We start from the raw sequence: 72,089 nt of genomic DNA on the forward strand, positions 1-72,089 counted from the left end.
ATGACTGGGGGTACTCACTTCACACCTAATGAAGGCATTGGATCAGCTCTCCTCAGGCCCCAGGTGTAACACACCCAGGGCTGCCTACAGTTTGCATGGATGGATGGATTGGATGCCATCCTCTGCCTGCTACACCGAGTCCACTCCCATCTGGATAAGGGAAGCAGAAGAGGATTCTCTTCTTGGACTTTTCCAGTGCCTTTAATACCATCCAGCTCCCCATGCTTCAGGACAAACTGAACAGGATGAGAGTGGATCCTTACCTGGTGGACTGGATCTTCAACTACCTCACTGACAGGCCACAGTACATCAGGCTGAAGGATACCACGTCTGACACTGTGGTCAGCAGCACTGGAGCCCAACAAGGTACAGCCCCTGTACACCACTTCTCAGAAGGGGGCTCAGAGTAGAGCCGCTGTTTCTTTGCATCGAGAGGAGCCAGTTGAGATGGTTCGTGCACCTGGTTAGGATGCCTCCTGGACATCTCCCTGGGGAGCTGTTTCAGGTATGTCTGTACGGGAGGAGATCCCGGGGCAGACCCAGGACATAATGGAGGGATTATATCACATCTGGCCTGGAAACGCCTCGGTATTCCCTCGGATGAATTGGTGAAATTGGCCGGGAAGAGGACAGTGATTCGGATAAGTGGAGGAAGATGAGATGGAAATTTCTAGTTTCCAGCAATACCAAGCAAGAGTGACAAGAAAATTATGCAGGATCTTTTGAACACAACTTGCTGTGTTCAAACATGGAACTGGTTTGGGAATGCTGAAAGCTAAAGACCCCTTGCATTCAAAACAATATAGAATTAATTTGTTCTATAAATAGAACCATCTTTCATCATGTTTTTTCCTAACTTCGCCACAGAGTGGACATACCGGTCTGTCAGTTATAGAGGTTTGGATCGTGTCTGTTAAACATGTTTTTGTTCATCAAACACTGGTTACCTTCAACCCAGAACAATTTACATTGGGAGTAGTAAAGGTGGTAGACATAGTTATGCTATTTCTGACCTGTTGCTTAGAAATACTCCTCTTGACCCAGTTCAGGGTTTTGCGGTTGTAACCCTCCCCACCAAGATGAACTCTGACAGCTCCAGATTCCAACGGGTCTGCTGCCATTTTGGGGAAAATATGTAAAGCCTCCTGGAGAGCAAAAAGTAGAATGCAAAGGCATGAGATACAACTCACAGATGTAGAAATAGGATTGGTGCAAAGAAGTTCTTTGCTTTTAATATATCTGAAGTATCTGTTTGTTTTAAACTTACACCAAGATGATTCTTGAACAGTCACTTTTAACAGACCGTGATGGCTATAAAACAAACTAAAGGGAACCTGCAGATTTAGATTTACCTGGTGCTGAGCATTCATGTTGACTCTCTTCAGCAACTTCTTCTGTTCACTGAGCAGACTATCGATTTTCCTCACGGGTGGGAGGTACAACTCATCTGAGGCGTAAAATAATACTAATTTACATTTAATTAATTTCAATCATTGCTTCTAATCTTGCTCCTTCTCTCAGTCACATATAAGTATCTTTCAGAAGCATAAAATGCCAACTGATCTCCAATATGGTGGTTCTGTGGTTACGCCAGTGACAGCTGGTATAAATGGGCTAGTGGGGCTAAGCCCTCCCCAAGTTATGGAATAAAGATGAGAAAGTTATTGTCTAAATAACACACGAAAGATTGTTATACGTTTAAGGTTTAGTTTTGGTGAAACAGCAGTAGCAACAGCACCAAATAGTTAAAAGAATAACACGGGATATCTCTAAATGGTCTAATTTTATGCAGCACAAGCGTATCAAATCTGCTCTTACTTATTTTCCGGGTGTAAATGATGACAGGTATCATGTTCCGCCCTGTTCATTTACTGATGATTTGGGCTGACTTCATGTAGCTGTACCGCTGTAAGAAGAAGAAGAAGAAAAGAAGACAAAAAATGGCGGGCGCTAACATGAATGAGGTGGATCATCTTCTTAATAATCCATTTTCTTCAATGTCCTATGAAGAAAAAAATTGTCAAAATGGTGCGTGTGTGTGTACGTGCGTGTGTGCGCAAGTACATAAATATATGCATATAAATATAATATAAATATATTCATAGAGAGAGAATGAGAATGTTACTTTTACTTTAACTTGCAATTCTATGGCTATAATTTATTTGTTATCCCACCCAATCAATTTCAGCACCAGCCGCCACTGGGTCACACTGACAATCAGTGTCTCTGTTTCATGTGAAAATCTCCGCAGAATAAATGTGTCTCAGTCGATCAATGTATACACTCATCAACTAAATGAAATATTTTCACTATCCTGAATTATTACAAAATGTCTCACTCCTTCCTATCATGCATTGTTGCAATTTTGTTGATGTAAAGCAAGTACTCTATTGGTGTAGCACGATCACGTGTCAAACTCGAAGGAGTTACTTCTGCATTAAATGCCTCGACAAAGAGAATCGTCTGGATTTTTAAACAAACTTTTTGCTGTTAGCTTAACAAGACTCGTTACCTTGCGGACTAGTAAAACTCCATGGGGCTCGAAAAAGCATGTGAAGAGTGTTTTTGTTTATATCACTTCACGTTAGATATGGTGCTGCGAGAGGGAAAGAAAGGATGGAAAAAGGGACCATACCGAGACAAGCTGAACCCTATTCCAAAGGCTCAGTTCCTCGAAAAAATCAGTAAAGTTGGTGAAATCGATCCATATGAGCACATGCAATGATATTTATTTAGGTTTGCACATTGTATTTTAATTTGTTACCTCATTTGCAGTGATATTTATTTGTTTGCACGCAGTCTTTTGCTGTCTGCACCTTATCTGCACTGTTACGGGAACTTTAACAGTGTCATTGCACTGCACAAGAATGTTTGTTATGAATTGAAAAGACTTTAAAACAAGAAGTGTTCAGACATTGTTGCTTGGGTAAATGGTATGATCTCACAGAGGACTTCTTATGGGTCAATTAAAGTAGTTGGAATATAGTTTCATATATTGCTACTGAGCTACAATATTTATTATCACCGTCAGGCATAGTTTTATTAGCTTTCTTTATAAAGCGTAGGCCTGGTGTTTGTCGCCATATGAGCAAGTAGCAGGTGAAGAGATTTTCCTGTGCCTGACATATCAATGACATGTTAAGGATAAATAGAAATAAGCAGAGGAAGATTAACAGCAATTAATTTTATTTTCAGAAAACCACAGAAATTGAAAATACATGAATAACATACAGTGTACAATCTGTTTCTCAGTCACTATCTGGTATCGCAGGGCCTTGTTGTTTAATGACGATACTGGGAGACATATTACTTAAAGCACAGCACACAGTCACAATCTTGTCAATGAAGGAAAATTCCTCACCCTCAAGTGGAACCAGTAAGCTCACTGGTGCACTGAAGTATGTTATACTTGTTGCGTACCAAACCTATAACTCTTTCCACATGGACCCTTAGGTGAGCTATCTGCTGCGTCTCCTCCACAGATCTTGAGTCCATTTAAGCATGTCCTCTTGTGAAGCCTGGGCTTTTCACCTCGGCACACATTAGTCCAACTTCATCCCCAATGTTAAATCCACGGTCTGCCAAAACCAAATCTCCCGGTAACAATTTACTGAGGATGCCACACTGCTCGGTCAAGTGCTTGTCGCTTACACGCCCTCCCTACCTTTTAGAAATGAACGATCTCAACCCATCGATTTTTTTTACTGAGGCGATCATGTGAACAATTGTGGCAGTTATTGACACAGCACGTTTGCAAGTCAAGTCAAGTCAACTTTATTTGTGTAGCCCATTTTTACAAGCAGTTTGTCTCAAAGGGCTTAACATAACATCAGCAACATCCTCTGCCCTTCGACCCTCACACCGACTAAGGAAAAACTCCCAGAAAAACCTTTAACAGGAAAAAATGGAAGAAACCTCAGGATGAGCAACAGAGGAGGGATCCCTCACCCAGGACGGGCAGACGTGCAATGGATGTTGTACAGGCAGGAAAGCAATTTGCAACATGAGAAATGACATAGTAATGAAAATTATAATGAACTGCTGTAACATTCATGTATTCTTTTTTTTATGTGATGTTGAGAATCACTATCCTATCAGTTCGATTTCGGCCCGTGGGGAGAGCCACCCCGCCGATAGTCGGTACACAGAGGAATGACAGGCAGATGTCAACAATACATATTGGGTTGGTCATAGAGCCGGCTACAGTTCAACTTGAAGATCTGGATGGAGAGATACCTGCAGAAAGATACAGAGAGAGAGAGAGAGAAAGGGAGGGAGAGACACAAGACTACGAGGAGCACTGGACACACAGTGACATAAAATAATGAACTGCATGTTAATCTGATGAGGGGAGAGGATAGAAGAGCAGAAGGAGGAGGGGAAACTGCTTGGTGGATCATGTTTGTGTCCCCCGGCAGCATAGGCCTATAGCAGCTTAGCTATGATAGAGATTTAAAGATTAACAGTTGGTCAGACCTATTCTACCTGTGGCTATATAGCATGAGGTGAGTGAAACTATGCCTACCAGCCCTACACACTTTATTTGGTGCTAACTATATGCTTTACTAAACAGAAAGGTTTTAAGTTTAGTCTTAAAAGTGGAGGTGGTGTCTGCTTGTCGAACCCAGATTGGCAACTGGTTCCACAGCAGGGGTGCCTGATAGCTAAAGGCTCGTCCTCCCGTTCTACTTTTATGAATTCTGGGAACTGTAAGTAAACCTGCACTCTGTGATCTGAGTGATCTATTGGGAATATATGGGACTATTAGATCCTGCAGGTATGATGGGGCTAGTCCATTTAGGGCCTTATATGTAAGTAGGAGAATTTTAAAGTCTATTCTGAATTTTACCGGAAGCCAGTGAAGAGAAGCTAAGATGGGGGAGATATGATCCCTTTTACTGATTCCTGTTAAAACTCTAGCTGCTGCATTTTGGATCAGCTGCAGGCTATTAATAGAGTAATTTGGACATCCTGACAATAGTGAGTTGCAGTAGTCCAGCCTAGAAGTAACGAAAGCATGGACAAGTTTTTCAGCATCACTCTGAGAGAGGACACTCCTAATCTTAGCAATATTACGGAGGTGAAAGAAGGCGGTCTTAGAGGTCTGTTTAATGTGATGAATAAATGACACGTCCTGATCAAAGATAACGCCGAGGTTCCTCACAGTCGTACTGGAGGCCAAAGTAATGCCGTCCAGAGAGAGAATATTATCAGCTATTCTATTTCTAAGGTGTTTGGGGCCTAGAACAATGATCTCAGTTTTGTCTGAGTTTAATAATAAAAAATTGGAGGTCATCCAGTCCTTTATGTCCTTAAGACATGCCTGGAGTCTGGCTAACGGCTCTGTTTCTTCAGGCTTTAAGGATAAGTACAGCTGAGTGTCATCAGCATAACAATGAAAGTTTATGCCATGTTTCTGAATAATATTTCCTAGAGGGAGCATGTATAAGGTGAACAGGATCGGCCCAAGCACTGAACCTTGTGGAACACCGAGGCTAACCCTTATATATGAAGAGGAAACATTATTAACTTGAGCAAAGTGAAATCTATCTGTTAAATATGATTTGAACCAGCGTAGCGCAGTCCCTGTGATCCTAGTCTCATGTTCTAATCTGTGTAATAAAATGCTGTGATCTACAGTGTCGAAAGCAGCACTGAGATCTAGCAAAACAAGTATGGAGACAAGCCCGCGGTCTGATGCCATGAGGAGGTCATTTGTGACTTTAACCAGTGCTGTTTCTGTGCTGTGATGGGCTCTGAAACCAGACTGAAACATCTCAAAGAGACTGTTCCTGTGTAAGTGATCAATCAACTGATTTGCAACCACTCTTTCGAGTATTTTAGATAAGAACGGGAGGTTGGATATCGGCCTATAGTTTGCTAAGATGTCTGGGTCAAGTGAAGGTTTTTTAAGTAAAGGTCTAATGACAGCGGGTTTAAACGCCTGTGGTACATAACCTGTTGTTAAGGATAAGTTGATCTGATCTAAGAAGGAAACGCCAATCAAGGGAAAGACGTCCTTGAGGAGCTTAGTTGGGATGGGGTCTAAGAGACATGTAGTTGGGTTAGATTTGTTAATGCTGGAGGTCAGCTCGGGGAGGTCTATGGGCAGGAACCTGTCCAGAGATGGAGTAGGATTAAAAGAGATTTCTAGAGATGGCACTATATCGGCTATTCTGGGAAGATCTTCATTGATTTTTTCTCTAATGTTATTGATTTTATTAGTGAAGAAACTCATGAAGTCTTCACTGCTAAGAGCTGCAGGAATACAAGGCTCAACAGAGCTGTGACTCTTGGTCAGCCTGGCTACAGTGTTAAAGAGAAAACGTGGGTTGTTCTTGTTTTTCTCTATTAATGTTGAATAATAGGCAGTTCTGGCTTCACGAAGGGCCTTTTTGTATGTCAATAGACTGTCTTTCCAGGCCCTCTGGGATTCAGCTGATTTGGAGGAGTACCACTTCCTCTCCATCCATCTTGATGTTTGTTTAAGTGTTCTTAAATTTGAATTATACCAAGGAGCTAGCCTCCTATGATTTCTAACCTTCTTTCTCAGTGGGGCAACCATATCTAAAACTGTGTGCAACGTGGCTGCAGTGTTGTTGACAAAGGAATCAATTACTGCAGGAGTAACGTTTAAATCAGTACGGTCTGTTGTACTGGTACATGGAGCTGAGGGGAGCTGTGATGGGATTGCATCCCTAAATCTGTCTACACTATCTTCAGAGAGGCATCTGGTGTAATAGACCTTTTTGTTGTGTGCTGTAAAGTCTTCTAGAGTTAGTTCAAAAACTACAAGTGAATGGTCTGAAAGGAGAGGGTTTTGAGGGACAACTGACAGGTTCTTAGTATGAGCAAGTAGCAGGTTTTGCACCATGTTTTAACTTGTTAAAACAAAACAACAGGACATAAGAGCAGCGTCACGCATGCAGCCGGTGTAAACACACTTTTCCCACAATGCATTGCGGTTTTAGTCATACTTTCAAGCTCCATGGTAAAACTTCCCAAGTGGATGCTACGATGTGATTGGAGCAGGAGTGGCCAATCACAGGTTTTCACCACCCAGGTTTTCTGATTGGTTGACCTTTGTGGCACATTTAACGTAACGTAGTAACGTGCAAAACTTGAGCAAGCACGCAAGTGAAGTTGAGCGCGCGTGGCTGAGACAGACTGCGGGAAAATCGCATTGTGAGCGTGCAGCAGTCTGCCTGAGCACGGAGGAAGATATTTTTTGAGCACAGAATCGATTTTTGTCTGCTCAACCATAAGTTTTGTGCGCACAATTTTAATTTTTCCTCAAAATACAAGTTGTGTGTTTGCAAAAAGTATTTCACAGCATGCCTTGGAGTTGTAAAAACACTGGTACCAGTGACACACTGGCAACAGTGAAAAGGCCATTCTGGTGTTTCTGGAGAAGTGGGTTCTATTCTAAACTCATTCACACTTAAACTGAAGCATCTCAGTTGTGTCCCTCTATCTTAGTGCTCACCATCAGTGTCCTCCAGTGCTTTGATCATATCAGGGTCGAGTGCTGCGCTGACCATCATCTCCACATAGCTCCTGAACATCTCCTGCATGGCTCGGTGGCTAAATCTGACCCGCCAATGCCCTAAAACACACAGAGGCCTTCATATGTTGTTATATGAATAAATGTTACAAAACACACACACACACAAATAGCTTACCTTCATCATCGCTGGGTGGGGGAGAGTCAGATTCTGAAGAGGAGGATGACACTTCTTTCAGCCACTTCTTCCTCTTCTTGGGGGGAGGCTCTGCATTGTTCTTTGAAGTCTTGGCTCTGAACTGATGCTCAGTTGTCTTCTCCCTTCCTCTATGGTCCTGTTTCAACCTCGCACTCCTAACTGTGCAATCTGTCCCCCTTCGCCACTCTCTGTCCCTTTTCTCTTTTTCATGTTCCCTTTGTTTCTCCGTCTCCTTCTCTCTACCCTCCTTTTCTTTCTGCTTCCTCTTTTTATCCCTCTTCTTCCATTCTTTATCTCCCTGTTCTTGCTCCTTCTCTCTTCTCTCCCTTTTTCTATGCTCCCTTTCTCTCTCTTTATCTCTTCCCTCCCTCTCTTGTTTGTCTCTCTCATTTTGCTGTCTATGCTGTTGCTCCCTTTCACTTTGACCCCTTTGCTTAATTTCCTTTTCTTTCTGCTCCCTCTCCTTCTGCTCTCTCCCCTGTCTCTCCCTCTCTTTTTGTTTTCTCTTCTTTCTTTCCATTTCTTTTTGGTCTCTTTTCCATTTCTCCCTTTCTTTCCTCTCCTTATATTCTTTATCCTTCTCTCTTTGAACTCTCTCATATTCCATTTTCTCTCTGTCCTTCTGCTCTTTCTTTCTTTTCTCCCTATCTTTGTTCTCCTTCTCCCTTCTTTCACTCTCCCTCTCATTCTCCCATTTCATTTCATTCTCCTCTTCTCTACACTCCCTCTTCTTTCGCTCTCTACCCTCCTTTTCCCTCTCCATCTTCTCTGTTTCTTTCCCATCCCTCTCTTTCTGTTCCTTCTCCTGTTTCTCCCTCTCTTTTTGTTTCCTCTCCTTTTTCTCTCTCTCCTTGTCTCTGTCATCTCTCTGCCCTCGAGGTGGGGTTTGATTGTGAATGGTGGGCAGATGATTCAGTAGTGCGTGGAGCCTGTCAATAAGTAAGTGAAAAAAGAAGGATACAGAGTGAATAACGCTCCTATGTCCAAAGACCAAGGACACAGTTAGTTCTTCAAAATTAATCCAAAATCAATTGTGGACATACATAGCATTTTTTCGCAAATGTATCACTGAATTCCATTCAGATCTGTGTTTTCTATTTTAGCTGTAGCTCTGATCACTTTACAGTTAATATCGGTTCATCTTTATGCCCCTACCTCTGAGTGACAATCAAAACATTTGACAAGAAAATCAAATTCATAGCCTTACCTCAGACTCATACCAGCTCTATGCCATGGCTTTCGTGAACACACTCTAACATAATCTTTTTTGTTGACGTTCTCCAAGAACTTCACATACAAACGTTGGTAGTACATTTTAGCATCTCCAAAGTAACCCAGATACTGAGGGAGGAAACACAAAGAATAAAAATGTCAGTTTAGTAAATTTACTGGTATTGAATAAATGTGAATAAAATCTAATTATAATACACTGCATAAAACTAAGAATCAGTCAAACAATCAAACTGGATACTGATGTCCCAAATGTCCCAAATTGTAATGAGAATAAACTGTCTGAATATGAAGAATTGAATTTGCTTTAACTGACATATAGATGAGAAACACATTGTGTGTAATTTCATGTAAACAGAGCACTATGAAGGAAAACTTTATATTATTCAACTCAAAGTCTACACTACACATCCTGGTGTCTTCCCAAGTAGACACCAGGAACCACTATTGTTCATAAATCTTTGAAGATTGTGTATTTAGATAAATGTAGTTTTCTGCCAATAGTTCCCCTTAATATCTGAATGCAGAAATCTGAAACTGGAGAGAAATGCACAGCTGTTAGGGGCATATGATAGAGAATTTAAACCTGCCCTGCTAGATCTGAGGTTTCAGCAATAGATGTGATAGGGAATTACATTATCTTGCTTAATATTATTATCAATCAATATGAACCAATACAGACAGTTTCTAGTTCCTCACTGAAACCCGCAATCCATCCATCCATCCATTTTCTATACCGCTTATCCGTCAGGGTCGCGGGGGAGCTGGAGCCTATCCCAGCTGACTACGGGCGAAAGGCAGGGTACACCCTGGACTGGTCGCCAGTCAATCGCAGGGCCAACACACAAAGACAGACAACCACACACTCTCGCACTCACACCTAGGGGCAATGTAGAGTAGCCAATTAACCTAATGTGCATGTTTTTGGTATTGTGGGAGGAAGCCGGAGTACCCGGAGAAAACCCACACAGGCACAGGGAGAACATGCAAACTCCACACAGAAGGGCCCAGACCGGGATTCGAACCTGGAACCCTCTTGCTATGAGGCGACAGTGCTAACCACTGCACCACCGTGCCGCCCTTAGACTGCTCGGCCATCCTGACACCCGCAATCCAGATAAAGACAATTTCTCCAGGTATTTACAACTTTGTTAGGTGCTATGACTACCTTGGCCCATAGGGGCCACTATTGTGCCTTTTGATCTACCTTGTCTTTGTTTTGGTCAGCCATGAGCTTTTTGTCTTTTGTTTTGGGTAGCCATGTGCCTTGTGCTCCGCCTCTTGCTCTGCCATGGGTTTCACGCCTACTCCTTATTGTCCACCTGATTTAGTTGTTGTAATTGAGTTGGAATTTTGGAGTTTTGGACTTTGCCTTAGGGAATATTTGGTTTGTTTTTTGTGGATTACCCTTAACTCTCTTTAAGTTTCTAATAAACTTTAGAACATTTTGGAAAAAACCTCTGCCTCAGTCTCTCCAATAGCCTTGTCGATGAAGTATCTGGATACCATCTCAGCGACCCAGGTTTGAGTCCTGCGAAACAAACTTTAGCATCATTTTGATAGAAATGTTAAGATTAACTAACATGGAACTTTTGGTCATACATATAAAACCAACATCAACAAATTCCAAGAAACATTCTACTTCACACCAGAACATCGGCATTGCTATAGAATATATAACACCACAAACACTTCCACATATTTTGGTCCAGCAATCCAAATATATTGGCTAGAGATAATAACAGAAATAAAAACAATATTGGGTTGAGACTGGCTATAATTTTGGTGATATATTCAATATAAAGACAAAAGTATCCAGACACACATCTATAGGGGGGTTTTGTTCAGGGGTTGGGCTAGGACCCTTACTTCCAGTGAAGGGAAATCTTAATGCTTCAGGATACCAAAATATTTTGGACAATGCTATGCTTCTAATTTTGTAGAAACAGGCCCTTTTCATTTCCAGCATGGCTTGGCTGTGACCCAGTGCACAAAGCAATCATTACTTGACCTCACTATTGCTCTGCTGCATGAATGGTCGAAAATCCCTATAAACACTCCAAAATCTTGTGGAAACCCTTCCCAGAAGAGTGGAAACTGTTATAGTTGCAAAGCTGTCTCTGTGTATTGAATGTGATGCCACTAAAGTCCCTGTTGATGTAATGTTCAGGTGCCCCAATACTATTGTCTATATAATGTATTTAGGTATTGTAACAACTTAAAACCCAGAACAAATATCTTCTTAAAGTATTATGACTAGCCAGAAAAAAAGCAGTAACCATGAAACGGCTAGACAAGGAACCACAGACAGAGTGTAATTGATAGTAATTGTGACGGAAATATATGACATGGAAAAGCTATCTTTCTCTCTAATACTTTGTATTGATACATTTTGTAACTATTGGTCAAAATGGAATCACATACGAACAAGAATAATATCATTAAAGAAGGGAAAAACTTGATTCTGTAAAGATGTATGTGGTTTTCAGTTTATAGTTTTTTCCTACTTTCTTTTCTGTGATTTATTTGCTTAGTGGGTTTGTACTGAGTTTTTATGTGTGCTCAGTTTGATTTCCTTTGCTGATTTGCTGAGACTGATATGGACTTGAGGTGAATTTTTATGATATTCTTTGAATGCTTTGGAGGCCTTCTCCCCTTCTGGGACTATTGTAAATGGGTAACCCTTGGGGGGAGTTCAGGTGTCCGCAAAAGACGTGTGGAGAGAAAATGTTTATGAGCCCCCACCCCGCCATCTCTTAAATCTCCTGCTTGAGGTCACAGCGTTAAATACACACTTTATCACCACCATACTACAGTATAGTCACAACAAAAAAGACGACGCTTATCAGCAGACAGAAGTCCCGGCAGATCCGTGCAATGCGAGCAAGCGGAAAATCAATCAATCGAGCTGTGAACTCAATGAGGCAATGAAAAATAGCCCCTATTAGCTAATGTAACGAGTGTGTCTTTTCTCTAACAATTTCCAATCACACGAGATGCAAAGCTGTTAACCGATATATATTCTGCGTTGTGTTCTGTGTTGTGTTGGTTTAAGGAAGGACCCGGACCACGACCAGCTGCAGGTTGTGCTTTTAATGAAGGCAGGATGATGGATTTGTCTGTACAAATCAACAGAAAAACACATAAGGCTCCGTAAGATGCAATCTCCTCCACATAGCATACAGGTCTCAAGCTCCTGTTAGCAGATAACCATGCTAAAAATGCTAAAATGCTTAATTCAACCAGTGTGATCACATGTAAACACTATGCCAGATAAATTGTAATGAACATAATGCACATACCTGTACAAATCAATAGAAAAACACATAAGGCTCCGTAACATGCAGTCTGGTCTCAAGCTCCTCCTCTCAGCTAGCCTGGCGCGAACTGAGATAAGCACCAGAATGACGGCTCAAAGCCTGCGACCTCTTGACAGTACAAGTACTAACACTTAAGTCTGAATACAACATTTAGGCATTAATATAAGCAATAAAACACGTTTTAAACATATAGAAAACAATATTTATCAGGATTTGGTGATATTTCAAATATAAAAATACAGATATAATTTCAACATGGTTACATTCACCCCTCCTGAAATTCACCAACATCCTGATAATGAGAAGTCTCAAGAATGCAAGAAATGCACAATAGATCTACTACTGACACGATCTGGCACAAGTGAAAGAAAGGACCTAGTCCACAGTCAACTTAGAAGTTACCTCACACACAAGGTTCAGGGAAGAAAGAGGTTGATCAGGTCTCTGAATCCCCTTAGCTCAATGCGATGCCTAATACACCACACAACAATTGGCCCAAAAAAAAGAAACTTATCCTGCAGGTATCTGCACATATCTCAGTCCTAAAAAAACATGCCCCAATAACATTACCAACATACATCAAGGCTCATCTCTGCAAAGTAAGGAGAGATCGGGAACGGCTCCCAAATAACATGTTCGAACCCCTCAGAAATGGTTTCTGAACCAAAGATTCTATCAGTCTGTTCACTGACTTTACTGCTCTCCCTCCACGTGTTCTCACATGACTGTCAGCTACAGTGTGTGCATGTGGGTCAGTGCGAACCAAGGCGTCAGCATGTGGTGAGTCAGTATTAGAGTGTGGTGCAGGTGAGATGAATGGGCAACCAGTGATGGGACCAACAGGACCGTGCACTGAACTAGCCTGGACCAGCTCTTCTGAATCAGTCGACTCAGATTCAGGTAGGACTACAGGTGACAAAACTGCAAGCCTCTCTCCATCTCTGGAATTTGACAGGTTCTGTGCACTGTCATCTCGAGTCAGTAGCTCAGACAGTGAGGCTGTATTATCACCACAGTCACAGTCTTCTTGATCAGACTCCATGCTGGTCAAAGACTGATCATTTACATGAGCATCCTGGCTCTAATCCATCCCAGGGAGTGGCAAAAAGTTGACCTCCAGCAAAAGACTCCTGTGCACAACTCTCGTGCACCCCTCTGCATTCTGTATTTTGTATACGTGGCGAAAGGCAACACCTTCGAAATGCTGAGGTCTTGCTCCTGACTCTGCTGCAGCTCCTGGACAGAGAACATGGGTGAAACATCCTGATCAGTTGACAGCTGTTGGACATGTTGAGCCAAACTGAGTGCTCTGGACTCCGCTGCACCAAACCAGTCACAGTGTGCCTGACAAAGGGCTCTGATCTCGGCTGAGTCACACGCCACCTTGGGTGCAGGATGGTCTCCTGCACTGGCAGCTGACCCTGAAAACATCCTGCACAGAATCCTCCTCTATCCCATTAGCTTCCTGAATCAAAGTTTAATATGGTTCCCTCAACAGCCTCTGACAAATGGGTTTAGTGAAGAGGTCGCGACTCAAGGCATCAGCCACATTTCTTTTCGCAGGCAAGTGTTTGAGATCAAAGGAGTAAGATGCAAGACACCCAGCGGATTCTACATGCATCAAGCTTTGGCTTTGTCAGAAGGTAGGTAAGTGGATTATTATCCGTCCAAATGGTGAAGCTATGGCCTTCTCACCTTAATGCCTTAACTTTTCACATGCACTCCATTTCAAAGCCATGAACATGAGCTGGATATTTCCATTGTGACGCACTGAGGGTCTTGCTTGCAAAAGCAACAGGTCTGGTCTTGGACTCTTCTTGTGGCACTTGAGAGAGCACGGCTCCAAGTCCATCCAATGAAGCGTCAATTGACAGGACAAAAGGTTCGTCAAAGTTCGGATGGACCAGCACAACATATTCCAGTGACGAGTCTACGGTTGGGTAACGTACTGCATATTACGTCACCTCCTGTTTCTGCTCTGCTTTGTCCTACTCATACACTTGCCTGTGTTTGGTGCTCGGTGTTGTGGATTTGCTTCAATCGACATACTTTGTGTTAGCTTTCACTGTGGCTGGTTTTTTGACAAGTAAGTACACAGGCACTTTAGGAAAAGTTTATTAACTGCACGATCCCCTGGATTCTTTCCTTCCCCGATCCCCATTCTGTCTCTGTTGCTCAGATCAGCTTAGCTTAGTGCTAGCATGGCTTCTTCCACTCGCTTTCCCTCTGCCTCTCCTTCTCCCGTCTTCTGCAAGTTGTGTGAAATGTTTAGCTATTCCTCTGTCTCCTTCAGTGAGAGTGAGATGTGTAGAAAGTGTAGCTTATTCATAGCTTTGGAGGCGAGGCTAGTGAGTTAGAGGCACGGCTCCATACTGTAGATCATAGTCCAGTAGCCCCGACAGCGAGCCAGCAGCAGTTAGCCTGTGCGGACCGGCCTGCCTTAGCTGATGTCAGTCATCCCCTGGCAGCCCCCAAGCATCCGGGAAGTCAGGGAGGTTGGATAGCAGTTCGAAAAGAAACGTAGTCCAAAACAAAGGCCTATGGTTGACCACCAACTGCTTCATGTGTCTAACCGCTTTTCCCCACTCAGCGAAACACCCGCTAAGAAACCGACCTTAGTTATTGGCGATTCTGTTTTGCGATATGTGAAGCTACCAAAGTTAACATGGAGTCGGTGTGTAATTTGGCAAAAACTATGTTGGACTCCGTAGTGTTCTCTGGTCTCCTCCCGAATCTGACAAGTGATGACATGTTTAGCCACATGTCATCGCTCCGTCGCTGGCTTCCAAGGTGGTGTACAGAAAACAATGTGGCCTTTATAGATAATTGGGAGACTTTCTGGGGAAAACCTGGCCTTATTAGCAAAGACGGCATTCATCCCGCCTCGGGTGGTGCGGCTCTTATTTCTACCAATATAGCCAAGTTTATTACAACAACCAACCCCCTGACAACCCAGGGTCGAGGCCAGGAAGCAAAGTTGGTGTCTTACACACTTCTCTGCTGCTTCTGTAGGACTGCCGCCCTCTGTTAAAAGTAGAATAAATAAAAATATAGTACACAGTAATACTAAGTTTAACAATGACATAAAAATAGTGTCAGTGCCTCGTCCTCCCATTGTACAACTAGCACAAAATTTAAAAACTTTTAATCAAAATGACCTCATAAAAATACAAACTGGCAATTATTTAGAACCAAAAAATAGGACAATCAGATGTGGATTATTAAATATACGATCACTCCACATATTCTGTCTCACTGAGATTTGGTTACGGGATGAAGAGTATGTTAGTTTAAATGAATCAACTCCGTCTGGTTATATTAACTATCATGTTCCTCGAGGCACAGGCCGAGGAGGAGAAGTGGCAGCAATCTACCAATCCAGTCTTCAGATTAACCCCAAACCTAAATCTATCTATAGCTCATTTGAGAGTCTCACTCTCAGCCTGTCTCACCAAAACTGGAAGTCAGAAAAGCCAGTTTTATTAGTTGTTGTGTATCACCCACCTGCTGCTGCTTACTCAGAGTTCCTGTCTGAGATTTCTGACTTCTTATCTAGTTTAGTGCTCAATACAGATAAAGTCATCCAGCATTAATAAATCTAACCCAACTACATGTCTCTTAGACCCCATCCAAACTAAGCTCCTCAAGGATGTTTTTCCCTTGATTGGCGTTTCCTTCTTAGATCAGATCAACTTGTCTTTAACAACAGGTTATGTACTACAGGCGTTTAAGACTGCTGTTATCAGACCTTTCAACTATAGGCTGATATTCAACCTCCCATTTTTGTCAAAAATACTTGAAAGAGTGGTTGCAAATCAGTTAACTGATCATCTACACAGGTGTCTGTTTGAAGTGTTTCAGTCTGGTTTCAGAGCGCATTACAGCACAGAAACAGCACTGGTTAAAGTTACAAATGACCTCCTCATGGCATCAGACTGCAGGCTTGTCTCCATACTTGTTCTACTGGATCTCAGTGCTGCTTTTGACACTGTAGATCACAGCATTTATTACACAGATTAGAACACAATCTGTGCACAACACTCGGTAATATTGTTAAGATTAGGAGCATCCTCTCTCAGAGTGATGCTGAATAACTTGTCCATGCTTTTGTTACTTCGAGGCTGGACTACTGCAACTCACTATTGTCAGGATGTCCAAATTACTCTGTTAATAGCCTGCAGCTGATCCAGAATGCAGCAGCTGGAGTTTTAACAGGAATCAGTAAAAGGGATCATATCTCCCCCATCTTAGTTTCTCTTCACTGGCTCCCTGTAAAATTCAGAATAGACTTTAAAATTCTCTTACTTACATATAAGGCCCTAAATGGACTAGCCCCATCATACCTGCAGGATCTAATAGTCCCATATATTCCCAATAGAACACTCAGATCAGTGCAGGTTTACTTACAGTTCCCAGAATTCATAAAAGTAGAACGGGAGGACGAGCCTTTAGCTATCAGGCACCCCTGCTGTGGAACCAGTTGCCAATCTGGGTTCGACAGGCAGACACCACTTCCACTTTTAAGACTAGACTTAAAACCTTTCTGTTTATTAAAGCATATAGTTAGCCTCAAACGAAGTGTATAGGGCTGGTAAGCATAGTTACACTCACCTCTTGATATATAGCCACAGGTAGAATAGGTCTGACTAACTGTTAATCTTTAAATCTCTATCATAGCTAAGCTGCTATAGGCCTATGCTGCCGGGGGACACAAGCATGATCCACCGAGCAGTTCCCCCACCTCCCCAATATCACCACCATCTCTACTCCCCCACCTCCTCTCATCTTCTTCCTCTCCCCTCCTCTCCTCTCATCAGATCAACATATCAACATATAATTCCTTATTTTATGTCACTAACTGTGTGTCCAGTTTTCCTCGTAGTTTTGTGTCTCTCCTTCCTTTTCTTTCTCTCTCTGTATCTTTCTGCAGGTCTCTCTCCATCCAGATCTACATGTTGAACTGCATCTGAACTGTTCTCTCTTGCAAGCCAGGTCCTGCTCAAGGTTTCTTCCTGTTAAAGGGGGTTTTTCCTTGCCACTGTCTACTTGTTCTGGGTCTCTGTAAAGCATCTAGAAACAATTTTGATGGTATAAGGTGCTATATAAATAAATAAATTGAAATTGTTAGTGCGCTAAAGTGTTGTTTCAAAATATTAAATATCACATGGGGGTTTGCAGTGTGGTCAATAGATGTGTTGTTGTGCTTTATTCTCACCACATCCCCTGCTTTGCTCATAAGCCTTGTCAGGACTTGACAGAGTCATGAGATTTTCCCATGTACTGTGAATCTGTCTGAACTATTACCCCTGAATATGGGAGGCTCCTTTGCATCCGACTGCATGACAACGGTGACGTTCGACAATGTCGTCTCTGAGGGCTGCACAGGAGTACCGGTGTTGTGTGTGCTCCTGTCAGATTGCAGCTTAGCTGTAATGGATTCACCCAGCCTTTCAGCCAAATGCTCAAGGACTGAGCCCAAGTCCGGACTCTGCTCGACCTGACCATCCATATAACGTGTAGAGGTAAGCTGTGGGGTGTGTAATGCTGTAACACTGGGCTCTGGTGTTCTGGACTCTAGGGACTGAATGAACAAACCTCAGTCACACTATATACAGAAAAGAACATGAAAGAGAGAAAAAAAACAATAAAATGAAATCTTATTGGATAAATAGCCAAAACAGAAAACAGCAGATCTGGCTAATAACATCAAACAGCAATCAATTGCACAGCAGTAAATCACTCTCTAAAATGCTGTCAGATTGACAATGTTCCAGGAAATACCTGACTATGGTAAGGGGTGAGAGAACGCAACTTCCCACGGCGAACGAGCTGATGTCTGTCAAGTTTGGTCGGTGTCGCCGACGCAAAAAGAGCTGAACCCCGATGCAGAGTCAAAAGAGCAGGCAGGCAGGCAGGCAGATCCAAGCAAAAGTCTTTAATTAAATGAAACTGAACTCAAAAAACACACACACTTACTGTGGCTTAGGCAGAACAAAAGATCATGGCAAAAGCTCCAGACAAATACAAAGCATAGCATGGCAAGGCAAGGCAAAAAGATCCTGACATGACGTGGGGGATAAACACAGACGCTCTGACAATGGTGACTGGGAAGACAAGGACTAAATAGACAAGACAACGAGACACAGGTGACACACATCAGGAGGGAAAAAGCAATCAGGAAAACTAAAGCAAAGCTACATGAAAACAGGACACACAGGGGAAGAGACACTTTCAAAATAAAACAGGACATGACAAAAACCTTGAACATAATACATGGAAGCACAAGACAAACATGGAACATGGCACATAGACAGAAATCAAAAGACAAAGCATAAGCAAAAAACACCAGGCATGACAGAACCCCCCCCTTAAGGGACAGATCCCAGATGTCCCTAAACCAAGAAAAACAAAGTCAGTGCTTCAGCCCCGGTGTAGGGCATTGGCCCGACCGGAAATCTTGGGCAGGCGGCCCCAGTTCAACACCCATGTGGGGCTTGATGAGTCAGGGGGTCTGCCCAAATGCTGGGCCAGGACATAACATGAGGCCTCAGGCGGTCTGCCCGAATGCTGGATCGGAACCAAGGGCTGAACCATGAACCGCCTCTGTGGTATCCTGACGAGGCGTGAAGACCTGACGAGACGTGGAGACTTGGCGACCTGACGTGGAGACTTGGCGAGACGTGGAGACTTGGCGGCAAGATGTGGTGACCTGACGAGACGTGGTGACCTGACGAGACGTGGTGACTTGGCGGCAAGACATGGTGACCTGACGAGACGTGGAGACTTGGCGGCATGACGTGGTGACCTGACTAGACGTGGAGACTTGGCGAGACGTGGAGACCTGGTGACCAGACGTGGTGACCTGACGAGACATGGAGACCTGGCGGCAAGACGTGGTGACCTGACGAGACACAGAGACTTGGCGGCAAGACGTGGTGACCTGACGAGACGTGAAGATCTGGTGACTAGACGTGGCGACTTGGAGACCTGACGAGGAGACCTGGTGAGACGAGGCGTGAAGGCAGACAGACCCAGACCTGGAACAGTGGGCTGTGGTCCATCAGCTGAAGCATGGAGCCCTGGCGTAGCTTGGGGTGCTGGTGGACCCAGACCTGGAACAGGGGGCTGCGGCCCATCAGCTGAAGCATGGAGCCCTGGCGTAGCTTGGGGTGCTGGTGGTCCCAGACCTGGAACAGTGGGCTGCGGTCCATCAGCTGAAGCATGGGGCCCTGGCGTAGCTTGGGGTGCTGGTGGTCCCAGACCTGGAACAGTGGGCTGCGGTCCATCAGCTGAAGCATGGGGCCCTGGCGTAGCTTGGGGTGCTGGTGGACCCAGACCTGGAACAGTGGGCTGCGGTCCATCAGCTGAAGCATGGGGCCCTGGCGTAGCTTGGGGTGCTGGTGGACTCAGACCTGAAACAGTGGGCTGCGGTCCATCAGCTGAAGCAGGGTGCCCTGGCGTTGCTTGGGGTGCTGGTGGACCCAGCCCGGGAACAGTTGAGGCGAGGAGAGCGGAGACGGCAGACAGTCGCTCCGTCAGGGTCTGGAATATGGCGTCGATCTCCGCGACGGTTGGCGGCTCGATCCGCGGACTCCGCCCCGGCAGCAGGGAGCCTGTTGCTGGATGCAGGCCTCCCTGGGGCCTGAAGCGGCGCATCTGCTCCTCCCAGAGTTCCACCAGATTGGGAGGCCGGGCCGCCATTCCGGTGCCCGCATTAGGAGACTCTACGGGGTTCATGTTTGGTCAGAGCGTTCTGTCAAGTTTGGTCGGTGTCGCCGACGCAAAAAGAGCTGAACCCCGATGCAGAGTCAAAAGAGCAGGCAGGCAGGCAGGCAGATCCAAGCAAAAGTCTTTAATTAAACGAAACTGAACTCAAAAAACACACACACTTACTGTGGCTTAGGCAGAACAAAAGATCATGGCAAAAACTCCAGACAAATACAAAGCATAGCATGGCAAGGCAAGGCAAAAAGATCCTGACATGACGTGGGGGATAAACACAGACGCTCTGACAATGGTGACTGGGAAGACAAGGACTAAACAGACAAGACAACGAGACACAGGTGACACACATCAGGAGGGAAAAAGCAATCAGGAAAACTAAAGCAAAGCTACATGAAAACAGGACACACAGGGGAAGAGACACTTTCAAAATAAAACAGGACATGACAAAAACCTTGAACATAATACATGGAAGCACAAGACAAACATGGAACATGGCACATAGACAGAAATCAAAAGACAAAGCATAAGCAAAATACACCAGGCATGACAATGTCGATGTCTAGACCAATCCTTGAAAGGTCGCGGCACCATTGTAACGGGTGTGTCTTTTCTCTAACTGTTTCCAATCAGGTGAGATGCACAATCGTTAACCCATATATATTCTGCGTTGTGTTCTGTGTTGTGTTGGTTGAAGGAAGGACCCGGACCACGACCAGCTGCAGGTTGCTCTTTTAATTAAGGCAGGATGATGTATTTGTCTGTACAAATCAACAGAAAAACACATAAGGCTCCGTAAGATGCAGTCTCCTCCACATAGCATACAGGTCTCAAGCTCCTCCTCTCAGCTAGCCTGGTGCGAACTGAGAGAAGCACCGGAATGATGGCTCAAAGCCTGCAACCTCTTACAGTGACAGTACAAGTACTAACACTCTAACAGTCTCAGGCATAAATATAAATAATAGGCAATAAAACACGTTTTAAACATATAGAAAACAATATTTATCAGAATTTGGTGATAGTTCAAACATAAAAATACAGATATAATTTCAACATAGTTACACTAACATAACAAAATTTTAAAAGGCTGAAAGACAGATCTGCAGCCAAATTGTGCTTTTCGGTTGCTATAACATCCATCCATCCATCCATCTTCTTCCGCTTTATCCGGGACCGGGTCGCGGGGGCAGCAGCTTGAGCAGGGATGCCCAGACTTCCCTCTCCCCAGACACTTCCTCCAGCTCTTCCGGGTGGACCCCAAGGCGTTCCCAGGCCAGCTGAGTGACATAGTCCCTCCAGCGTGTCCTGGGTCTTCCTCGGGGCCTCCTCCCGGAGGGGCATGCCCGGAACACCTCCCCAGGAAGGCGTCCAGGGGGCATCCGGAACAAATGCCCGAGCCACCTCAACTGGCTCCTTTCGATGTGGAGGAGCAGCGGCTCTACTCCGAGCTCCTCCCGGGTGACAGAGCTCCTCACCCTATCCCTAAGGGAGCGCCCCGCCACCCTGCGAAGAAAGCTCATTTCAGCCGCTTGTATCCGAGATCTCGTTCTTTCAGTCATGAGCCAAAGTTCATGAACATAGGTGAGGGTAGGAACGTAGATTGACTGACGACGGACCGAAACAACAACTGCATTACTGATGTCGCTGCACCGATCCGCCTGTCAATCTCACGCTCCCTGTGCAAAGGACCCCGGACCCCATACTCCCAGAGCACCTCCCACAGGATGCCACGGGGAACACGGTCGAATGCCTTCTCCAAGTCCACAAAACACATGTGGACCGGTTGGGCAAACTCCCATGAACCCTCAAGCACCCTGCGGAGGGTGTAGAGCTGGTCCAGTGTTCCACGACCGGGACGAAAACCGCATTGTTCCTCTTGGATCCGAGGTTCGACTATCGGCCGGATTCTCCTCTCCAGTACCCTGGCATAGACTTTCCCGGGGAGGCTGAGGAGTGTGATCCCTCTATAATTGGAGCACACTCTCCGGTCCCCCTTCTTAAAAAGAGGGACCACCACCCCGGGCCAGTCCAAGGGCACTGTCCCCGACTGCCATGCGATGCTGCAGAGTCGTGTCAACCAAGACAGCCCCACAACATCCAGAGCCTTAAGGTACCCAGGACGAATCTCATCCACACCCGGTGCTCTGCCACCAAGGAGCTTCCCAACTACCTCAGTGACTTCAGCTTGGGCAATGTATGGACCCGCCTCAAGGTCCTCAGCCTCTGCTTCCATAACGGAAAACACGTCAGCAGGATTGAGGAGATCCTCGAAGTATTCCTTCCACCTTCCGACAATATCCCCAGTCGAAGTCAGCAGCCCCCCACTTCCACTGTAAACAGTATTAGCAGGGCACTGCTTCCCCCTCCTGAGGCGCCGGATGGTTTGCCAGAATTTCCTCGAGGCCGACCAATAGTCCTCCTCCATGGCCTCCCCACTCTTCCCAGACCCGAGTTTTTGCCTCCGCAACCGCCCGGGCTGCTGCACGCTTGGCCCTCCGATACCCGTCAGCTGCCTCGGGAGTCCCACAAGCCAACCAAGAGAGTTTGGGGAAGCAGTGGTTTCTGCTATTCTTCCTGGGACTCTCTCCTGCGTTGGGTAACGTATTGCGTATTGCGTCACTTCCTGTTCTCGCACTACTCATTCACTTGCTAGCGTTTGGTGTTCGGTGGTATTGGTGTACTTGAGTCGACATATTTTGTGTTAGCTTTTACTGTGGTTGGTTCTTACATATAAGTACACAAGCACTTTAGGAAAAGTTTATTAACCGCACGATCATCTAGATTCTTTCCTTTTCCGATCCCCGTCCTGTTTGTCGTTGAGCTTAGCTTAGTGCTAACATGGCTTCTTCCACTCACTCTCCCTCTGCCTCTCCCTCTCCCTTCTTCTGTAAGGTGTGTGAAATGTTTAGCTATTCCTCTGCCTCCTTTAGTGAGAGTGAGATGTGTAGAAAGTGTAGTTTATTCACAGCTTTGGAGGCGAGGCTAAGTGAGTTAGAGGCCCGGCTTCGTACTGTAGATCACAGTCCATTAGTCCCGACAGCTAGCCAGCAGCAGTTAGCCTGTGCGGACCGGCCTATTTTAGCTACTTTAGCTGATGTCAGCCGCCCCCCGGCAGCCCCCGAGCAGCCGGGAAGTCAGGGAGGTTGGGTGGCGGTTCGAAAGAAGCGTAGTCCAAAACAAAGGCCCGTGGTTCACCACCAACCGCTTCATGTATCTAACCGCTTTTCCCCACTCAGCGACACACCCGCTGAGAAACCGACCCTGGTTATTGGCGATTCTGTTTTGCGATATGTGAAGCCGACACCAGCAACCATAGTCAAATGCATCCCGGGGGCCAGAGCGGGCGACATAGAGGGCAATTTAAAGCTGCTGGTGAGAGATAAGAGTAAATATGGTAAGATTATAATTCACGTCGGCGCTAATGACACTCGACTACGCCAGTCGGAGGTCACCAAAGTCAATATTGAGTCGGTGTGTAATTTGGCAAAAACCATGTCGGACTCCGTAGCATTCTCTGGTCCCCTCCCGAATCTGACCAGTGATGATATGTTTAGCCGCATGTCATCGCTCCGTCGCTGGCTGTCACGGTGGTGTCCGGAAAACAACGTGGCCTTTATAGATAACTGGGAGACTTTCTGGGGAAAACCTGGCCTCATTAGCAGAGACGGCGATCATCCCACTTGGGATGGTGCGGCTCTTATTTCTACCAATATGGCCAAGTTTATTAGACAACCAACACCCTGACAACCCAGGGTCGAGGCCAGGAAGCAGAGTCGCTGTCTTACACACTTCTCTGCTGCTTCTGTAGGACTGCTGCCCTCCGTTAAAATTAGAATAAATAAAAATATAAATTCACACAGTAATACTAAGATTAATAATCCCATAGAAATAGTGTCAGTGCCTCGTCCTCCCATAGTCCAACCAGCACAAAACTTAAGAAGTGTTAATCATAATAACCTCATAAAAATACAAACTAGCAAATATTTAGAGCCAAAAAATAGGACAGTCAGATGTGGATTATTAAATATACGATCCCTCCACTCTAAATCCCTCCTAGTCAGTGATCTAATTATTGATCATCAGTCTGATATATTCTGCCTCACTGAGACTTGGTTACGGGATGAAGAATATGTTAGTTTAAATGAATCAACTCCATCCGGTTATATTAACTATCATGTTCCTCGAGCCACAGGCCGAGGAGGAGGAGTGGCAGCAATCTACCACTCCAGTCTTCAGATTAATCCCAAACCTAAATCCATCTATAGCTCATTTGAGAGTCTCACTCTCAGTCTGTCTCACCAAAACTGGAAGTCAGAAAAGCCAGTTTTATTAGTTGTTGTGTATCGCCCACCTGCTGCTGCTTACTCAGAGTTCCTGTCTGAGTTTTCTGACTTCTTATCTAGTTTAGTGCTCAGCACAGATAAAGTCATTATAGCAGGTGACTTCAACATTCATATGGATGTTGACTCTGACAGTCTTAAAACAGCCTTTAGTTCACTCTTAGATTCAATAGGTTTCCTTCAGATAGTGAATGAACCAACACACTGTCACAATCACACACTCGATCTGGTTCTCACCTATGGCCTAGAAACTAAGAACCTGTCAGTTGCCCCTCAAAACCTCCTCCTTTCAGACCATTCGCTTGTAGTTTTTGAACTAACTTTAGAAGACTTTACAGCACACAACAAAAAGGTCTATTACAGCAGATGCCTCTCTGAAGATAGTGTAGACAGATTTAGGGATGAAATCCCATCACAGCTCCCCTCAGCTCCATGTACCAGTACAACAGACCGTACTGATTTAAACGTTACTCCTGCAGTAATTGATTCCTTTGTCAACAACACTGCAGCCACGTTGCACACAGTTTTAGATATGGTTGCCCCACTGAGAAAGAAGGTTAGAAATCATAGGAGGCTAGCTCCTTGGTATAATTCAAATTTAAGAACACTTAAACAAACATCAAGATGGATGGAGAGGAAGTGGTACTCCTCCAAATCAGCTGAATCCCAGAGGGCCTGGAAAGACAGTCTATTGACATACAAAAAGGCCCTTCGTGAAGCCAGAACTGCCTATTATTCAACATTAATAGAGAAAAACAAGAACAACCCACGTTTTCTCTTTAACACTGTAGCCAGGCTGACCAAGAGTCACAGCTCTGTTGAACCTTGTATTCCTGCAGCTCTTAGCAGTGAAGACTTCATGAGTTTCTTCACCAATAAAATCAATAACATTAGAGAAATAATCAATAAAGATCTTCCCAGAATAGCCAATATAGTGCCATCTCTAGTAATCTCTTTTAATCCTACTCCTAATCCTACATCTCTGGACAGGTTCCTGCCCATAGACCTCCCCGAGCTGACCTCCAGCATTAACAAATCTAACCCAACTACATGTCTCTTAGACCCCATCCCAACTAAGCTCCTCAAGGACGTCTTTCCCTTGATTGGCGTTTCCCTCTTAGATCAGATAAACTTATCCTTAACAACAGGTTATGTACCACAGGCGTTTAAAACCGCTGTTATCAGACCTTTACTTAAAAAACCTTCACTTGACCCAGACATCTTAGCAAACTATAGGCCGATATCCAACCTCCCGTTCTTATCTAAAATACTCGAAAGAGTGGTTGCAAATCAGTTGATTGATCACCTACACAGGTACAGTCTCTTTGAGATGTTTCAGTCTGGTTTTAGAGCCCATCACAGCACAGAAACAGCACTGGTTAAAGTCACAAATGACCTCCTCATGGCATCAGACCGCGGGCTTGTCTCCATACTTGTTTTGCTAGATCTCAGTGCTGCTTTCGACACTGTAGATCACAGCATTTTATTACACAGATTAGAACATGAGACTAGGATCACAGGGACTGCGCTATGCTGGTTCAAATCATATTTAACAGATAGATTTCACTTTGCTCAAGTTAATAATGCTTCCTCTTCATATGTAAGGGTTAGCCTCGGTGTTCCACAAGGTTCAGTGCTTGGGCCGATCCTGTTCACCTTATACATGCTCCCTCTAGGAAATATTATTCAGAAACATGGCATAAACTTTCATTGTTATGCTGATGACACTCAGCTGTACTTATCCTTAAAGCCTGAAGAAACAGAGCCGTTAGCCAGACTCCAGGCATGTCTTAAGGACATAAAGGACTGGATGACCTCCAATTTTTTATTATTAAACTCAGACAAAACTGAGATCATTGTTCTAGGCCCCAAACACCTTAGAAATAGAATAGCTGATAATATTCTCTCTCTGGATGGCATTACTTTGGCCTCCAGTACGACTGCAAGGAACCTCGGCGTTATCTTTGATCAAGACGTGTCATTTATTCATCACATTAAACAGACCTCTAAGACCGCCTTCTTTCACCTCCGTAATATCGCTAAGATTAGGAGTGTCCTCTCTCAGAGTGATGCTGAAAAACTTGTTCATGCTTTTGTTACTTCTAGGCTGGACTACTGCAACTCACTATTGTCAGGATGTCCAAATTATTCTATTAATAACCTGCAGCTGATCCAAAATGCAGCAGCTAGAGTTTTAACAGGAATCAGTAAAAGGGATCATATCTCCCCCATCTTAGCTTCTCTTCACTGGCTTCCGGTAAAATTCAGAATAGACTTTAAAATTCTCCTACTTACATATAAGGCCCTAAATGGACTCGCCCCATCATACCTGCAGGATCTAATAGTCCCATATATTCCCAATAGAACACTCAGATCACAGAGTGCAGGTTTACTTACAGTTCCCAGAATTTATAAAAGTAGAACGGGAGGACGAGCCTTTAGCTATCAGGCACCCCTGCTGTGGAACCAGTTGCCAATCTGGGTTCGACAGGCAGACACCACCTCCACTTTTAAGACTAAACTTAAAACCTTTCTGTTTAGTAAAGCATATAGTTAGCACCAAATAAAGTGTGTAGGGCTGGTAGGCATAGTTTCACCCACCTCATGATAAATAGCCACAGGTAGAATAGGTCTGACTAACTGTTAATCTTTAAATCTCTATCTTAGCTAAGCTGCTATAGGCCTATGCTGCCGGGGGACACAAACATGATCCACCAAGCAGTTTCCCCTCCTCCTTTTCCTCTTCTATCCTCTCCCCTCGTCAGATTAACATGCAGTTCATTATTTTATGTCACTAACTGTGTGTCCAGTGCTCCTCGTAGTCTTGTGTCTCTCCCTCCCTCCCTCTCTCTCTCTCTCTCTCTCTCTCTCTCTCTCTCTCTCTGTATCTTTCCGCAGGTATCTCTCCATCCAGATCTTCAAGTTGAACTGTAGCCGGCTCTATGACCAACCCAATGTGTATTGTTGACATCTGCCTGTCATTCCTCTATGTACCGACTATGGGCGGGGTGGTTCTCCCTACGGGCCGAAATTGAACTGATAGGATAGTGATTCTCAACATCACATAAAAAAAGAATACATGAATGTTACAGCAGTTCATTATAATTTTCAATACTATAAATTTCCTATAACTTGTGAAATGTTAAAATCATATTGAGGTGGTAGCAAAAAGTGAAACTAAACAGTTGAGATTTTGTTTTGCTTATCTTTTTAGTAATGTCATTTCTCATGTTGCAAATTGCTTTCCTGCCTGTACAACATCCATTGCACATCTGCCCGTCCTGGGTGAGGGATCCCTCCTCTGTTGCTCACCCTGAGGTTTCTTCCATTTTTTCCTGTTAAAGGTTTTTCTGGGAGTTTTTCCTTAGTCGATGTGAGGGTCAAAGGGCAGAGGATGTTGCTGATGTTATGTTAAGCCCTTTGAGACAAACTGCTTGTAAAAATGGGCTATACAAATAAAGTTGACTTGACTTGACTTGACTTGACCATGCTCGATAGGACTCCTTCTTCAGCTTGACGGCATCCCTTACTTCCGGTGTCCACCACCGGGTTCGGGGACGGGCACCAGAGACCTTACGGCCACAGCTCCGAGCACCAGCTTCCACAATGGAGGTGGAAAACATGGTCCACTCGGACTCAATGTCCCCAGCCTCCCTCGGAATCTGGTCAAAGTTCTCCCGGAGGTGTGAGTTGAAAACCCCTCTGACGGAGGGTTCCGCCAGACGTTCCCAGCAGACCCTCACAACACGTTTGGGTCTGCCAAGTCTGTCCGGCTTCCTCCTCCACCAGCGGATCCAACTCACCACCAGGTGGTGATCGGTGGACAACTCAGCCCCTCTCTTCACCCGAGTGTCCAAAACATATGGCCGAAGGCCAGATGACACAACCACAAAGTCGATCATTGACCTCCGGCCCAGGGTATCCTGGTGCCATGTGCACCGATGGACATCCTTATGCTTGAACATGGTGTTCGTTATGGACAAACTGTGACTAGCACAGAAGTCTAGCAACAGAACACCACTCGGATTCAGATCAGGGAGGCCGTTCCTCCCAATCACGCCCCTGCAGGTATCTCTGTCGTCGCCCACGTGGGCATTGAAGTCCCCCAGTAGAATTATGGAGTCCCCGGTCGGAGCACATTCCAGTACCCTTCCCAGGGACTCCAAGAAAGCCGGGTACTCTGCACTGCCGTTCGGCCCATAGGCCGAAACAACAGTGAGAGACCTATCCCCAACCCGAAGGCGTAGGGAAGCGACTCTCTCGTTCACCAGGGAAAACTCCAACACATGGCGGCTAAGCTGGGGGGCTATGAGCAAGCCCACACCAGCTCGCCGCCTCACACCATGGGCAAGAGACCAGCCTCTCTCCAGGAGTTGGGTTCCAGAGCCCAGGCTGTGCGTGGAAGTGAGCCCGACTATCTCTAGCCGGTACCACTATTTCCCGCACGAGCTCGGGCTCTTTCCCCCCCCAGTGAGGTGACATTCCATGTCCCCATAGCCAGAGTTTTTGTCCGGGATTTGGGTCGCCAGGACCCCCGTCCACAGCTGTCGCCCAAACCACATTGCACCGGCCCCTTCTGAACCCTCTCGCGGGTGGTGGGCCTACAAGAGAGCGGGCCCACGTCGCTTATTCGGGCTGTACCCGACCGGGTCCCATGGGCGGATGCGAATTTTCTCAGCAATATTCTTACTGCCATTGAGAAGTAAGAATATTGATAAAAGCCGTTCAGCAGGCCGTTCAGCAGAAAATCGAGGCAGATCTTGGTGTGCAAGTGAGTTTGACGAGTATACGCCATGCTCACAGACAAATGGGTTGGAAATTCGGCAAGAGTCGTTTCTGCCCAATGCTGAAGGAGCGCAACAAAGAGGCTAGGCTGCAGCTTGCTTCCCAGTGGAGGGCGTCGGGGGAGAGGTGGCATAATGTGCTTTTCACGGACAAAACTACGGTCCCATTGGAGCATTACTCAAGGCAAAGTTTCCACAGAAAGGACAACTTTGTTGCCAAACCGCAACCAAAACACCCCTTAAAGCTTCATGTTTAGGGGATGATTTCCCCCTTTTTTAATGGATCAGGTCCCTGTGTCATCTTCGAGGGAATAATGGACAGAACTTATTTCGAGGAGACCATCATTAAGAAATTTGCAGCACCATACATCCGGAACTATTTTGGGTCGGACCATCGCTTTTTCCAGGACAATGATCCAAAGGACACCACCGCTGCAGCTTGCCTTGCATCTGAGGGCATCAACTGGGTGAAAAGTCCAGCAGAGTCACCAGACTTGAATCCTATCGAGTTAGTTTGGCACTCAATGAAAGACTACATCTGCAAAGAGGCAAAGACGGGCACAAAACAGGAGCTTGTTCAGGCCATACATGTGTTTTGGAACACGAGACTGACCGTGGATTTCTGCAGTAGACTTATTGCAGGTTTATCTAAGGTCACAAGGCTGGTTATCGAGAACAAAAGAGGGAATGAGAACGAATAAATAAATACAAATAACAAATAATGTCCCCTGATATGCATGTCACTGCTCTGCGTCCTCACATACAGTGACCAAGTAGTGCAAAACGACTTAGACATGATGACTTCGAACTTGATTCAGTGCAGCTTTCAGAAAAAGTGAAACTGTCTCAGTAACGCTGAAGGATTAACAGAGCGGTTACAACACAATCTGGCTGCAGTCTATTTGAAAATGCAAACTATTCTCCGTGCATCACAGAAGGCACCACAGGATATCATTGACCTTACAGATCAGTCGTTTTCACTATCATAACCCAAAAATTGCACAAAGAATGTGTGGTTTATTGGGCGTTAGCTAACTGGCCAGTTAAGAACGACTCAGCCCTCCACTCTACTCAGATGGCCCTTCTGTGCAGTTCAGATGATGTATGACACTTTGGATATGGAAAACCTTGGAGTTTTTGCACCTCTCGTGAGTGACATAAAACTCATGGAAACTCTGTTCTCATTGGCTACATTTTTTGAGGGGGTAAACCTAAAGAAATATGAAAACAATAATAATGATAATTTACCTTGACATCTCTCATACAAGTTACTGTACACTCTAATTTGCATATTCTGGAACACCAGCCAGTTCATATCATCAAAGCACATTCCGGGTTCTGTTTGCCAGAACACGTTCCTTTGATCCCTGAGAGAGCTCACACACGCATGTTGGATCCACATTCACTTGTTACTGGAAGTTATCAGATTTGAAATTTCTGTAATATCATCATGGCAAATAACAACTCTGAACCCCTGAGCGACACTAAGAAGGAATCGCTCAAGAAGAACTTGAAGAGAAAAGTCAGAGAAGGTGAAGATGGACTCTCAAAGACAAAGAGGAGAAGACTGAACTACAACCAGGCTGAGAAGGAATCAGGATCGGCCTCGTCTGCGGACACTGGCAATGGTAAGCGAATCATGTGAAGTTAGCGTTCAACATCATTAGTTAAATGTCAAACCTGAACAAACAAAACCAAACCTACATTCACAGAGAAAGACCATGAGACCGAGTGAAAAATGATTTTTAATGTCTCAGCTTTAGAGGGTTTTGATGCGGCTATTTTCAGTTTGGAAGGGAGCAGGCGAACTGTTTTCCCTTTGCCTCAGGAGTCTTTATGCTAACCTAATAACAGCTCAAGCATGCATTGGGATGCGTATTTCCCGAAATGACGAAATATTTCTTTAACTAACAGATGTTGGAAAAGAAAATTAGTTTGTTATTTTGGAAGTCACTGAATGACAAAGATGGACTTATTTTCTCCATTAGTGACTGGTCATTAACCTGGTGGTCCTCTTTTTCTCTTCTCCTTTGAAGGGAGCAGCAGCACACAGTCCAGTAGGTGCGGTACAACAGTGGAGGATGTGAGCAAGAGGACTGGAAAGAGGAAGGCTGCCGCTGATGAAGAAGAACCCTGCGCAAAGAGAAGGAAGGGCCGGCCAACCATGAAGGATTTGATAGATTCCCGAAGAGGTAAGTAGTAATTAACATAAGCTTTGACTTCATGTTAATGTGCAATACAAAACAGTCACATTAATGGTCACACTGATGCCCTGATTTGGAAACACAGTGTAATGTTATGTACAGGTGGTTTTGAGTTTTTGCCCAAGCCTTTTGTAGCCCCTATAGCAGCATGTTTGAGCTGTGCTCCTGGCATCAAATTCATTATAAACATGTATGCACAAAAGTCACTGCTCATAAATATATAGTTTTCAAACTGTTTTCAGTGGAGTATATGCCAGAAAGGATGAGCAAGTTGTCACATTTTGTTTCCTTTGTTCCACACGGCGGCCCATCTTTTTCAGAATCACTCTAGAAAGGATTAATTTTAGAGCTTTTTTAATGTGTAACTGATGCTCCTGGCAACTAAACAAAACATGTGTTTGTCTGTTTAGCTGAATTTGAGGCCAAATACCAGCAGGAGAATCATCTCGGTGAAGGAGGCTGTGGATGTGTGTTTGCTGGCTACCGCAAAGAAGATCGTTTACCTGTGAGTATGATACACACATTGTGAAACATACATTTACACACATTCACTCATACACACACTCACTCATATGTACACACACACAGTCTGATCAGGAAGTGCTAACCAAAGTGCCATTTGTGTCTTGTAGGTTGCCATCAAACACATAGCAAAAGACAAAGTGTTGTGCAAAGAGGTAAGTGAGCAACACCAAACAGGACGCTGCACTCAGCCCAGTGAATGTGTGTTTGATGAATCACGCTTTTCTCTAAATCTGTGGAGCTTCTCCTTCTCTTACACTGTTTTTGCTTCAACGTTTCAGAGACGAAATGGGAAAGAACTCTCAGCTGAGGTGGCTGTGATGTTAAAACTCCAAGCTGGAAGAACTGGATTAATGGAGGAATCAGCACCCGTGTCACTCCTGGACTGGTATGATCTGGACCAGGAGCTGATCCTGGTGCTGGAAAGACCAATGCCATGTATGGACCTTTTAAATTACATCAGGACAAACAGAGACCACTTACAGGAGGACAAGGCAAAGGTAAGCTGCTTGAGCGTGTATGTGTGTGTGTGTGTGTGTGTGTGTGTGTGTTTCAAACAAGAACTTAATGACTTGTGACTTACCTGTAACATACTGTAACATATAGCTATTGCCACAGGTTCTCCTTGTGTTTCTTATTAGCACCTCTTTGTGCCACAAGTGGACTGTGCTGCCCATTTGTCTCGGTATCTAAAACCATGTCACCTTTTCCATCATGTCTGTGGAAAATATTCTGGTTTTCCACAGTGGAAACACAAGGAAGAACCTAAAACCAAAGCCCTACATGTTCTTACAGCTTTATGTTGTAGGAGGCTCCATATCTCTGATGGAGTAAGAAGCAACCTGTGTAGGCTCTCAGACAGGTTGGAAGCAATCTGGTTTGGATGACAAAACAAACTGAAATTATGACCATCTCTGATGGACATTTTTTGGGTGTCTGTGGGTTTGAAATGTTGCTAATCAAAAGTTTTGTCCTGCTGTTGTTTGTTGTCAGCTTTGAATCACAGCAGTTAAGCCAAAGTTAACCCAAACCCCACAGCCATGAAACAAACTGTTGAACCTCCTCACAGTCCGTCTCCCCACTCCGATCCCTCACTTTTCTATTCGTGTCCCTCTCTTTCAGATCATACTTAAACAGTTGGTTGATGCAGCAAATGAACTCGAGGATAAGCGCATCTTTCATCGGGATATCAAACCGGAAAACATCCTGATTGAGACCAGCTCAGATGTGCCGCGTGTTCGTGTCATTGACTTTGGACTGAGCTGTTTCTTCAAGAAAACATCAGTTTACCGTGTCTTCTGTGGTAAGCCATCTGGCTTTTTCTTCTGCCTCTCACTAATTTACCTGCCTGTGACTTTAATGTTTAAAGAAAGACGCTTTTCATCCTCAATTATTATCACTTGTGTGTATTGTAGGTACCCCCCAACACGTCCCTCCGGAGTGGTACAGTCATTATACCTACAGGCCCGGCCCCACCACAGTGTGGCAGATGGGAGTGGTCTTATATGAGCTGCTCCACAGAACAGTCCGATTTGATACCACAAGTTTCCTCAAACATGAGCTGCCAATCAGCGATGAGCTGTCCAGAGGTAAGAAAAATGTACTCATATGCAAACACAGAGCTGTTCATTTCCATTCACCTCCTGAGGAATCACTGTGGCTGTCAGCTCCAACTTTCTCATCTTTCTTTCCCTCCAGATTGCCAGGATTTCTTACAGAAGTGTTTAAACACATCCTACATGCTGCGACCTACCCTGAAGGAGCTCCAGCTTCACCCATGGCTCAGATAAACCAACACTACACTCACACACGAGTTCATGCCAATACAATACATTCACAATACAAGAACTAATTCTGTTCTAGTTTTTCTTCACCAGGACCGTCAGGTTTTCTCCGGGTGCTCCGGTTAGACCAACTACAGTTCCTTTAGGCCCCCCGGCCGTCCGCGGAGAGGAGGATCTCTCTTTGAATTGCCTTTCCCGAGGTTTCTTCCCATTTTTCATCTGGCCTCAAGGTTTTGGGGAGTTTTTCCTCGTCTTCTTAGAGAGCTTGGGCCGGGTCAGGAGCTGCTTATGATTTGTGCTTATGGCGAAAGCCATGTCACATCATAAGGAAAAAAAATGGATACTAATCTATCAACTGGTCATTTTGTGATATTAAACTAGAATAATAATAAAAAAGAAACAACTTAGACTATTACAGTTTCTGAGACTGACTGCAGAACAATAATCCTATCAGATAAAACAGGCTTGTCTAAATGAATGGACAAGACCTAAAATGATGTGTGCTCTCTGCTTATGACAGACCTGGGCAAATTACGGCCCGCGGGCCACATCCGGCCCTTTGTACGTCCCTGTCCGGCTGGTGTGAGGCCAATCATAAACACCACAAATTAAACAATTTTTTTTTAACTTTTATTTTGAAATTTTATTTTGACTACATATACACGTCGTAGACGTAGCGCCTTCACGCGCGTATACACCTGAGTGAGTGAAGGTGATGCTGTTCGCCAGGGTACCCTCAAGATGTCGGCACACCCCATGAAAAGAAAAGTTGATAACGAATGCCATATTTTCAACAAGACATGGACTGCCAAATATTTCTTTACAGAAATTAAAGGTAAAGCAGTGTGCTTAGTCTGTGGTACACAGGTTGCTGTGTTTAAAGAATATAATTTGAATCGCCACTACACGACCAAGCATGAAGATAAATACAGAAACCTGTCTGGTGAAGAGCGTGCAAGGGAGTCTGATGCATTGCTTGCAAAACGACAAACCCAACAAGGATTTTTCACTAAATTTCACACTCCCAGAGATCAGAATCAGAATCAGAATCAGAATTCCTTTATTAATCCCTGGAGGGAAATTCTTGTTTTTACAGACATTGCACATGCAGTATTCCCGACCAAGAAAGGAGAAAAGTGCAGAGTATAAAAAATAGGATAAACTTAATAAAGATAGGATAAACACTAAAACTAAAATCTCAAAGTACAGGTATTTACAAAAAACTGTATTCAAATTTTTAAGAAAATGTAAAATACAGGTATGTGCATGTGTAAAAAGCCAATATGTACATTGTATATATACAGTGAGTGTGTCCGTCACAGTGCTGAGTTTAACAGTTTGATGGCGACAGGCAGGAATGATTTCCTGTGTCGCTCTGTGGTGCATCGTGGGAGTATGAGTCTGCTGCTGAACGAGCTCCTGTAGCCGATCAGCACATTGTGGAGAGGGTGAGAGGGAAAGTCCAGTATAGTTCTTATTTTGGACAACATCCTCCTCTCAGACACCACTGTCAGAGAGTCCAATGCAGCCGTCAGGACAAGTTATGTCATTTCTCATAAAATCGCCAGAAAAAGCAAGGCATTTTCCGACGGAGAGTTTATTAAGGAGTGTTTATTGGACTCTGCTGCGCTGATGTGCCCAGAGAAAAAGGGCGCGTTTGAGAACGTTTCACTCTCCCGACGCACTGTAACGAGGCGGATTGAGGACATCGCGGGAAATTTAGAGCTTCAGCTGAAGAACAGAGCGGCCGACTTTGACTTTTTTTCTCTGGCTTTGGATGAGAGCTGCGATGTATGTGACACCGCCCAGCTGCTCATCTTCTTACGTGGGATAACCGCAGACTTTCAAATCACGGAGGAGTTGGCAGCCATGCAGTCAATAAAAGGGACAACCACAGGTAATGACTTGTTCAGAGAAGTAAATGCATGTATGGACATGTTAGGACTGAAATGGGACAAGCTTGCAGGTGTGACAACAGATGGTTGTCCAAATCTGACCGAGAAAAATGTTGGACTTTTAAAGAGAATGCAGGATAAAGTGACAGAAATGAACCCTGATCAGAAATTGACATTTTTGCATTGTATCATACATCAGGAAGTGTTGTGTAAGACAGTGTTAAAAATGAAACATGTTGTTGATTCTGTCACTAAAATAGTTAACTTCATCAGAGCGAGAGCTTTAAATCACAGACAGTTTGTTGCTTTGTTGGAGGAAAATGAGGCTGAACATGGTGACATAAGCTATCACTGCACTGTTAGGTGGCTCAGCCTTGGCAAGATTCTGAAAAGTGTCTGGGACCTGAGAGACCAGATTCAGGAGTTCTGTGTTCAGAACGGTCATGACGTCTCAGAACTTTCAGATGAAGACTGGTTGGCAGACCTCGGATTCGCTGTGGATGTGACGGCACTAATGAACGAACTTAATGTCAAACTGCAGAGCAAGGGCCTTTTTGTGCATGAGATGTACAGTGCAGTGAAGGCTTTTATGAGAAAACTGCAGCTTCTCTCAAGCCAAGTGAAGGACAACATTCTGACCCACTTGCCAACACTTAAGGAAGCCAAAAGATCAGGCGATCACCTCCAAAAGTACTCAACCATGTTAGAAACATTGCATGCAGAGTTTTCAAGGCGATTTCAAGATTTCAAAACTCTTGAGAGTGAAATGCACATGGTCTCTTCTCCCTTCAACTGCAGTGTGGATGATGCGCCAAGTGAAGTTCAGATGGAACTCATAGATCTGCAGTCTGACACACTTCTGGCAGATCACTTCAAGTCAGTCTCACTGCTGGATTTTTACTCCTCCCTCAAAGAGGAGAACTTTCCACACCTGAGGAAGCATGCTCAGAGGATCCTAGTCCTCTTTGGATCTACCTATCATTGTGAACAGACATTCTCAGTTATGAAGTTCAACAAATCCAAACACAGATCCTCTATGACTGATGACCACCTCTCAGCTGTCCTTCGCATAGCCACTTCAGACATTCTGCCAGATTTCAATGCCCTTGTCAAGCCCAGAACAGACTGGATTATTCTCACTGAAGAGGTAACATGAGGTGGAAAACATTACAAGTTATTGTTTGTGGAGATTAACAAGTTAAAAATAAATTGCACTGGTTCAATGATTGTTTTTCTTATTTAACCAATACACCACAATTTCACATAACCTAATATAAATATTTACAGAGTGCTTTATTCTTCTGATTATCAGTATCAGCTATTCAAAATATTTAATTTGAGCATTTTACAATGAAAGAAAGTTGGTGGCCCTCTGACACAATTCAGGTTTCTCATCCGGCCCCTGATAAAAATTAATTGCCCACCCCTGGCTTATGACTTTACATTGCTTTATGCTTCACTCATGTTGGCATAATGAATAAAAGTTTTTAAAATGTTTTTTTAAAACCCATGTCATCATATTTACTTACTTTCTTCCTATTTACACAAACAGCTTTTTTTTTTCCAAATTGCTATCACAGACCCTGCATACCAATGGTACCACCATGAAACTGTTGAAAGTGAGCAGTCTGATGAAGTACAGTATATTTCGGTCTTCTATAAAATGTCCATATATATCAGAGAAATCCATGGGCCAACCACACTGCACCATTACATGCAAAATGCTGAAGGTAATACATGCAGACACTGCCGAGAACAGAACAGAACCGAGAACCTTCAATCCTGAGGTGTCTTTCTCTCATGACTTGGATGAGTTTCTGCCAATCCCTGTCTTGCACAAGTCGCAATATCCAACCAAAAGAAAATGACTTGTTGCAAAGGAAAGCAACTCTCATTTAATGATGCCTCCACAGCAAGGTCCCAGTCACTCATTCTTGAAAAGCAAAAGTGATTAGAGGCTTTTCGGGGCAGTAAAAAGGCTGTGTAGGATTTTAAGTAATCATTAAGTAATTACAAATTTTAATAGTTATTTGTGACTATTTTTCTGCTGGTGCTCACTTTTTAACAAATATGGTCTCTGAATGAAAAGAAAGTTTTAGCATTTTTATATGCGTTCTCTTCCAAGACGGAAGTAATTTACTCCTTTTCCTGACCTGTTTCACTATAAAACCTAACAGTATATCTTGATAAAAGAAGTAACATAACTTCAGCTTGGAAAAACAGTTGGACTCATGAAAAAAACCTCACTCAGAAATGAATTGCTGTTGTAATAGCTCAGTTGTTTTGAGTGCCTTAATATTTTGGAGCAAGTATAAGTAATGATGGAATAATTCCAGCTCATTCCAGTGACCCATTTTCTTGGAGCTGACTTTATATCATTGCAAAAAAAAAATGTTTATTTCAGTTTATAAACCATCATGAGGTGAATAAGTAAGCTAAAGAAAGCATGTAAACATTTGTTTTATGATCTAGCAAAGTATATTGATTTGTTGTTGATTACATAAAATAAATATTAAAATTTGTTAACCATGATTAATAAATCACGGAAGCAGGCCTATATTTGCAAGCAAAAATGACCGTTTTTGTGTACAGGGCGGGACGGTGGTGCAGTGGTTAGCACTGTCACCTCATAGTAAGAGGGTTCCAGGTTCGAATCCCGGTCTGGGCCCTTCTATGTGGAGTTTGCATGTTCTCCCTGTGCCTGCGTAGGTTTTCTGCGGGTTCTCCGGCTTCCTCCCACAATACCAAAAACATGCACATTAGGTTAACTGGCTACTCTACATTGTCTGTTTTTGTGTGTCACCCCTGATGGATCAGCAGTATAGAAAATGGATCCCCTGTGTCTCCTCTGTGTTAACCCTGTCACATGACCCGTGCTGCTTCAGCGGCTCTGGGAGAGGAAGTGGGAAGCGGATCACCCCGAGTTTTAAACACAGACTGTTAACACAGGACTGCTATCAAAAGACTGGAATTTGCACATGCGGCATAAAATAAAGATTAGTTTCATGTTTGTAAGAGCCTGCATCAGGAAGTGACGTAATGAAGCAAAAGAAATGGGGAGGGATGCTGATGAAAAATAAGATTGACAGCATGCAAAACAAACAAAAAAAAAAAGACAAGAAAACACAGTGATCCGCATACGAGACATTAAACAAAGCTGTAAAACTGAAAACTGAAAAAAAACCCTGAAGTTTTCAAATTTAAAATTAAGACATTCAATATATGGGCAAAGGAAGGGGCAAAATGAGTTGTGGCACTATTCAGCCAACCCCGACCTACTCAAAGAACTGACCATTTTACTATCCTACAAGCACATTTAAAAAAAAAAAAAAAAAAAAAAAAAAAAAGCCATAATAAAGTGAAAAAAATTAAGGGTATTCTGATTCTGACACAAGGCCCTCTGGCTGTGCCACAGGGGTGGGTACAGAACATTCTGAATCAGGTTGGCCAAACTTGGGCATACTCAAAAAATGAGACCGGCAGCAATAGATATACACAAAGTGTTGTTTTCTATCAGTTTTCTATCAGTGTTAGCCTCTCATTTCTACAGCTGTCGGCAGTGTTGCCCTATGCACAATTCATCATTTAATAAGGTCTCTTTGAAGTCTGTTGTATAGAGTGATGCACATTAAAAAACTGAATGGCTTTTGTACAAAAAATAAACATGCATGATCCTTAATATGCCGTCACTGGCAATCATTTTGAGCTGAATCTATGTTTCAGAAAACTCTGCAACATTTGTGTTAGGGCACAGGTAGAGCTTTTTCAAGTTCAAGCCTTTCGCCAGGACATCCTTCTCAGACTGGGAGAGAATTCTTTCTGATAAGTTCTTGACCCATACTGATGCGTTTGTGCACATGCCACATGCTTTATTTATTGTGATTAGTTCTATTTTTTGTATACCTTTTGCCTCAGAATCACCGAAGACGTCCTTTCTCTGTTGTTTCAAGAAAATAAAGCCACTTACAACTGTTTTCCAGGTCTTGCTTTTGGGTCCAGTTCTCTCTACACACTGTACAACAGCCGGGTTCTGGTCCTCCACCTAGTGGCAAGGAAAAATTCTGGCCCACGACCTAAATTACTTGCCAGTCCCTGCCCTATACCAACTTCAGAGGCGTCTACCTCTGCAAAAAACTGCAGGCGTGGGTCAGGGAGAGAAGATTCAAGATTCAAGATTCAAGAGTCTTTATTGTCATTATGCAAGCATAACGAAATTTTGTACAGATTCTCAGCTTCAAAACACACTTATAAATAGGAAAAATAAAAAATTGCACACCTTAGAAAATAAATATAATAATATAAAATACAAAGTACAAAATGTAGAATACAGAGTGAGGTAGATAAAAACAAAGTGCACTAGTGCCAGACTATGTGTATGAGTGTTTCACTGTAGGGGGATTATTGCTTTAACAGCTCTGGGGAAGAAGCTGTCCCTGAGTCTGTTGGTGCTGGTTTTAATGTTCCTGTACCGCTTTCCTGATGGAAGCGGTACAAACAGTTTGTTGGGGGTTTGATGGGGGCTGTGGTGAAACTTTCCTGAAGCTTGCGAAAAGCCAGATCTGCTTGGGGTGTCCACTGAAACTTGACATGGGGGGAGGTTAAAGCATGCAGAGGAGTGGCCACAGAACTAAAGTTACGGATGAACCGTCTGTAGAAATTTGCAAATCCCAAAAAGCGCTGCACCAATTTTCAGCTGGTGGGTTTGTAGGGGTAATAAATTTTCTTTATCCACAGTTGTGGTTATGGTGCACTAGGCCAGAGCAATAGCAGCGTCTGTCATGCCTGGTTTTTGGTTATGCTTTGTCTTTTGATTTCAGTCCATGTGCCATGTTTCATGTTTGCCTTGCCTTGCCTTGCCTTGTTTTTGCCAGGAGTTTAGCCACAGTTATTCAAAGATCTTAGGACACAGTAAGTGTGTGCTTTTTGAGTTGGATTTTGTTATCTTAAAATAAAGACTATTGCTTGGACCTGCCTGCCTGTGCCTTTTTGACTCTGCATCGGGGTTCAGCCTCTCTCTGCGTCAGTGACGCCGTCCAATCCCAATCAAAAGGATCCTCAGGAGCCAACAAGTCCTTAATCGGGTCAGCAAGTCCATGGAAAAAGGTGTCAAGTAGGAAAGACGCATTCCAGCCGCTGTCAGCAGCCAAGGTGTGGAACTCATGACATAGTCAATAACACGCTGTTTGCCTTGTTGTAGACCCATTAGCGCATGTGCTGCCTCATGGCCAGGGGTGGTGTGCTCAAAAATCTTGCTCAGAGTACAAGAGAACAGTTTCAATGATTGACAAACCCAGAAAGTCTCGAGCCCACTCAACCTTAGCCCAGGCCTCGGCTCTGACAGAGAGATGGGTTATAATGAATGCCACCTTGGAGCGCTCAGTTCGAAACGCAGGGGCAAGACTGGACAATTCCCAGAATCTCTGGAAAAACGCTCAGGCTCGGCAAGGTGGAGAGCAGGGGCAAGAGCAGAGGCTGAAGCTGAAGTGTGAGCTGGTGGGGAAGTGATGACAGGGGCGGACAAGGTTGCCGAGGAAGAGGACATCAGAGAATCCAAACGACCCACCAGGCGTTGGAACTGATTACTCAGCTGGTTCACTTGATTTCCAATGGAAACCTGGAACCCTTCCTGAACCTGGGTGAGTTCCCTCAATCCCTTGCACACAGCAGGGATTGAGGGAACTCCCTTCAGGAGGCCCAGAAGTAACTCCTCAATGAACGAATAAGACAAGTTCACTTCACCATCGAGGCCCTGAATGTTAAGCTACTCAACAGCTACTACCAGCTACTTAACAAATTTACCTCCCTTCATCCTGATGAAGTTTTGGAAGAGGTTTCCAAGTTCGTGGAGAAGGGACAGACCATCCAACACAGCAAGAGTAAGGAACGCCAGAAACAGAAGTTCCCAACCTTACAAGCCAGACAGACCAGAATTGAAACCAGACTACCCAAATCCAACAGGGACCCCAACATGACCACACCAGACTCCCAAGAGAAATGGGTCAAGAACTTATCAGACAGAATTCTCTCCCAATCTGAGAAGGATGTCGTGACTTTGCCATCTCACCAGAACAGATTCCAGTAGTAGACCTCATTACGGCAACACAAACAGCTATAAGGAACAACCAAAAGCACTAGCATCCCTCAAAAGGGACAAGAACATCACAATTCTCCCAGCGGACAAAGGCAGATGCACAGTTGTACTTAACACGGTTGACTACCATTGCAAAGTCACCACTCTTCTTAATGATCCCGCCACTTACGAACAACTGAAGAGAGATCCTACCTGATCAATTTTAAGGTTAATCTCTACATACTAAGGTTATTAAGCTTACTCTGATGTTCCATGGGAGACCACTTAAAATTGATGGATATCCAAAGATATTAGAACTTAAGACGATATGAGAAATCCACATGACAAAAAAACTGAGAACGTTTGCTCAACTTTAAGTTACATACATTTCTTTATACTGCATACTACATTTCTGTATATAATGAGAGTATTTGACTAATCTTTTTTGACACTACAACCATGATAAAGGCACTTTCTATAATATGATAATGGTTTGTGCTAAAGTACATCCCTTTTGGGAAAATGTTACAAAAATCCTGGGAAAAGTCATTGGCTCTGCTGTTCATTGTGGTCCAGCAATGTGCCTTTTGAATTGCACTGTTGAAGGAACCTGGTCCAAAACAACAAATAAATAACTACTGGAAACATGACAGCTAAAAGACTTAGCAAAGAACTGGAAGGCTGCAGATCAACTGAAAGAGGGACTGCGGGAGAGACATTTCTACAGAGGGAGTTGCATCTGATCTAATCTTTTAAATTTATAGTGAATGTTGGGATCTCATGCCATGTGCTGAGATTCATGATAGAGAGACCCCCACAAGATTGAAGATAGGGTTTTACAACCCTTTGTTTGAATGAGTGCCAAAACCTCACTCTCCATACCTAGGTGTGAGGTTTAGTTTAAGTTGGGTGAGAGCCACTGGGGGTCCCCATTCCCTTTTAGTCATGTCATCCAGGTAATAAAAGCATCCTTGCTGCACACCTCCAGGCTTTTTCCCTGTGCACCGTCGCTACAGTGACAGCTACTCCAGGCTCTTGTTGGTGTCCTGGTTACCAAGGGGAGCACATAACAAAGCTTAATTATTTTACTCTCTTTTATCTCAAGATTTAGGTCACAAGTCTTTAACTTTAACCCCATCTACACTGTCCATTCCCCATCTATCCCATATCCCATGTTGTTAACTGCTTTCCTGCCTGCACAACATCCATTGCACATCTGCCCATCCTGGGTGAGGGATCCCTCCTCTATTGTTCATCCTGAGGTTTCTTCTTCCTTGTTAAAGGTTTATCTGGGAGTTTTTCCTTCGCTGATGTGAGGGTCGAAGGGCAGAGGATGTTGCTATGATGTTATGTAAAGCTCTTTGAGACAAACTGCTTGTAAAAATGGGCTATATGTAGCGGGTACCACCGAGACGGCACCATAAGAACAGATAAATATCCTGAAAATCAGGAGAATAAAGATGAGGCAGGGCAACAGCGTATTTGCGCTCTCTGCAACATTTCCCTGTATAGGTACATTTTCCCTTTAAGAATCATCTTTACATGCAGTGTATACTTTATGTCTAATGTCATGTAACATATGTATTTCAATTTCCATGTCAAACAAATACCCATTAGAAACTAAATCTCCATATACAGAATACATGTTTACATCAATACTAAATACAAAATCCATGCTAAATAATTATTCATTTAAATTGATTTGAATGCATTTACAAACTTTCATTACCGGTAACAGTTTAGCACTTACTGTGCATAGAGTCTGGAGGCTGCCACAAGACTGGACTGGTTGTAGTGGTTGTTACTGGAGCGTTACTGACCGCTGTTCTTGTCTTGGATCCCTCCAGTGGGTCTTTTTGAATCACCTTTGCCACAGTCTGAACACTACCTAGGGCTGTCTTTCTTGGTATAGTGACTGAATGTTTTGCGCTATTCTTTACTGGGATAGTAACATAGGGTCTCTTTGAACTCTTTGAACTTTCAGTAGGCCCTCTCCTACCATTAACTCTGACAAGTGCGCATCATCTTCATTAGGTTCAAATAAAAGAAGATCAGGTCGATCGATAGCAGATGGAACCTGGCATTTTATCCAAGCTACTTGTCCAGCTGGAATAATCATATCATGAGTGCCAGTCCGCAGCCGTCCATGATGCGCAGATGTTTTGCCAGCTTGAATAAAGGTCTCTAGTGACTCAGCTTTCTCAGTAGGCATTGACATTGCATCAGCAAGGAGAGCGATAAAAGCTGAGACGAGTTCTGCTGGTCGATTTCGGACCACTTCCTCCAGCACATTGAATCCAAGTAGTGGCTGGCCAAGTGGAACACTGCAGACAAGGTTAGGCAGACAAGGTTTATGGTATGTTATGGGTTCACTGAAGCTGCCATTTCCACTCAAGCTGACTGTGATGAGGACCCAGCCATCAAAAGGAAGAATGTCTCCATTCACAGCCTGGACCTCTAGCTCTTCCTTGTCATCAAATATTTCACTGAACGGTCTGACTGGTGTGTCTGGTAGTATTACTCTTTCCAGCTTCACTCAATCATGCTCACTTGAACTCCCGTGTCCAGCAATGCTTTGACTATCAAGCCGTTTAAGTTACACTGTACAAGGGCTTTGGCTCCTATGAACTTGGCCAGACGCCTACTCATTGGTTTTGGACAAGATGGCGGCGCCCGTGTCGGCTGCGGCTGCAGTGGCTCCGACAGCGCAAATAGATTTACCGACAGATATATTGGTGAACAACTCATCAAATTCACGCAGCTTAGATAGGAACTGGCAGCGAACTTATCTAAACAGAGAGGAAGTATTAGATCTGGCAGGAAACAGTGGTTATGGGCACGTAGAGGCGTCCACATTGGAGCTCCTAAACAGCCTCGGACTGCTGCGCCAGCTATATCCAGCGGCCTGTGGTGCAGCGGAGCCTCGTACCAGCGGTGTCCGACAACGGGGGAGGCGGAGGCGGTGCGACAGGAAGAGGAAGCGGGGGTGTCGAGCGGGGCTACAAGCCAAGCTAAAGGCTAACCCGTTCAGGTCACCGTTACCCTCCGTCCTGCTCTCCAATGTCCGTTCCCTAGAGAACAAACTGGATCACCTAAAGCTAGAGATGACGACCAGGCGGGAAACGAGAGACTGCTGCGCCATCATTCTCACAGAGACCTGGCTGACTCCATCTGTACCGGATGACGCCGTTAGCATGGAGAGGCTAACAACATTCAGGTTAGACAGAGACAGCTCTCTCACTGGCAAATCACGGGGCGGTGGGGTCTGCATATACATAAACAACAACTGGTGAAGCAATGCAGAGAAGATCACATGTCACTGTTCTCCTGATGTGGAACTATGACGGTGAAATGCAGACCTTTTTATCTACCTCGGGAATTCACTGCTATCATCATCACAGCAGTGTACATTCCACCCAGTGCAAATACCAGAGATGCCATGAATGTCCTCTACCGCTCCATCAGTGACCTGCAAGCTGCACATCCAGAGGGGGTGTTTATGGTGGCAGGGGACTTTAATCAGGCCAATATGAAAACTGTATTTCCTCACTTCCACCAGTATGTGGATTTTGCCACGAGAGGCGAGAATACGCTGGACCTGATCTACAGCAACATCAAAGGGGCTTTCAAGGCAACACCCCGCCCCCACCTCGGCTCCTCAGACCACCTCTCTGTGATGCTAATTCCTGCATATAAGCCCCTATTGATCAGGGATAAGCCCACTGTGAAACAGGTGAGGATTTGGCCTGCAGGAGCCATGGATGCCCTACAAGACTGTTTCGAGTCTACTGACTGGGACATGTTTAAGTCAGCTGCCGTGGACATTGAGGAGTAAGCTGAATCTGTGTCAGGATACATCCAGAAATGTTCGGAGGATGTTAGCGTGGTAAAAACTATCACCACCCGGGCAAATGAGAAACCCTGGATGACCAGTGAGGTACGTGCAAGGCTGAAAGCAAGAAGCGAGGCTTTCAAGTCCGGGGACATGGTGGCTCTGAAAACAGCTAGAGCCAACCTGAACCGGACTATAAGACTGGCCAAGCGCGCTCATGGGCAAAAAATACAGGACTTTTTCAATGACCCCACTAACACCAGACGGATGTGGCAGGGCATCCAATCTATTACTGACTACAAGGCTCCTACCCCTTCCTGTGAGAACAACACTAGCTTCCTCAACCAACTGAACAAACACTTTGGGAGGTTCGAGGCACTGAACACCACCTCCTCAATAAAATCTATTCCTCGCCCCGGTGAGCAGATACTCCTCCTGGATTCAGCTGATGTCCGGAGAACCCTGAGGAAGGTGAATGCCCGGAAAGCAGCTGGTCCTGACAACATACCAGGAAGAGTGCTCAAGGAATGTGCTGACCAGCTGGCTGGGGTTCTCACAGACATTTTCAATACATCACTTCACCAGGCTGTGGTACCATCCTGCTTCAAAACTGCCATCATCGTACCGGTACCCAAAAACAACACAACCTCCTCCCTCAATGACTACCGCCCAGTTGCACTTACACCAATCATGATGAAGTGCTTTGAGAGGCTGGTAAAGGACCACATGGTTTCTGGACTCCCCTCAATATTCGACCCGTACCAGTTTGCTTATCGCCGCAACCGCTCCACAGAGGATGCCATCTCCTCCACAGTCCATCGGAGCCTGGAGCATCTGGAAGGGGAAAACACACATGTGCGGATGCTGTTTCTGGATTTCAGCTCCGCATTCAATACCATCATTCCACAACACCTGATAAATAAACTGGCCCCCCTTGGATATAACACCCACCTCTGCAACTGGCTGCTTGATTTCCTCACCAACAGACCTCAGCGTGTGCGGGTGGGAAACAACGTCTCCAGTGTCATCTCTCTGAGCACTGGCTCCCCTCAGGGCTGTGTCCTGAGTCCGCTGCTGTTCACACTTATGACACACGACTGCTACGCCAGGTCCACTACCAACCACATTGTGAAGTTCGCAGACGACACAACAGTAGTGGGCCTCATCACGAACAACGATGAGCAGGCCTACAGAGAGGAGGTGAAACACCTGGCAGTCTGGTGTGACACCAACAACCTGATCCTGAATGTCTCTAAAACAAAAGAGATCATTGTGGACTTCAGGAGGAACCGGCCCAGCCACACCCCTCTCACCATCAACAATGTAACAGTGGAGATTGTCAGCAGCACCAGGTTCCTGGGGGTGCAGATAACTGACTCTCTAACCTGGTCCAATCAAACTGGCACGCTGGTAAAGAGGGCCCAGCAGCGCATGCACTTTCTTCGCCGGATGAGGAGAGTACAAGTACCCGCTCCCATCCTCACCACCTTCTACAGAGGAACTATAGAGAGCATCCTGACCAGCTGCATCTCAGTCTGGTCAGGGGCCTGTTGTGCCTTAGACTGGAAATCACTACAGAGGGTGGTGAGGACAGCGGAGAAAATCATTGGGACTCCACTCCCTCCTCTCCAGGACATTGCAAGGAAACGCTGCCTGACCAGGGCCCACAACATCACCAGTGACCCCTCCCACCCTCACCACGGTCTGTTTTCACTGCTGAAGTCTGGCAGAAGATTCCGCAGCATGCGGTGCAGAACAACCAGACTCGCAAACAGCTTTTTTCCATATGCCATAAGACTACTTAACTCTACTTGATCACTTCCCCTCCTCAACCACACAAACACCACTCAGGACTACAGCCCATTTATTTACTGTGCAATATATTTATATTCTGTACATCTACAAAAGTACTATTTATTACAAATACTCACTGTGCAATAATAATTACATATGTATATATGCTGACTGACTTTTTATACAAACTACCTCACTTTCAAGAACTTTTTACTACATATTTATTGTGTGTATATATTATATTTTTTACTTTTTTTGTTTTAAAAAGAATATGTCGGTAATTCCTGCTATGCTTGAGCCACTGTACCGAAATTTCGTTTGTGATGAAAATCCAAATGACAAATAAAGAAAGTCTAAGCCTAAGTCTAAGTCTAAGTCTCATTTGTGTGGGCAGGGAAAGAGGAGTTTGAGCAAATGTTTGCTCATTGGTGTCTTTTTGCTTTTGTTTCATTACAGCTCGCTGAGTCTTTTTGATGTTAGAGTCACACATGTCACACTCAGCAGTGTGGGGTGGGCTCAGTTGGGACTGTGAGGGAGGCCCAGTCACTGCCTGGCCCGTGGCAGGGACTGGTTCCACATCAACTTTGGTTCTCTTGTCTTGTGCTGCGGCAGCTTCAAGTTGTGTGCTATGTATATTTACATATTTCTGACGCACAACTGTCCCCAGACGTCTTTGTCTCTTGTTCCAGTGTTTGTTATCTTCATCTTTTGTTTTAGGATTGTCTCATCAGATGCGTTGTTGTCTGAGAGCAGGGGTTTCAGCTCTCGACATATGTCATCATGCTTGTGGCCAAGACCCTGATATATTGTGTGGAGAAAAATGTCTTGAACTGTGCTTGTATTGTATTTCACATCTTTGTCAGTGTATTTGGAAGCGAACAAAATCTTTTGTTTGAGGCCGATAACTCGCTACAAGAACTGTTGTGGTGTCTCATTGTCATTCTGTTTTGTGCACATGAGCTCTTGGAGTTCTGTGTTACTGCACCCACCTAGATGAGACTGTAGAAATCCTTTGAGTTCATCTTTTCATGTTATGGTGAATAGGGTGGGTTGTCCAGATGATCAAAATAATTTGATTCAGAACCTTGCAGTTTCTTTTGCTGATTAGCAGGGAAAAAAAGGAGTGATTTTAGAGCAAGTTTCTTCCTCTTGGGTGCAGAGAATAGAAACCCTGAGAGTAGAGAGAAGGTAATGTATAGGAGCCATAGAGCCACATGGCTGGAGAGTTTCTTTTTGCTCAACTCAAAAAGAATATTTAATGAACGATCATTAATCTACTACCTAAATCTTTAAACACTAAATGAATATCTGTCTCCAAGGTTCAGGTATTGCTTGGAGTCAGTATGATTGTTGTCTGCACTCATTCCTGTTCCCAGTAGAACTGCACAAGTTCTTCCCTTTAGTTAAAGAGACTGAATATTTTGACATGCTCAGCTTGTTTTCATTTTTGACATGTGTTGAATAAATCCTTGGCTAGACTCATTTACTTTGCATAAATTTGAAGTCCTTTGTGAAATGCCCATGTAGTTGGCCAGTGCTGATAATGTATTACACTAAACCAAATAATGGTTGGTGTATGAGGTTCTCTGCCTTTTCCTTCACAATCAGAGGCTGAACACAAAACACAGGAAAAGATTCAAATCCATACTTTGAGTATTTGCACAAAATTCATTAAACAGGCTTACATAATTGTCACTATAAATGACCAGACACCAATGTTTCTATGAATTGTGAACAGTTGAACCATGAGTCAGATAATGAAGGATAAGCGATAAGCGCAGCACTCGTAACAATCTAAATATACAAATATACATACAAATATAAAAGTGCTTCGAGAGGCTTGTTATGAGTCACATCAAGACCCTGTTGCCGGCCTCACTGGACCCGCTGCAGTTTGCATATCGTCCCAACTGCTCTACAGACGATGGCTTTGCCACCACCCTCCATCTGCCCGTCACCCACCTGGACAATAAGGACATATGTGCTAATGCTGTTCATAGACTTCAGTTCAGAATTCATCACAGTGCGTTTATTGTCTTGTTGTCTATACTTTTATTGTACTGTTGTATTTCGGACTTTTTTATCTCTATACTCAATATTTGTACTCCTTTTTTAAGCACCATGTAGTATCCTGGAGGAACGTTGTATCATGGCTGTATGCACTACACACACGGTTGTAATGACAATAAAAAAAAAATCTCCTTGACCTTGACCTTGAACAACTCTTGCTCAAAAAGTTTCTGGAGGCCATTCTTTGCTCCCCTCAGCCAGCAGAGTTCAAAATTACCTGCACAAATTCATCCACCCCACACAAATGAACTGAAATGAACAAATACAAAATCAAAGCTGCATATAAGATGTGATATGTAGCACAAGCCTATCTACTAGAAAGAGCCCACATAACCACAAAGTAGCCACACATACAGTACAGCATAGTGCATCTCCTCCTGAGAACTGAAGAAAAAAAAGTGTCTTACAGTTTCTTTTTTTGTGTGATTTCCTATCTATTTGGACCTAAAAAAAAAACATCATACAATTTTGATTTTTTTGAATATATTTATCATTTTAATTTCACATCATGTCCACTGTGGAGTACAACAGGACAATTTCCGTGTGAAAATAGAAGTGAATTCAGAATATAAAAAATGAACAGATTATGTCTTTAGAGTGATATTAACCAAAGAACACATTTACTTTGATCAAAAACAGTAAAATTCTGTATCACTTTTCTGTTGCTTGTTGCTTGTAGCTTGCAAGGACAAAAAAACAATTGTATTTAATTCAACAGTGAACTATAGAATAAGACATAAGAACATAAGCAGTTCTGCATTTCTTTTTCCTCTGCATATTTTAGCAGTCGTGTTGAAAGGCAGGAAACCCAGGTAGCACAGGTGTGAATCTATTATGATGGATGAAGAAAAAAAAAACACAAATAAATTCAAGTTAATAAAAGGAGTACCAGTTAATTTTTTAGACATCAATTTGGATTAATGCAGTAATTTCATTGTCATGGATGTGATATTACTCCCTATTGACCAAAATCATGAGCATATAGAAAACTTACATATATTTAACAGCAGTTACACATAGTACAAATATTACAAAACTCTAAAAATGACAATAAGATTGAATACAATAGGCTGAAACCAATTAAAACATACGTTAGTCCTGGCCCACAGAGCACGATGACTTTCCTGGTCTCTCTCTGACTCTGACTCTGTCTCCTGCATTTTCTTCCTCTCCCTCTTCATCCCCATCTTCCCCTATCACAGGCTGATACTCATCTTCATCCTTTTCCTCATCTGGCAGCTCCAAATCTGAATCTCACTCTATTTTCCCGTATAGAATCCTCTCTGCTTCACTTTTTTCTCAACAATGTGCAGTCATTAAATACATTAAAATGATCCTGGTGTCCACTACAATTGACATTCATTAAATTACTGTTATTTCAAAACAGAAACAATAAAACTGTTTTCAGATGTAAAAATATTGTTACTGATATGTCAATAAACAAGAATATATATAATTATCATGGAAAAAATATCAACAGATAAAGAATATTTGACTTACCTTTCCTCTTTCCATAAAATGTGGTTGTTGGTATGGCGGCCATCTTGATAAAGAAAAAAAGTAAAGTTCCCTGCATGCAAACCCATCACATGACATATCACTGGAAAGCCCAGGATGTCCTCTACAGAAGGCTATAGGTCTTGATAGGTTAGCTCCAAATATTTAAGGAAGACACAGGTGAACAAAATGTCCACTATAAAGGACACAAATGAATTGGTCGGGTCTAAGGAGGATAGAAAGCAATATCATGGAAGCCCTTACGGACCAAACACCTTTAGCCAGTCAGAATGGATGAGTTCGGAAATGGGAACTTATTTTTGTTGAAATGGCGTGCATTTTTATGCTGCTTATCCGTCAGGGTCGCCGGGGGGCTGGAGCCTATCCCAGCTAACTACGGGCAAGAGGCGAGGTACACCCTGGACTGGTCGCCAGTCAATCTCAGGGCTGTTTTTGTTATCTTAAGATGTACAAATTTTACATATTAATGCAGTTGAAGAACTTAACATTCTAGTCCAGCCTACTTTGCAGAATTTCATGTTGTCTGAACACAATTTACTGGGGAATTTGATTTCTTTTTGGTTAATGTGTTTGAAATTTACAGTTGTTGATTTTGTCACCTAAGGCAAAGGAGTGCTAAAACATGATCATTGTTCGATCGATGTTTACTAATTAAGCGACAGCTGCTCTGTGGCCATTTCAGACAGCATGTTCAAAAAACATGTTTGGCTTCAAATTACAAGTCCACAAAGACACCACGGGACCAGACGCCTCTGTCGGTGCATATGGCACTGGAGAAACTGATGTCATGGAATAAGCCTTTCCCCAGGCTCCTAGCAGTCTTCCTTTGGAGTGCATGGGGTCGGCATGTCCCAGTTTGTTTAAGCAAGTTAGAAGCTGAAAACTGTATGCCCATCTTCAACATACTTTCAATAATGAGCTATAAAAGTTAGACTTAGCACATTGCCAGTAGAGCAAAAATTAGAGATTACATTAGCCAGAGGATGTTAACATCATTCAGCTGGGAAAAGAAAAAAAGTGGCTAACTGGTTCAAAAGTGGCTAACTACAAGTGTTGCCAAAAAAGTCACTCTTCGGCTTTCCTTGCCTGCTCTTGGACCACTACAGAATTTAAGGATATTCAGCATCTTTCAGAATGGCTGACCAAGCACAAAAAGCAGCATTTCACATGTGGAAAATGCCATTAGATTAAGCTTGCGTGGCAGCACGAGGGCGAGACCTCCGCGTGCTAGAGAAAAAGGGCTATGGATATCGATACCAGTTGCCAGACAACGCCACCCTGGGAATTTCACCCAGGGAACTCTTTCCAGGGGACTAACTCCCCAAGAATAGGTGAACTTCAGGTTCGTCCACAGCTGAGGCAGAGACCGTAGCTCGTAAAAATAATAAGTTTATTTACAATAAAAAAAGAAACCAGACACTGAGAATACATGAATTCAAAAAAAGAAAACACAAACCTGTCACTCAAATAATACAGAAACCAATCAGGGCTCAACCTCTTGGGCTTGATCCAAACAATAAATAAAAAGAGAACCCCTGGAACACCACACGTGAAGCAAACCAAAACTGGGACAACAAAATCCACCCGGCGTGCAAACAACACAAAAGGGACACCGCCACCAGGACCATCCACCACCGTAGGTTCAGCACCTGAATGGGGAAAACCACAAAAAATCAACAGGTTATAAAAAGGAAAACAAGCAACCACTAACCAAGAAAACAAAACAAACGAAAAAGAAACTATAGATATATACACACACAAACATACACACACGCGCACACACAACAGAATAATCTCCCGCTACTCACTCTTCGCCATACACACACACGCACACCTTAGTGCACGCAGATATATACATATGGATATATCGGCTACACCACAGGGAGAAAGCTCCAACCAACTACGGGAGCGCCAAACGGCCAGCCAGAGGCCAAGCCGGCTGCAGTGGAACGGCGTGAGCCCAAGGCGAGGCAAGCAGTTAATCCCTCTGACGGCACGCCGTATCCAGCGTAAAGCGGAAGCGGGCAATCTCTGTCACCAACGACAATCTCCGGAATGAGGCAGAGCAGTTAGTCGCTGTTACAGCCAACGATCTCCGGTATGAGGCAAAGCCGTTAGCCGCAGTTGCAGCCAACAATCCCCGGTACGAGGCAGAGCCGTTAGCCGCGGTTGCAGCCAAACAATCTCCGGCAAAGCAATTAGCCGCGGTTGCAGCCAAACAATCTCCGGCAAAGCAGCAGTGGTTTCCCTCGCTGATCGGCTGGGTTATACTTCCCCCTACAATCATAATCATACAGCATAAACAACTCAGAAGTGGCTGGAGGAGGGACCGAAGCGCTAGCCTACATACCAATCAGGCAGTCCTGGATGACACAGCTTGGAGGAGAGGAATAGACGCCGCACAGAAACAACCTGCAAACAAATGCACAGGTTGCCACAAGTACAACGCCAAATAGGACGACACCGGAGAACAACACACCTACCCGCAGCGAGCAATCAGTGGAGCATAGCGCACCCCCAATGGCCTCTACCACCACGCCGGGACGGAACTGGGGGAATGCCAGGAAGTGCTACGACCCAGCCTCTGACAAGCCCAAAAAGAGGAAGACAGGTGCTCTCTACCCGCTTTTAAGCAATCTCCTCCCACAATGATTGGCCAAAATCCCAACCCAGCTGAAACTGATCGGACCACCGATTGCGTCCTGCCACACTTGCTTAGAAGGACCAGGCACAGATCGATGCCACTCACAAACATGAAACTGACATTCACAGGCAGAAAACAGAAGAGAACAGGTATGTTCTTGGTTGAAATAAAATGCTTAAAACTTTGTGGCAAATGTGAAATTGCTCTACTGGGCAGTGATGACCAGTCAGCTTCACAACACCCTGTGAAGATCTTTGTTTTGGCCATAAGCTAAGGACTGTTAAACAATGGGTTTCCCTATTCTGAAATGTTGCTATGGATGTCTTATAACTGATCATTTTAGTGGTTAAAAAGTCTGGACTTGTAATTTGATGCTGTTTAACAGCATAATTCTGTGAGCTCTTATTGATAAATGCCACTCATATCACCTCCGCTCACTCCTTCCCCTTGTTGGATTAATACATGCTTGTGGTTTAATTGATGAGGTGCACTTGTGTGTGGATTCACTGAGAAGTACTTTGCATTTTAGTGTTTATTGTGCCCCACCAGGCTTTCTGTGCCAGAGACGCCACTGAGTGTAGTAAGCCTCTTAACTATCCTGCACCTAAATCTAACCTAAACAAGTGCAATGACAGGATAATAAACAGAAAAAAAAATCCATTAAAAAATGGTTTGATTCAAGGGTTGAAATATGTCAAATCAATGGTGTTGTATATTTTATAGTATAGAGGAAGCTTTTAATACCTATAGATCGTTGAATTATGTTTACATCTGATTTGTATTTGTCACAATCTTTTTGATTTAGTGCCTGACAACACTCCTGAGATTTTCTTTTTTACCAACAAGTTAATATTTTGACGCCTCACCTATCATGGAGTTACAAAAGGAAGACGAAAGGAATTGAGAGGAGCAAGAAATACAGAACGCAGAGAAGGCGAGGTAACAAGAAACACGTGAAACAAATACGGGCAGAGCAATAAATCAAAAAAGGAGAGAACACCGGACAGGAAATGAAAAGCTAAACCAGACACAAGTTAGAAAAAGACTGAAAAATAAAACAGGAAATCAACTATAATCCCTGACAAAAGTCTTGTCGCTTATCTAAGTTGTAGGAACAACAAATAATAACTAGACTTGCAGTTGATCAATTGAAATCAGAAGTAGCTTATATGAAAGGCAAAGCCCTCTAGATTATGCTTATTAAACCAAAAGAAAATTTTGTATCATTCATTTAGATTTATTATTTAATTAGCACAGAAAGGTCAATGTCTTGGCAATGACTCAAATAACTTATTGATGAAGCTATCTGGAATGGCAGAGAAAGCAGTCTTGGAGAACTCCCAGAATTCATCAAGACTTTTTGGTTTCGTCTTCCAAGTCTCCTCCTTCATCTTACCCCAGACGTGCTCAATAATGTTCATGTCTGGTGACTGGGCCAATCCTAGAGCACCTTGATCTTCTTTGCTTTCAGGAACTTTGATGTGGAGGCTGAAGTATGAGAAGGAGCGCCATTCTGCTGCAGAATTTGTCCTCTCTTGTGGTTTGGACTGTAATGGGCAGCAAGAATGAATTGGTACTTTAGGCTGTTGACCACTCTGCAGAACTCTCGGACACCCCCATACTGGATGTACCATGATTCAGATTAGTTATCAAGCTCCTCTACTATGGAACCATCTTCCGGTTTCGGTCCAGGAGGCGGACACCCTCTCTATATTTAAGAGTAGACTAAAAACTTTCCTCTTTGATAAAGCTTATAGTTAGGGCTGGCCTAGGCCGGCCCCTAGTTATGCTGCTATAGGCTTAGACTGCTGGGGGCCCTCCCATGACGCACTGAGCTCTTTCTTCCTCTCCCTCTCCTTCTGCACACATTCATGTCCCATTAATGCATATTACTAACTCAACTTCTTCCCTGGAGTCCCTGTGCTTTCTTGTCCCGCAGATTCCTAGCGATCATGACTGGACCTCCTGCTGCGGTCCTGCTGTCGTCCTGCTCAAAACCTACTGCAATTACTACTGTTTAGTCATAATCTGATTTAAATCTGTTACGACTCTGTACAGCTACTACCATTATTGTTACTACCATTGTTATCAAAATCACCATAATACCTTCTGTATACTTCAATGTCATTATCATTATCTACATTCCGATACTTCTGGCATTATTACTGCTGCTATGCATCTCTGCTTGTGTGCTCCTTCCCTCTGCCTCTCTCCCTTGCGCTCTCTCTCGCTCTCCTGCTCTCTCTCTCTCTCTCTCCTTCTCTCTCAACCCAACCGGTCAAGGCAGATGGCCGCCCATCTTGAGCCGGGGTCTGCTCCGAGGTTTCTGCCTTCTAAAAGGCAGTTTTTCCTCGCCACTGTCGCCAAGTGCTTGCTCAAGGGGGAATGTTGGGCTCTCTCTATTTTACAATTTAATTAAAGAGTTTGGTCTAGACCTGCTCAAATTGGAAAGCGTCATGAGATAACTTTTGTTGTGAATTTGTGCTATATAAATAAACTGAATTGAATTGAATTGAATTGAATTGATATTGTGTAACGTGTAATTTTAATAAAAACGAACATGCATGACAACCGACCAATCACATGCTCAGCATTTTAACCTAAACAATAGATATGGTAATGGTCCAAGTGTTTCAGACGGAGATCAATTACTGGAAAGGTGTCTGAGGATGAGCATTTTCAATGCAAATGAATCTTTGTTAAATTCACACAATAGTGTTTGGTGAGGCATTGTACTGTAGGTCCCCATCAGAGACCATTCAAGAGAGTGCCAGATTTCCATAGAGCCTTCCAGGCGAAAACCTGGCTAATAAACACAGTACACGGGGCTTCAGGGCTTCCTCCATACAACTTGCTCGCATGCTCACACCCCACAGTGATCACTTGACTTGATTTCAGGAAGTCCAACATTGAAACGAGAGAATCCGTTCAGTTTTCATAATAAAACTCTTTTCAAAATAAAACACTGCGATCGACAAATGTGATGTAATATTTGTGTGTGTTTAGGCCATATTTCAGTGTCTAAACCATAGACTATATATAAAACCTCATATTTCTTCGTTGCATCTCTGAATATTACCGCATTAATGCTGATGGGTCAGTGCGGGCCAGATGGATATGTGGCGTTCCGTACGGGACAAAGTCATTATGATCAAATACGGTGTTTACCCCTAATAATACAGATTATGTATGACAGGCTCTGACCTAAAATCATCTCATGTGAAATATTTCGCTGGAAACGGAAATGTGTGAGAATAACTAAGCCAACTAATGGCATATGTTTGCAAAACTACCATACAGTAGACTGGTGGCGGTGTTTCCTGTGAGAGAAGCGCCATCTCATGTTTAGGGTAGATTAGTACTATAAAGTAGACACGCCCAGAAGAAGGAGGGAGGACTCGTGCAGCACAGATCTCTGCAGGGACCTGGAAGGTAATCTGCAGGGAGCCTGCTGCTAATTTGCAGGGACTTTTGACTGGCTACGACTGTAGTTATAGGGCTGGTCTACTGCTAAAGGCTTAGACTGCTGGGGGACAAGCCCAGCCCCTGAAAAACAGTCCCATGAAGAGGTGTGTCTGGACACTTTGTCTACATAGTTTATGAGTGCTGCAATATTGGGCGCTTGGAGCCTACAACTACACAGTAGTGATCAGTTGGTGGAGCCACGGGATTGAGTTCCTGCCCATAGCCAGGACTAGGGTTTAAGAAGTATACTAGAACCTGACACCGGAGGGTGATGGAGATGTTTTGACTTGACATTTTGACATTTTTGGGGAGCTCTTATGTCATCCATCTTCATATACAGTTAGTGGTCTCAACCATTAAATAAATGGACATTTTTAATCTATACCATCATTAAGAGGCGAACACAGAGGTGTAGAGCACTAACCCTACCCAAGTATTGACTGAACCTGTGGGAGTCCTGAGTTAAATGTATGTCTCACATTACTGGTTGCACAAAACTGTCTTTGACCATCTTTGATCTCTGGGCTGAATTTCTGGAGCAAGGCTTTCTGTACCCTCCAGATGGGTGGGGGTTCTCGGCCTGTCTGCAAGGCTATCTGGAGACACAAGCAAACAGTGTAAATGGTAAGTAATTTATTCACCATACATGCTAACTTGGAGCTGTGGAGGCACTCACCTTAAGAGTCCCAATGTCCTCATTTCGAACAACAAACTCGTCCCGTTCACGAAAAATTCCCTCGCCTCCACTTTCACTGTCCTCATCTTCACTCTCGCCAGCTATAGCAGCATCAGCTTGTTTCTTTGCCAGGTGGAGGGAGGTAAGACGTTGGGATGCTCGGGTCTCTTCCAGGGTTGGAGGTCATGGTGGTGAGGGGATACTGGAAGGGGATGATGAAGAGGGTGAGGGTGAGGATGAGTACGATGAGGAGGAGAGCTGACCAACCTCAGGTTCCTGGTCCTGATCAGAGGATGATGGTGGAGGTGTTGCGGTTGGAGGGGGGATGGACCGGCCCAAGGCAAGGTTGGATATGGGTGAGGATGGGATGGCTGGAGGAGAGGTGGAAAGGGGTGGGGAGTTGCCTAAATTTGGAGCAAGTTGGAAAGAGGGCTGCTGCTGCTGCTCAGAAGCAGGATAAGTTGCCTCTTCCTGCTGGATTGGTAGTGGCAACAGTACAGAGAGACACAGAAGTGGGAGGGGTGAGGGTGAAGAGTAGGTGGGCAGAGAGGGGGAGGTGGATGGTGATGGGGATGGAAGTGAAGGAGCAAGCACAGGTCCTGATAGATAATCTGAAAAACAGGGTGGGATGAGCAAATGAGAAAGTTACCTCTTAACTGCTTTTAAGGTCACAGGAATGTCCAGACAGGACCAAAGAGAAAAGATGTTTGGGAAACTTGATTTTTTCGTAACCCCATGTTGGGGGACATGGGATGACTGGCTTTTGTGGGATTAACAACCTTCATCCCTCTGTGCAGGAGTCCACAATGATTTTCTAATGTTTCTAATGCAGCAACGATACAAACCTTCATCTGTCCCTCAGTCATGAACACTCACAATCAATTCATTTTATTTAAATAATACCAAATCAACATCCACTCAATACCTTTATGATCCTTACCAGTGAAAGGGTTGTTGGCTCAATTGTCATGAAGTTGTCTAAGACGTCATCATATGACTCAAGTGAGAAACTTCAAAACTAAAAAAAGTATTTTTCAAATGTTCTTGGATTTTGCCTGACCTGCTATTCCATAACCCCCTGAGACGAGATCCACTTGCGCTCAGCTGATTTTCTAAATGTAAGAAGAGTATGAGTGAGAAATGGGTTGGACATAAAGCATCCAAGTAGCAATGATAAGGTGATCAAACATCAACAAGGAGCAGTCCTACACGCCTCTCTGCGCTTCCATTACAGTTACCCACCCAATATCCCATAGAGACTGTGTCTGTCCCCCGACCACTTAAATTAATTGAACCAAATTCAAAAAGAGGAGTTATACTTAAAATAAAGATCAACACCAACACCTCCACAGCTACAACAAATAGGAGAATTAAATGTGGACTGTTAAATATTAGATCTCTCTCATCTAAAGCTGTACTAGTGAATGAGTTAATAATGGACAATAATATAGATTTATTTTGCTTAAACGAAACCTGGCTTCGGCCAGAAGAATATGCCAGTTTAAATGAATCCACTCCCCAAAGTCATATTAATACTCAGATTCCTCGAGACACCGGCCGAGGAGGTGGAGTTGCCGCCATTTTTGACCCAAATCTATCATTTAGTCCAAAGCCCAAAGTCAACTACCATTCATTTGAAAGCCTTATTCTTACTCTCTCACACCCCACCTGGAAAACAATACAAGCAATTTTTATTGTTGTAGTGTACCGCGCTCCTGGCCCATACTCTGAATTTTTACTGGAATTTCCAGAGTTCCTATCGAGTCTGGTCCTTAAAACTAATAAAGTTATTATTATGGGTGATTTCAACATCCACGTGGACGATAGTAATGATAGCCTTCGCGCAGCATTTATCTCTCTCTTAGATTCAATTGGCTTCTGTCAGTGCGTACATGAACCCACTCATTGCTTCAATCACACTCTTGACCTTGTTTTGACATATGGTATCGATGTAGAACATTTAACTGTCTCTGAACAAAATCCTCTTCTGTCTGACCATTGTTTAATAACTTTTGAATTTCTACTATTTGACTTCATACCACCAAGAAAAAACTCCTACACTAGATACCTGTCTGATAGTGCTGTGGCTAAATTTAAAGAAACAGTTCTATTGTCATTAACTTCAGTATCATGTCCCCATATGAGTGAACAATATAATAATCCCTCTGAAATCGACCATTTCGTGAACAGTGCTGCAAGTTTACTAAGGACAACTTTAGAATCAGAATCAGAATCAGAATCAGCTTTATTTGCCAAGTATGTGTGACCATACAAGGAATTTGACTCCGGATTTTTCTCTGTCCTGTGCACCATACAAAATACAAAATAAAAAAATAATAATAATAAAAAGAAGAATAAAATATTTACAAGAGAGAAAAAAATATATATATATATATATATATATATATACATGTAGTGCAAACAGTGGAATGAGGTAGTGCAAACAGTGTGATGGTTCACACAATGGCAGGTGGTTTACGGGGAGATCAGGGAGACAGCCTGGGGGAAGAAACTGTTTTTGTGTCTGGTAGTCTTGGCATACAGAGCTCTGTAACGCCTACCAGAGGGAAGCAGATCAAATAGTTTGTGTGCAGGGTGAGAGGGGTCTGCAGTGATGCTTCCTGCCCGTTTTTTGACCCTGGACTGGTATAAGTCCTGGATGGAGGGCAGGTCGGCCCCGATGATTTTTTCTGCAGACCTGATTGTCCGTTGCAGTCTGTTCCTGTCCTGTTTGGTGGCCGATCCAAACCAGACAGTGATGGAAGTGCAGAGAACAGACTGGACGATGGAGGTGTAGAAGATGGTCAGCAGCTCCTGAGGCAGGTTGAACTTTTTCAGCTGTCGCAGAAAATACAACCTCTGCTGGGCCTTTTAGACTCTGTTGCTCCGCTAAAAAAGAAACTCATAAAGCAAAAGAAACTTGCACCCTGGTATAATACAGAGGTTCGCAAATTAAAGCAAAATGTGCAAAAACTTGAGAGGAAATGGCGTTCCTCCAAACTTATTGAATCTCGCTCAATCTGGCAAGACAGTCTTAGATTATATAGGAAGGCCCTACGGACTGCCAGAGCAGCCTATTACTCAAAATTAATTGAGGATAACAAGCATAATCCCAGGTTTCTCTTCAGCACTGTAGCCAGGCTGACAGAGAGCCACAGTGCTATCGAGCCTTGTATCCCTGTGACCCTTAGCAGCAATGACTTCATAACCTTTTTTAACGACAAGATCTTAAACATTAGAGACAAAATTCAGCACCAACTGACTTCAGCTGATCCTGATGTAACATCAAACATTAGTGTCTTAGAACCAACAGTAGAAACAGATATTCATCTTGACTGCTTTTCACCTATCGATCCCCATCAGCTATACTCACTCATATATTCATCCAAGCCAACAACATGCCTCTTAGACCCCATCCCTACCAAACTTCTCAAAGAAGCTTTACCCTTACTTAGCACCTGTCTATTAGACATGATCAATCTGTCCCTGATAACAGGCTATGTACCCCAGTCCTTTAAAATAGCTGTAGTCAAACCTCTCCTTAAAAAACACACACACTTGATCCAGAGGTTTTAAGCAACTATAGACCAATATCTAACCTTCCATTTCTTTCCAAGATCCTTGAAAAAACAGTCGCCAATCAGTTATATGACTTTCTTCAAAATAATAACTTATTTGAAACTTTTCAATCTGGCTTTAGAGCTCATCATAGCACAGAAACAGCATTGGTCAAAGTCACAAATGACCTCCTCCTGGCATCAGACAAGGGATTTATCTCTGTCCTTGTACTGTTAGACCTTAGTGCTGCATTTGACACCATTGACCACTCTATATTACTGCACAGATTGGAACACCTAATTGGCATCAAAGGAACTGCATTAAGCTGGTTTCAGTCTTATTTATCAGAGCGATTTCAATTTGTTCATGTTCATGATACATCGTCCACACTCTCAAAAGTTAGTCATGGAGTTCCCCAAGGTTCTGTCCTTGGGCCAATATTATTCAGCCTGTATATGCTCCCCATTGGTGATATTATTAGGAAACACTCCATACATTTTCATTGTTATGCGGATGACACGCAATTGTACTTATCAATGAAACCAGATGAAACAAATCAGCTAGTCAAGCTTCAGGCATGTCTTAAAGACATAAAAACCTGGATGACCAGCAACTTCCTACTTCTCAATTCAGACAAAACCGAAGTTATTGTTCTGGGCCCCGAACACCTTAGAAATAAATTATGCAGTGATATTGCATTGATAGATGGCTTAGCCGTGGCCTCAAGCTCCACTGTAAAAAATCTAGGAGTTATCTTTGACCAGGACATGTCCTTTAACTCGCACATTGCAAATATTTCAAAGACTGCATTCTTTCACCTCCGAAATATCGCAAAGATTAGGCACATCCTGAGTCAGAAAGATGCAGAAAAATTAGTCCATGCATTCATTACATCTAGACTGGATTACTGTAACTCCCTTCTATCAGGCTGCCCCAGTAAATCCATAAAGACTCTCCAGCTAATCCAGAACGCTGCAGCACGACTACTGACAAGAACCAGCATGAGAGACCATATTTCTCCTGTTCTGGCTTCTCTACATTGGCTACCTGTAAAATTCAGGATAGATTTTAAAATTCTCCTCCTCACTTATAAAGCCCTGAACGGTCAGGCACCATTCTATCTTAAAGAGTTAATAGTACCCTATTATCCCACCAGAACTTTGCGTTCCCAAAATGCAGGGCTACTTGTGGTTCCTAGAGTCCTCAAAAGTAGACTGGGAACCAGAGCCTTTAGTTATCAAGCTCCTCTGCTATGGAACCATCTTCCGGTTTCGGTCCGGGAGGCGGACACCCTCTCTATATTTAAGAGTAGACTAAAAACTTTCCTCTTTGATAAAGCTTATAGTTAGGGCTGGCCTAGGCCGGCCCCTAGTTATGCTGCTATAGGCTTAGACTGCCGGGGGCCCTCCCATGACGCACTGAGCTCTTTCTTCCTCTCCCTCTCCTTCTGCACACATTCATGTCCCATTAATGCATATTACTAACTCAACTTCTTCCCTGGAGTCCCTGTGCTTTCTTGTCCCGCAGATTCCTAGCGATCATGACTGGACCTCCTGCTGCGGTCCTGCTGTCGTCCTGCTCAAAACCTACTGCAATTACTACTGTTTAGTCATAATCTGATTTAAATCTGTTAAGACTCAGTACAGCTACTACCATTATTGTCACTACCATTGTTATCAAAATCACCATAATACCTTCTGTATACTTCATTGTCATTATCATTATCTACATTTCGATACTTCTGGTATTATTACTGCTGCTATGCATCTCTGCTTGTGTGCTCCTTCTCTCACACCCCACCCCCTCTGCCTCTCTCCCTTGCTCTCTCTGTCGCTCTCCTGCTCTCTCTCTCTCTCTCTCTCTCTCTCTCTCTCTTTCTCTCAACCCCCACAATTTAATTAAAGAGTTTGGTCTAGACCTGCTCAAATTGGAAAGTGTCATGAGATAACTTTTGTTGTGAATTGGCGCTATATAAATAAACTGAATTGAATTGAATTGAATTGAGACTGTGGGTGTCCAGAGAAAAATCACGTAGGACAATGACATGATAGCAGAGGCAGAGATTGCTGTTTTCCTATATACAACCACTTATTGCACAACAGAAGTTTCATAGTTATGCCACATTATGACAGGTGAACTAACTCCATGACAACTGAGAGTGTCCATTTGCCATGAGGTGCAACTGAAAGCTCTGAGAAAAAGGGCCAGTGAGTGGACCTTGAGTTGAGATTACTTAAGTTAAGTTGAAAAAAGTCAATTTTTGAGTGAGTTTACAGTTAACATTCCTTATTAACACTGAAAGCTGAAGTGGCAGACAGAGAGTAGAAAAAAAAGAGATGAATAAACACATCCATTACCTTCATCCTTAGGAACTTCCAAAATATGCAGCTCAGAATTCCTTTTCTCTTCTTCCTTCTTGTGTTCCAGGGCTCCCTGTTGTAAATCCTGTGGATCGCTCATTATATCGTTATTATCTGCAGTTGGTGGACCTCCCTCCCATTCTCCTCCTTGCTCAACCACCCCTTCTTCTGCTTTTTCTCTTTTCAACTGTGGGGAAAATAGTTTTTGTTGTTGGTTGTGATTGTACTTGAGTGTCTTTTTTTCATTTTCCATACTGGGGATGAGGGGAGGCATGGCAGGGAGAGGGAGGCTGAGAGTCACCTCCTGTTGGGTGGGTGGGGATAAGGTAGGTAGAGCTTTGACCATAGAAGAAGCCATTGCAGCAGTCAGTGAGTGTGGGGTGTCATAGAGGGCAGAGATGGCAGATGAGATGCTCTTCTGCAGGTCCTGATTCTTACTTACTGAGTCCTCCTCATCAGAGGAGAAACAGGGCAGTGTCTCAAGATTCCTTTTCAACTCCTCATCCAGAGGCTTGCAGGGACTTGAGCACCTACTGAGAGCAAGGTCTGCCCCCTTGACCTGCCCTCCCTCGCTGAATGCTCCTGTAAGCTGCTGTTGAGGAGTTGGTGGTAGTGATGAAGGAGAAGGTGGGGATAAGGACCTGAGCCCTTCTTTCATAGAAGAACAGAGGTTTAAGATTTCCTGCTCACATTCATCATGCCCCAGCTCAAGGCATAACTGTTTTTTGCTCATCTTCATAAAGTCCAAAAAAGAAGCATGCATTGAATAATGTGCAAGAACACATCCATCCATCATCCATCCATTTTCTATACCGCTTATCCATCAGGGTCGCGGGGGAGCTGGAGCCTATCCCAGCTGACTACGGGCGAGAGGCAGGGTTCACCCTGGACTGGTCGCCAGTCAATCGCAGGGCCGACACACAAAGACAAACAACCACACACTCTCACATTCACACCTAGGGGCAATTTAGAGTAGCCAATTAACCTAATGTGCATGTTTTTGGTATTGTGGGAGGAAGCCGGAGTACCTGGAGAAAACCCACGCAGGCACAGGGAGAACATGCAAACTCCACATAGAAGGGCCCAGACCAGGATACGAACCCTTTTGCTATGAGGCAACAGCGCTAACCACTGCACCACCGTGCCGCCCAGCAAGAACACAATCAACCTTAAAAGTTTCCAATTGATGCCAGTAACTTTTGAACCCCCAGGGTGCATTAAATTATTTTTTTCCCAGTCAACAGGTAACTGACGCAAATGTGATCTCATGTCATTACATCACAATCACGTGTGCATTATACAGACAAAAAAATTGGGGCAATTGATCGTTACACCAACAGGGGCTTTAATGACACCGCAATCTAAATGCATAGACAGCTTCCATTCATCAGGGAAGGTTTTCTGTGGGATTTACTCATTTACTCATAAAATAGAGCATTTGTGAGGCACTGATTTTGGATGAAAAGATCTGAATCACAGTCTCTGTTCCAGTTCATGTCAATGGGTGGGTGTTCATTGGGGCTAAGGTCAGGGCTCTGTGTGGTCCAGTCAAGTTCTACCACACCAAAATCATCCAACTATGTCTTTATGGACCTTGCTTTGTGCATTGGGGCACAGTCATGCTGGAACAGAAAAGGGCCTTCTCCAAACTGTTCCCACAAAGTTGGAAGCATAGCATTGTCCAAAATGTCTTGGTATCAAGAAGCATTATGATTTCACTTCACTGAAAGTAAGGGGTTTAGCCTAACCCCTGAAAAACAGCCCAATAAAGATGTGTATCTAGATACTTTTGTGCATATAAAATATGCTCACTAATATTTACCTTGCCACTCTTCATATGCCACATTGTTCAAGGCCCTGTAAAGAATATTTACATTTTACTCAGTGATGTGTTTTTCTTCCAAAATATCTGTAACTTTATCTTACTCTGGTAACCATTGGCATGCAGAACAAAAAATAAATTCTGAAAATACATCCATAAGCATGAAATAATAGGAAATTGTATGTTGGTAGAGGAACACCAGTGAAATATAAGTACAAATTAGTGCCACATTGATAAATGAGACAGTGAAGCTGCATGAAAAGTGCTTGTTGGAGGCAGCTGTGTAGTGGTTGCAGAAGTGGCTCGTGATTAGAGGGTCCCCGGTTCAATTCCCCCACCGGACGGGCAGGAAAAATTTGGGTGTGGTGGAGTGATTAATGCAAAAAATGCTCCCCCTGTCCATCAGCCTGCTGATGTGCCCTCGAGCAAGGTACTTAATCCCCAATTTGCTCAAGGGCACTTGATAGCGACAGTCCACTGCTCCTGTCTGTTTCAGGGTCTTGCATGTGTGTTCAACTAAGGATGGGTTAAATGCAGAAGACAAACTCAGTATGTGTATGTAATATACAAATATATAAAATATATATACTGCCAATAAAAAACAGTGACAGATTTATTCCTCTTGCTGTAACTAAGGGATGTACAGTGTCTTAATCTTATATTTCTGAGTAGGATGAATAACTAAAAAATGCTTACTTTTATTAATTTCTAACATGACCATTTAAACATTTCAGTTAATACAGACCCTGGACACAAGGCTATAGATAATGAAGCCTAACAAACAGTAGGTGGCAGCAAGGTTCCTGCACTAAAGAAAATGTAGTAACTGTGCAAACAGCTGCTCTGGTAACAGCGATTTCTCTCTCTCTGTCTCTCTCGTGTCAGTCAGAAAGAGCTGGCTGTCAGTCAACTATATAGCCATCTTCTCACCAAACCTCAAATCACAAAAACATGACTAAAAATCAACATATTCTGGTTTGTTTCACTGGAGAATGAAACACCAAATAATTTCTTGCATTTAGTTTATTAAACACCAGCACAAAATGCAACTTCTTTACACAGATATTTGTATATGGACCTATGAGCACCTGAGGTGTGAATGTGTGTCTCTCTCTATCGAAGGCTTGAGTTTGAATGGATGAAGTATGAATGATGTAAGAGGCACCTGGAGTTGCTTATTTTTGTTTAAAACAACATACTGACCTGGAGAGTTTCTGAATATTAGTCAAGGTTTCAGCATTCAGATCATCTATTTGTCTCTTTCACGTTTTCTGTATTACCATCCGAGAAAACTGCTTACTAAGAATCTATTTAGGGTTAGGGTTAGTTCACATTCTTTAGAGACTGTTAGATATGGATAATATTCACAGATGCCAGTTATTTTGCAAAACTAGGGTTGTATAAAATCAGTAACAGATATATTTAATCTATTCTAGATTATACCTAAGAGGTAGAATGTTCATCCAATGTCATCAAAAAGGAATACAGGGACCAGCAAATATTGACTGTGTCTCTATATTATTGCTATTGTTAATATTTATTTTGTTGTCCCATTATTTTATTGCCCCCTTTCACACTGTACTCTAAAAGGCGCACTTTGCCCTTCTATATTGTTTGTATAGTTGTATTGACAGTCAGTGAGTGGCTGAAGTCCTCAGTCCACGGATGCCCAGTTGATGAGACCCCGTTGATGCTCTTCTGTCTCTGTACAGCATTTACCTCCAGCCTGATTCTTAAACACACACTCAGTTAAAATTACATCTTGTGAATGACTTGGCCAATCATAGACATTTCAGTGTTTAGTGCTTAATATGGGTTCCCCTGTACTAAGAATCATTGCCCTGATTTTCTAAAACTGTAGGACAAAGTCTACAGGTGTGAAGGTAGGATCCTGTAGGATAATGTGTTGAAATATTATTCAGATACTTTCTGACTCAACTGTAGATTAGTTTGACTAGATATGGAAACATACAGCGACTCGTCAAAATCAAAATATCATAGAGGTTGGAAAATATTGCAAATACGGTATGTCTCACTGATGCTGAGGAAATTAGCTCTCATTTTGCCTTCAACAAGAAATACAAAATTGAAGCTGTCATGCACAGGTCCTCTGCAGCTGTTCTTCATACCTACAGCTCCTTCTCTCACACATCATGACATCAAGAAGCAAGTGAGTGAGATGCAAGCATTATGCAGGATATTACAAAATCAAAAGCATAAAATGATATGTAGTGATTTCTCATTAATAATGATATTGAGCATTCTGACTATTACATTTTCATTTAACCTGTCAATACAGTATATATTTACCCTCAGATTCCATACATCTTTCTTTGCAAGACATTTGGCATATCTCATCATCATTATTTTATTAGTTATATTATTATTAGCAGTAGTAGTATGTCATTAAAAAGCCACTGCCTCCTGAAGCTGTTGTCTATAATTGGACAGGGGAGATGAGAAAAGTCCTGTCGAATGTTCAGGGTAAAATCTGTACTGAATTACTTACCATCCTTTCAAGCCTCTGACAATAGAAAAGTCCTAAATGAATGAACGATGGTTACACTTCATTGCTTAATGTACTCTTTCATACTGCCTAGCAGACCAGTCGAAGCTGCTTGGTTTGCTTCCAGCTTACCAGAGAATGTGTGTTTGTTGTGCACTAGCAATATTAAATACAAAATTATAAAAATAAAATACCATATGTGGATGAAGATTGACAGTTCCAGAATTTATTTTTCTGATTACTCGCCACTAAATAAAAAAAAAAGCCTAGTCTGTCGGGCTCCTGGTAGGCTATACACTTACACTATATAGACAAAAGTATTGGGATGGGGCTGTTTTTCAGGGATTGGGCTAGATCCCTTACTTTCAGTGAAGAAAAAATTGTAATGCTTCATCATACCAAAACATTTTGGACAAAGCTATGCTTCCAACTTAATTGCAACAGTTTGAGGAATGCCCTTTTCTATTCGAATATGACTATGACTATGGCCCAGTGCACAAAGCAAGGACAGTAAAGATATGGCTGGGTGAATTTGGTGTGGAAGAACTTGACTGGCGCACACATAGCACTGACTTTGACCCCATCTTACACATTGGGGATGAACTGGAACAGAGATAGCGAGCCAGGCCTTTTCATCTAACATCAGTGCCTGACCTCACAAATGTTCTTCAGTATCAACTGGGAAAAATTCTCACAGAAACACTCCAAACTTTTGTGGAATGCCTTCCCAGAAGCTGCAAAATTGATGTATTTAGAATGCAATGTCATTAATGCCTCTGTTGGTGTAATACTCAGGTGGCCTAATAGTTTTGTACATATAGTGTAACTCATAAAGTGGGACCTAATCATATTTCCATCTCAAGCACCCTAACTAGTCATGAAACATATGTGCTAAAATACATAGATTTGGTGAATCCTACAAGGTGTTTCTATTGCAGCGGTTTCTGTGAAGCTTCTCATGTGTGCTCTTAACCCTTCTTGCTTTTTGCAGATGCTTCATCATTTTGTCTTGTATCTGGCTCAATTCATTTCTACTGATGTCCATGGTGGTGCTGGGTCCAGGACACAGGCCCAGGGATGGTGCTGACCCTGCTGATCCATCAGACAGTGCTGGTTCGGTGCTGGATAGTGAGTCTGTCCTCAACAAGGATTCTGATGGAAGCATGGTGGGAATGGGCTGTTTGATCTGAGAAACAAACATGGTCGAGGACATTCCGCAGGACATTGAGCATAATGTAAGCAATGTTTTTTTGTTGGAATTGTAGTTTGACTACATAGGATACTGTGAAGCTGGGATGCTGTGTATTCAATTGAAAAGAGTACAAAGACAATATATTTAATGTTTTACATAATCAGCAATTCTATGCACTTATTCTGAATTTTTGGAGGGCCTTTTTGCATATGTTAGAGATAGAAAAGCTGAAGATCAGCTGGGAAAGGGGGCGAGAAAGAGAGAGGGGATCAAGGGCAGCAGATAAGAACTGAAACCAGGCCACTGCTGAAGCCAAATCAACAAGTTACCTGTTGTTACTGTTAACAGGTGACAGGTAATGAATTATGAAAGATCAGGTGGTTGAGCAAGTGACCCATGTACTGAGGCTGTCTGTCCTCTGCAGTGGCCACAGGTCTGACTCCGTGCCTGTGCTGTGCGTCATCCCCTCTCTCTGCATATTTTCAGGTGTTCTATATCAATAAAAGAGCTCAGTGAGTTCATACAAAGATACAGTCCAGTTCATCACTTTGTAAAACTTAAGGTCTGTGTAAAGCAAGGTAGATTTGCTAAATTTCCTGAGTATGAAGAATATATGTAATATATAGTATGAATCTGAAAATTACCACAAACACTCACCTCTGCAATGACAATATTACACCAGTTAGGTTCACAAACTTTCACCGGAGACAACTGGGATTCATGGATAATCCGCTGTTACTGATGGATGGGGCACTGAATTGACCAGCTACATTCGATCCTCCTGTCCGGGCGACATCCAGTACCATCATAGGCCCACCAATGAATATAAGCTGCCAGGTGTGTAATGCCATAATGTGATTTATTTTTCTTCATTGTGTAGTCAAAAGCATAGCTTTCATGTAACATTAGCTCATGTGAATACATATAATTTTAAACTGGCAATATTCCCTGAGAATCCATTTGAAAACACATTGCTAAACTATGGGTAACTTAATCTTTTATGTCCATCAATTTTAGCTTTGACAAGGATTTATACAAATCTAGGTCAAGATTTTATGTTTGTGGGTTATGGCAAACCTGGACAGACGGATGCATTGTCTTTGGTTTTAATATGTGGATGATTTTTGCCCCAGCATGTAATAAAGTTTTCAGCTATACTGGCAGGCAATATTTAAAAGGCTTCAGTAAAAAACGACCGAAACAGGCCAACAGCCACACAGTTATACAATGCAACACGCATTAAGTGCTTATTAACTGAGACAGTGAAATACATTTAGCGAGCAGAGCAAGAGAGCAGCTAATGTTATCTCACACAATGGGAGGTTGCTTAGGAGTAACTGGAAAGTTTGTGGTCGATACTTTATAGGTTGATAATGGTCAGGAGGCACAAACTTCCAACTTCCAGTCCCTTCCAACCACAAGAGAGTCAGACACGATATGATATTGTGCAGAAAGTCACCAAACCAATTATGTGACCACACAACTGTTAAACGAACACTGAGCAACAGAGATAATACAGGCATGTTGACAGTGTATGAATACAAATAAAGTGCCAATTCTTGTGTGAAAAATAGTCAGGGATTAAGGTTAAGTGATTTATTCTACTGTCAGGTACCACTGAGTGTCACACAGTGTCTATAATTCTAAAGTATTCTACATAGATTTTAGAAGTGAACAAACACAATCAGTGGCCGATAGAAATGTTCAATGACCTGCAGAAGTGGTTAATTTCAGACCTTGCCTGCCACACTCATGTAATTCAGCTCAAATGAAGTTACTATTGTGGTGACACCCTAGAAATTATTCATCATCTACTGAAAATTGAGCACAGGTTACACTGGCTGTAGACCTCACGTACACTAAGATTTTGGCAATGCAAGAGAGGTTGTTATGCCTGATGTACAAAATCTTAAAAACTTCAATGTTTTAAGTATAAAACAAAAAAACAAGAACAAAACAAAATAACAAGGCTGTTCTATTTTCAAAGATCCACCACTCTTAAACATATAAACACTATACATAACAAATTCTTATAGTTATCAATTCAATTCAATTCAATTCAGTTTATTTATATAGCGCCAATTCACAACAAAAGTTATCTCATGACACTTTCCAATTAGAGCAGGTCTAGACCAAACTCTTTAATTAAATTGTAAAAATAGAGAGAGCCCAACATTCCCCCTTGAGCAAGCACTTGGCGACAGTGGCGAGGAAAAACTGCCTTTTAGAAGGCAGAAACCTCGGAGCAGACCCCGGCTCAAGATGGGCGGCCATCTGCCTTGACCGGTTGGGTTGAGAGAGAGAGAGAGAGAGAGAGAGAGAGAGAGAGAGAGAGAGAGAGAGAGAGCAGGAGAGCGACAGAGAGAGCAAGGGAGAGAGGCAGAGGGAGTGGGGTGTGAGAGAAGGAGCACACAAGCAGAGATGCATAGCAGCAGTAATAATGCCAGAAGTATCGAAATGTAGATAATGATAATGACAATGAAGTATACAGAAGGTATTATGGTGATTTTGATAACAATGGTAGTGACAATAATGGTAGTAGCTGTACTGAGTCTTAACAGATTTAAATCAGATTATGACTAAACAGTAGTAATTGCAGTAGGTTTTGAGCAGGACGACAGCAGGACCGCAGCAGGAGGTCCAGTCATGATCGCTAGGAATCTGCGGGACAAGAAAGCACAGGGACTCCAGGGAAGAAGTTGAGTTAGTAATATGCATTAATGGGACATGAATGTGTGCAGAAGGAGAGGGAGAGGAAGAAAGAGCTCAGTGCGTCATGGGAGGGCCCCCGGCAGTCTAAGCCTATAGCAGCATAACTAGGGGCCGGCCTAGGCCAGCCCTAACTATAAGCTTTATCAAAGAGGAAAGTTTTTAGTCTACTCTTAAATATAGAGAGGGTGTCCGCCTCCCGGACCGAAACCGGAAGATGGTTCCATAGCAGAGGAGCTTGATAACTAAAGGCTCTGGTTCCCAGTCTACTTTTGAGGACTCTAGGAACCACAAGTAGCCCTGCATTTTGGGAACGCAAAGTTCTGGTGGGATAATAGGGTACTATTAACTCTTTAAGATAGAATGGTG

At 43.4% G+C, this 72,089-nt stretch overlaps 2 protein-coding genes and 1 long non-coding RNA gene across 3 annotated transcripts; 2 read left to right on the forward strand and 1 right to left on the reverse strand.

The window, feature by feature from the left end:
• The first annotated feature begins 21,546 nt into the window (after positions 1 to 21,546).
• Positions 21,547 to 29,800, forward strand: si:dkey-77f5.3 (uncharacterized protein LOC326903 homolog). The gene is given in 2 exon segments (XM_046415775.1): positions 21,547 to 21,556; positions 29,019 to 29,800. Coding segments are annotated over 2 exon segments (792 nt in total).
• A 678-nt stretch (positions 29,801 to 30,478) lies between these two features.
• On the forward strand, positions 30,479 to 33,983 carry LOC124072971 (serine/threonine-protein kinase pim-1-like). The gene is made up of 8 exons (XM_046414800.1): positions 30,479 to 30,727; positions 31,136 to 31,291; positions 31,714 to 31,808; positions 31,936 to 31,980; positions 32,107 to 32,325; positions 32,948 to 33,128; positions 33,241 to 33,414; positions 33,524 to 33,983. Exons 1-8 carry the CDS (start codon positions 30,550 to 30,552, stop codon positions 33,613 to 33,615), a joined length of 1,140 nt encoding a protein of 379 aa, XP_046270756.1. The 5' UTR covers positions 30,479 to 30,549; the 3' UTR covers positions 33,616 to 33,983.
• A 19,062-nt stretch (positions 33,984 to 53,045) lies between these two features.
• Positions 53,046 to 53,421, reverse strand: LOC124072972. The gene is made up of 3 exons (XR_006845622.1): positions 53,272 to 53,421; positions 53,139 to 53,200; positions 53,046 to 53,065 (listed from the first exon to the last, which is right to left on the reverse strand). It is a non-coding gene; the product is annotated as an uncharacterized LOC124072972 (long non-coding RNA).
• Positions 53,422 to 72,089: the final 18,668 nt, after the last annotated feature.

The sequence above is a fragment of the Scatophagus argus genome, chromosome 16 (genome assembly GCF_020382885.2).
Source record: "Scatophagus argus isolate fScaArg1 chromosome 16, fScaArg1.pri, whole genome shotgun sequence".
In the NCBI taxonomy this organism is placed as follows: domain Eukaryota; kingdom Metazoa; phylum Chordata; class Actinopteri; family Scatophagidae; genus Scatophagus; species Scatophagus argus.

Excerpts from the sequence above, each read along its gene's own strand:
- LOC124072971 (XM_046414800.1), top strand. The coding sequence starts at position 30,550 with ATGGCAAATAACAACTCTGAACCCCTGAGCGACACTAAGAAGGAATCG. Across the intron at positions 31,981-32,106 it reads ACAAAGTGTTGTGCAAAGAG|AGACGAAATGGGAAAGAACT; the intron begins GTAAGTGAGCAA and ends TCAACGTTTCAG. Across the intron at positions 32,326-32,947 it reads TACAGGAGGACAAGGCAAAG|ATCATACTTAAACAGTTGGT; the intron begins GTAAGCTGCTTG and ends CCTCTCTTTCAG.